We start from the raw sequence: 68,571 nt of genomic DNA on the forward strand, positions 1-68,571 counted from the left end.
ATTTGAGGTAGGCAAAGCCTGCTGAGAGTCAAGTGAGCCCGTATAGGTTGGATTTGGGCCAGGGGCAGCTCATGAGGTCCTTTAGAATCATAGTGATCCTGATTTTGCCTTCCTGCTGTCACCCGACCAAATCCCTGTCACCTCAGGAGCCTCTGGTGCAGCCATGCACCTCAGCTAAGAGCGTGGGGGTGGAGATGGGAGCTGGCAGTGCTTTTCTGTGGCAGAGTCTGTGCTGGGGGATCATGACCAGTTTGGAAAGATGATTCAGCCACCCAGCAGCAGGTCCCCTGGCAGGAAGCATCCCTCTGGCTACAGTGAGATGGGACTCTGGCTAAGGCTATTGCCTTGGTGATCTCAGATCCCCCAGGCGAGCAGGGCAAGGGACAGGAGGAGTGGGAGGAGTCAGAAGGCACTGTGCAGTGGCCTGGGGGCAGAGGGCCTGACTGGATTGCTCACCAGGCTCAGGAGAATACATGGTGGCAACAAGACCTGTTTATTGCCAGCACCCTTCCCACCTCACCCTAGCTACACTGCCCCAGCTTGCAGCTCCTCACTGACTCAGGCAGCCTTGCCCCACCTAGAGTTGACAGTTTGGTCTGGTGTTGGGCAGTAAACAGAGTTCCCAGGTGAGAGCTGCCTGGGAGTGGGGCCCTGGAGCGGGAGGTGGGGAGCAGACCTCGCCAGCTTCCTTGTACACTGTTTTCCACTTTCACCGTTAGGTTTTTAGGACCAGGTTGGGAGAAGCCTGCCAGTTCTTCCCCTCCCAGGACTGAGGATAACTCCAGCGCCTCTTTGCCTATTTACCCACCAGTGATCTCTGCCCTCTCCCTTCCTTAGAGTTCTCTGAGGTGGTCTCCACCTCAGGCTGCTCTTGGCTTCTATATCCCAGTACAGGGCTTGGTTCTTCTGCTCCCAGTGGCTCTCATTTCTGGGCCAGTGTGATGAATGTTTGGCAGGACTGCCCATATTGACCCTTCCCTATCCTGGAACCCTGGGCTGGACCCGTTAGCTGTGTGAGCCTGCTGCAGCCTGTCCTTAGGTTCAGGTGCCCACAGCCAACCCTGGGGGCCCTGCAGAACTATGCTAGCACATCTGTGACTCCTGCCCAGGCCTGCTGGTTACCTGGAACAAGGAGGGGTTGGAAGTGAGGAGCTGAGGGTGGAGGTGGCAGAAGGCATGTGAGAGGGAACAGCTCTGGGCAGTGGGTGACTGGAGGTCTGAAGCCCAAGGGGGCAGGTTCCCCAGCCTCTGCAAACCAAGGGAGTAAAGTACAAATGTCAGTTTTGAGGGGCAGCTACAGCTACATAGTACCCCTTCTCTCTAGGTACAGGAGATGTCATTTGCCAGACGACTAGAAAGGTGTTGTGTTTGGTGTGTTGGGGGTCAATCTAGCCTTTTCGGACTTCCTTTCTCCTTTTCTTTTTTTTAAAGACAGGGTCTCACTGTGTAACTCTGACTGTTCTGGAACTTGTCACATAGACTAGACTAGTCTCAAACTCACATAGATTTGCCTTTTCTACCTTCCAAGTGCTGGCATGAACCACCACATCCAGCCCCTTACCCTTTTTTGAACCCCAAGACACCACAGGGAAACCGAGGCCCAAGGCCTGGGAATGGGAGAACCTGCTTCATATCTGAATATCCACACAACAACAGGCCAGCCAACTGCTCACAGAGTCGGTAGCTGGCTGGGCTAGTGGTTGTGAGTCAGACAGCAGGCGTTTCCTCTCCAGGTCAGCTGCCTGGGCTGGTGGGGGTGGGGAGCTGGGGTGGGATCCTTGGCTCCCAGAGACTGAGCCTGTGAGGGGAACCGCCCACTCCCTCTGGTAGGGTGTGTGTGTCTCTGTGTGTGTGTGTGTCGGGGAAGGGGGGTATTGGCAGGGCACTGAGCCTGGCTGAAGACATGGGAGGAGGGACAGTGAGGGGAGGGGCTGTGGAGGGGAGGAACTGGTGGGAAGCAGCCAGTCCAGGATTTCTTCTAGACAAGTTTGGGAAGAAGTCCTCTTCGGAGAAGTGGCTGCACCCCTTCTGCACCCCGTCCCCTTCTGGGCTCAGCCCTGCAACACCTGCCCCTCTCACCACTCAGCAGGTTAGAGGGGCCGAATGGTCAGCCAGCAAGGGAGGCTGGAGGGACGGCGCTGGGCTGGGCGTCTTCCTTGTTGAAGGATAGGGGTGCCAGTTCTTTGTGGCTCCAGTTAAACGTGTGCCAGGGCCAACCAGGCTGGGTTGGGAAAATGCTAGCAAGGAGCTGTTTCGACCCCAGATGCCTGGAACCAAGTGGTGCTTCCTGGTTTGCATTCTAGGCTCTGGGGTGCCACAGAACTTCCAGCTGCCTCCCGGTTTGCATCCCAGGTTGTGGGGTGCCGCAGAACTCCCAGCTGCCCCCCCGATTTGCAGCCCAGGCTGTGGGGTGCCGCAGAACTCCCAGCTGCCCATGTCCCTACCCTGTCTGATGTGACTAGTGGTTTTTGCTTGGAGAGAGCCTAGGTTGTGAGGGACATTGGTGCCAAGGGTATTTTAGTAGCAGGACACAGAACCTCAAGGCTGGGCCTTGTGGCTTAGGAAGAAGTCCTCAGATGGTGACAACTGACCTGGTTTGGTGTACAGAGGCTCAGGATGGTTTTGAAGGTAGCTCTGACAAGACCTTACCCGAGGTGGGACCGGAGCAGTGGCCTGCTCATGGGGTCCAGGGTTTTACCCTTCTACTCAAAGGATCAGGGTGTCCGGTCTATTCATGGATGGTTGAAGGTGTGGTGGCCATTCCTGCTGGCTTCTGAATCTTTTGGGTTGATGGGCCCACCTGCTGCTCTGGCTGGCCTGGAGCTTCCTGTCTTCTTGTCTCTGCCTCTTGAGTGCTGGGACTAATGGCCACATGCCACCACACTCAGCACTGCCAAGAGTTTTGACCAGCTCATTCTCTTCCCTTCCTCAGCCATTTCTTGTGCTAGCATTTATTTTGTGCCTACTGTATACCAAGCTCTAAGTGCTTGGGATGCAGAGACAACAACAGAACCAAAACCAACCCACTGCTTGTGAGTTTGCCTTGGGAGAAGTTTGTGTGGGGGAGCAGCCTGTGAAAAGGCCAACATTGGAGAGGACCTGACACAGGAGGAAGCAATGAGCTGAGGCAGGTGGAGAGGTTGAGCTTGTTTTGGGAGAGAAACATGAGAGCATCCCCCTGGGCGTAGCTGGCCTATGTGGGGAAGAGCTCTGGCCCTGGAGGGTGTGGTTCAACCCTTCAGAGCTGGCACTGTTGCTGAGTCCTCAGACTCATCTACAGAGCATTGGGGGATGGAGTGGGCAGGCCCGCCACCGCCTGGGGTGTTGCTTCACAAGGTCTGAAGGTCTCATGACAGTCAGCCCAGCTTAGCACTTGCTTTATGGAGTTCCAAGATGGGGCGAGGCCTGAATACATGCAAGGCGGGGTGGATCTGGCTGTGTGTGAGCTTTTGTAGTGTGGGCTGCCCTGGGCCCCCACTGCCAGTGCTTTGTGTCGGACTGTCCCTGGATGCTCAGAGGGGCAGGCAGCCCTGACCAGACCCATGTGCATGCGGGCGCACCCATACACACGAACCCTCAAGCGACTGCAGAGCTGCGTTCTCTCAGCCAGTTTCCTAAGGATCCCGCTGCCCCCGTGACATGCAAACATGGCCTCCACACCAGGCCCCACACGAAAGTCAAAGCAGTCTGAATGCAAAGTCTAGTTTTGTTTAAGCGAATGCCCCACCCTGCCTCCATTGCCCTACTGGTATGAAGATGACCATGGATCATGGGGGCAGCATGCCCCCTATACAGCCCCTGCTTGTCTCCCAAACCGGGGTTGCCCCGTGGTGCCCCAACTGTGTCCTTGTTCAGTTCCATCATGCTGTGGTGAGTGTATGTTCCATCATACAGTGGCTTCTGTAGGGTCCTGGGGTCCTCCTGAGTTCAGGTTTGTACATGCAGGAGTGGGATGTTAGCAGCAGTTTTTAGAACTGTGTGAAGGGGTTGGGGTGCTGGTAGGGGCAGGGAATTTGGGAAAATATCAGGTGACAGTGGCCAGACTTGCCAGGCTTGGCTCAGGTGTGTCCCCATTTCCTCTTCTATAAAACGGCGCTTTGGTGACTGTCAACAACCGTGTTATTATTTAAGTGGCAGTGTTCAAGGCTGGGCTGCTTACAGAGCTGCCTTTGAGAGACGTATGTGGGCAGGCAGGTAGGGTGCTTCGCTGTTCTCTGGGAGTCATGTTTGGGTGGATGAGACAGCCCTGAGGCTCGCCTCGCTCCCACAGCTGCTAGGAGTAAGCTCCATCCTGCAGTCAGGAGACCTTCTGTTTCCTTCTTTGTGCGGTGCTGGGTAGAAGATCCTGCTAACCCCTGGAGTGCAGCCTAGTGGAAGAGTTCATGCCTCTTCTCAGCCATTGCTCTCCACCCTTACAAGGAAGAGGGGGCGTGTGACTGGGATTGGCTGTACTGAAACTTGTTAAGCCCGAGAAGGGACCCGAACCCCAGATAGCAGGGCCAGGGCTGCTCTGCTTCCTGCTGCCCTCATCCCAGCTGTCAACAACTTCCCTTGTAGGCTTTTGACAGCCAAGAGACTCCCCTGAAACAGATTTGGGATACAATTTCTCAGGGTAGGTCACTGCTGGGCCTGGCAGAGCTCCAGCCTCAGGCAGGGAGATAGGAAGACACAGGTTCATCTACACTTGTCCAGTTTCCAGGAAGGGTGGTGACCCAGTGTTCCTCCTATAGTCACCGTTTCCACATCCCCTGACCTGCCCTTTCTCCATCCCCTAAGTCAATATGGGTTCTCCGAGCAGCTCTGGGAGCCCCAGCAGTGATGGGTGCATGGACAGAGGCTGGGGGATGGTGATGGAGGCAGATGGTTGGCACACGTCCCTTCTACCACTGGGTTATGGGACATGCACTTGGGGGCTCCAGGGATATTGGGTTCCTTGGCTATTATTTTGCCCAAGGTCAGTCTTATAAATGGAGAAGGTGGCTTTCCTGATGTCCTGGAGGTCAGAGTTCATGGTTTCACCCACAGAGTACCAGGAAGGACAGGTGGGACCTGGCAGGCCATCTTTGACCCTCCCCACCTCCCTTGGGAGGACCAACCCCAGGAAGCTCCATCCCGGCCCTTTCAGAGCCGCTCTGCAGAGGGACAGCAGAAAAGGCAGGAGAAGAAGCGAGAGTGACCAGTACTGATGGGCATAGCTCCAGGGTGCGGCTGGGGATAGGTGGATGGTGGGTGGCCCCTGCACGCACAGGGAAATCCAGGTTGGCCAGAGCACAGTAGCTACAGACAGAATCCAGCTAGGCCTGGACTCCTTGTCCCTGTGGGAACGTTCTCAAGGTCAGTGCACAGGTCCACTACCTAGGGAGACAACCTCTGTGTAGCAGGGACTCCACCCCTCAAGACAAGCCTGAAGCAGGGGTGGGGCTTTATCCTCAGCATTGCTCGCCCTGTGGAGATAGTTCTGGAGCCCAGGCCCGGCCACGGCCCATGTCCATCAGGGCTGTTCTATGAATATTTAGCAGAAATCAGGGTCTTTAGGCTAGATTTCTGTGTGGGGAAATTTTGTTTGTTTCTTCTGTGTCCCAATAAAACTTTATTTACAGAGTCAGGCAGGGTACAAGAAGAGACCACTCACTGCCTTTCTATCTTCTGACTAATAAACACTATACCTGGCACAGAGAAAGTACCTTGATTTATATCATTTAAAAAATTTGTAGGGTGCTGGGTGTGTGGTGGCACACACCTTAAATCCCAGCACTCAGGAGGCAGAGGCAGGTGGATCTCTGTGAGTTCCAGGACAGCCTGGGAAAAACCCTTTGTCAAAACCAAACAAAGCTGGGGCTGAAGAGATGACTCAGACGTTAAGAGCACTGCCTGTTCTTCCAGAGGTCCTGAGTTCAATTCCCAACAACCACATGGTGGTTCACAACTGTTTGTAATGAGATCTGGTGCCCTCTTCTGGCCTGTAGGGATACATGTAGGCAGAACGCTGCATACATTATAAAAAAATCTTAAAAAAAAAAAAAAACAAAAGAAATGAGCACAGTTGTCACTAGGACAACAGAGCACACTGGCATCATGATGACATGCTGGTGACACGCAGGTGCCTGGCTCAGAAGCTGTAGGGCCAGCGGGCAGACAGCAATGGCCTTGGTGATACCAGCAGGCCACTTTCCAGTGGGGCTGAGTAGGTCACGCTCACTCTGCCATTGGAACAGCAGCTACACGGCCTGAACCCTGAACCCTCTGTGTGTTTATTACTTTCAGCACGAGGAGGGCTTAGCTAGTCTACTGGGAAGTCTCCACAGGGCACCGTCTCAGCTGCAGTCATCTGGGAAGAGGATGCTGCAGTCGGGCTTTCTGAACCCTCTGTCAGCACATGGATTAGAGGAGGGCCTTGCCAATTTCCACAGGTCTGAAGCATTGGTCTTTGTCAGTAACACATGCTTACTCCCGGCTCCACTTGCTCCTCACATGCTCACTCCGGGTTTCTTAGACTTCTCACACTGGGGACTGAGTTCAGGAACTCATGCTTGGAAGACAAATTCTTACCAACTGAGCCTTCCTTTCTTCCTTCCTTCCTTCCTTCCTTCCTTCCTTCCTTCCTTCCTTCCTTCCTTCCTTCAATGGTGGTTGTTGCAGGAGAATGGGCTATCAAGTTCTTTTCTTTCAGTCTTTGCAAATATTGTCAAATTTTCTTCTTATTTCCACAGTTCCTTATTTATTTATTTATTTATTTATTTATTTATTTTTAGATAGGGTCTCAGAAGCTCACTATGTAGACCAGTCTGCCCTTGAGTTCACAGAAATCCACCTGCATCTACCTCTGGAATATTGGGATTGAAAAACCAGCCCCACCACACCCTGACTTCTCTTTAACTTTTACTTTAAGCCGCATGGTGGTGGCACATGCCTTTAATCCCAGCACTCGGGTGGCAGAGGCAGGCAGATCTCTGTGAGTTCGAGGCCATCCTGGTCTTACAATAGCTAGTTCCAGGACAGACTCCAAAGTTACAAAGAACCTTGTCTCGAAAAACAAAAATACAAAAAAAAAAAAAAATTTTTTTTTTTTTTGCTTTGAGTCATGGTCATGTTGTATTGCCTAGACACTCTCCACCCCCGCCCTCCCCGTGTGTGTGTGTGTGTGTGTGTGTGTGTGTGTGTGTGTGTGTGTGTGTACACAGGTCCCCTTGCCATGGTGCTTATATGGAGGTCAGTTCTCTCTGTTTGTCTCATGGGTCCTGGAGTTTGGTTGCCAGGCATCTTGACTGGCTGAGTCTTCTGTTTCATCAGGTCCAGGGCTGACTTTTATTCCTTGTTGCTGAAAAGCCGGGTGTCAGTGATCTTTCTGTGCCTGCCCGTGTGTTGGGCCACTTTGTCTCAAGCATTTGACCATGGTTTGTTGTATAAATATCTCTGCTCGGGATTTGTTGAGCCTCTTGGTTCTACCGAATGGTTCCTTCCCTTGCTTCTGTGCGTTTTCTGTCTTTTCCTCTTCTTGCCCCCGCAGGTTACTGAGGCTCTCTGCTCTGCTTTCGTCAGCTTCTCCTCTGGGTTCAAACTGGCTGTGCAGTGCAGTTTGAAGTGCTTGCTGTAGGCTCCTCCAATCTCCTGTTGAGTCTCTCTAGCACATACTCCACTCCAGAATTTTCATAATTTTGGCTTTAAAAACTCAGGGTTGAATTTACTAATTTTTATGTAATACATGTAGCTTGTATCCCAGATTGTCCTGAAAATATATAGCTAAGGATAGTCTCGAACTCCCAGTCCTGCTGCATTTACCTCCCAAGTGCTGGGGTTGCGGGTGTGCCCCACTATGCTGGGGTTTGGGGTTTGCAGTCCTAGAAACTCAAACAGGACTTTGTGCGTGTTAGGCTAGCAGTCTGAAATACATCTCTAGCCCTCGAAAGTTCTTTTTCTTTATGAGAGCCTGCCACCACTCTCTAACTCTACACATGGTTTCCTTTGGTGTTTTTAATGATCCGTTAGTGGTCACTTGGAGCCTGTGTTAAATGCTCATCGTGGACTCTCAGAGTGGTCAGTTGGAGTCTGTGTTAAATGTGCATCGCAGACTCTTGGAGACACCTTCCGTCACTTGTGAACTCTCAGAGACGCCTTCCTTCCATCGTGTGCTTTGCTCCTCCCCCTTTTTGTTTCTTTTTACTGCCTGTGAAAAAAATTTTGGATGGATGCTGGACATCTAGCAGAGCATATCGCAGCAACTCTGGATATTCATTTCAGGCTCAGGGTAGTTACTGTTTCTGTTTCTTTCTGGGACTAAATATACAAATCTATATAATGTCCGAGCGCCCAAATCCCTGCTGCTATTCTGCGGTTGCTCTCCCCACCCAGGGTCTCTGGATCTTCCCTCAGACCCACGTTCACCTTACAGCCTACCGCCCTCACGTCCACTAACAGCCTTTATCTCTGCAGTGTCCGGTCGACAGCTGCAGCAGCAGAACCCAGGGGCTGAGACTGAAGAGGACTATTCTGTGAGTGTCACCCCACCCCATCTTCCCCCCGCCTGGAGGGCTAGTGCTTGGAGGTAACTTTATTATTTTCTGCCAGGTGACTGAAGGGCCTGTGGGTGAGATCATTCGGCCAAGACCGCAGGGGTCCTCACCTGTTTATGAGTACGCAGTTGAAGGTGCTGGCTTCGGAGCCCAGGTAAGCCTGCCGGGCAGAACCACTGGCAGAAGGAAGGCTTAGGTGTGGCCCGCATGTCCCACTATTCCCTGTTCACGACTGTCTGTGCAACCCGCTTGCCCTTCCTGCTGTATGCACTTGGTCTTCTTTCTCCTCCAGTGTCCCTCCCTTTAGCTGGCTGAGCCACTGTGGAGGTGGGGACACTGAAGCTTGTGTGTGTGTGTGTGTGTGTGTGTGTGTGTGTGTGTGAGAGAGAGAGAGAGAGAGAGAGAGAGAGAGAGAGAGAGAGACAAACTCTGAAAATCCGTGTGTAGGGTATGGCAGGGACATAACTCCTTCATGGCACATACACATACATGTACACTCATGCCACCTTGGAGAGGAGACTGTGAACTTCCTTGTGAGAGGAGCCATGACATTGATCAGAGGAGGGATGTCTGGGCCAAGGACCTGCTTTGCACTTTGAGGATCTTCCCCACTTTAAAGTACCTCCGGCTGCTGTAGGGTGGGCGCATGCCTGTTCCCCAGAGAGAAAACAGGAGGCTGACAGTTGCCTTTCCTAGTGAGGGCCTGGGTACTCAGCTCCCCTGTACACTCCGCACCCTGGAGTCCCTGTACTCCTGCATCCTGGGCTCCCCTTCCCGGATCCTCTCTGGCACCCCCGTCTCCTTAGCAGAGTAAGTGGTAACTCTCAACCTCTTGACTGCAGGAAAGCAACCAGGGCAGGCGCAGCTCCTCTGGCAGACGGAGATCCTGGTGGAAAAGGGATTCAGGGGAATCCACAGCCTTCTCCAGCATGAGTCACACAGAGGTAGGTACCACAGCAGTGACAAGCCAGGAAATAGCCCCAGGTGGTAGAGGGAGGGGCACACCCTGTGCCTCGGGTCTGGGAGGGGCAGATGCGGAGGCTAGTGTCTGCCTTCTCATGGGAAGAGTCTGACTCCTGACTAACACGTGTGCAACCGTGCTTCAGTGTGCAGTGAGCGACACTGTGGAAGACAGTACCGGGCTGTGGTAAGGAACGGCCTTGGCCAAGGAGATGGGAGGGGTTCCGTGGGTACCCATCAAGGTGGCCATCCTTTGCAGACTTCCCCGGTGTTTATGTCCCTGCTGGGATCCAGCACTACTGCCTACATGGGACGTATGCGTCACATATCTGTACGGAGCCAGTGAAGGATGAGCAGGAAGGCTGCCTCCTGTGGGGCAAGGGGAGATGGTTCTGCCTGACGCTGTCTGCAGCGGGGCACAGCAGCCTGGCCCCCTGGGTGGTGCTGCAACCTCTACCCAGGCAGCACAGGTCGTCACCCTTGGGAGATACCGACCATTGCAGTAGTGCCCAGATGAGATGGGCAAATGCACACCACGCCTTTCGTGTGCTTCTGCCCAGACTATGCAGGAGGCCACAGAAGTGACCCTGAAGACTGAGGTAGAGGCCGGAGCCAGTGGCTACACTGTCACAGGTGGAGGGGACCAGGGGATCTTTGTCAAACAAGTGCTGAAGGACTCCTCTGCTGCAAAACTATTCAGCCTGAGAGAAGGTACCAAGCTGGCCCATCCCTGGGGGTTCCATCCTCAACCCAGGATGAGGGGGAAATGGAGAAACCTGGAAGGGGTGGGCCTCACCTAAGGCTCTGGATGGCCCCAAGGGCTTTGCTCAGCCACCCTAGGCTGGGATTGCCCACTGTGCCCTGATTTTCTGCCAGTTGTTTGAGGTGCCTTTGGGGAGCTGGCTATAGTCCTTCCCCTTGCCTATACAGCCCCCTGTGCCATTTCTATTCTGGTGGGGATTGGGGCACTGAACTTGGTTTCCTCTCCCTTTAGGGGATCAACTTCTCAGTGCAACCATATTCTTTGACCACATGAAATATGAAGATGCTCTTAAAATCCTTCAGTACTCAGAACCATACAAAGTACAGTTCAGGATCAAACGGAAGCTTTCTGCCAGCAAGGGAGAGGACTCGGCCATTCCGCATTCTCAGCAAGGCTTGAAAAGCCAGGAAAAGCAGGTAAGGTCCTGCCCAGAGAGATACAAGGTAGCCCCACTGCCCAGAGAGATACAAGGTAGCCCCAGCTGCACTAGAGACCCCATTCCTGTGAACAGTGTCTCTAGTACTGGCTATTGTACCCAAACCAAACAGCGTCTTCTCCTGTTTCAGGACAAGGATACTGCTGATGGATACATGGAGACACCTACAAAGACACTAGAGGTAGATGGAGACCGAGAAAGGCTTATTTCTAAATCCAGGGACGGTCGCCAGAGGCGGCCCCAGGACAGACTCTCCTGGCCGAAATTTCAAGCCTTAGGGAGCAAGCGGGGAGCAGGTCCCCGACGCTCACACAGTTCCTCAGAAGCCTCAGAGCAAAGGGACACACATGATGTGTCCCCTACAAGCACAGACACAGAGGCCCAGCTGACAGCTGACAGCCAGGAGCAGAAGTCGGGGACAAGAAGACGAAGGAGGTTCCTGAACCTGAGATTTGGGATGCGCTCAGGGCAGGATGCAAATATAACCGAGCAGACAGGCAGAGAGCCCCAGGACAGGGGAGATCATGCTGGACTGCTGGAAGAGACCCAGCTGCAGGAGAACGAGACGCAGGCATCTGGGTTTGTGTCTGCTCTAACTACGCAGATGACCACAAAGCCCAGTCTTTCCAACTTGGAAAAAGAAGGCCCTGGAGAAATGGTGGTGAAAACAGACAGACATCAAAGGAAGAAAAAGCAATTGGTAAAACAAGGCAAGGAAAAGACACTTAGCCAGCATAGAGCAGAACCAGCCCCAGGAAGCAGCTGGGATGATGAATGGGAGGTAGTAGAAAGTCTGGAAATTGGCATTGCAAGATTGTCCCTGCAAGACAAGCCTGACCAAGACAACACACAGGCTGCCCTGTGTGACTCAAAAACCCCAGAAATTGGGTTTTCGAAAAAAAAGACTAAAGAGACAAAAAAAGGAACGAAAGAAGGTGGACTAGGGGAGAAGGAGTGGAGAGAAGCAGGAGACAGGGAGAGAAAAGACAGGCAAGTGACAGAAAAGACTCTGCAAGTGACAGCAGAGCCACAAGGAAGAACAGGACTCACTACAGAGAGAGGAGGAAAGGATGGAACTACTGGCTGGGAGAGTGAACAGGAGAAGAAAGGCACAGAACACCTCACACAGACAGGACAAATAAAAGTGAAGATGCCCAAGTTCAGGATCCCGTCCTTTGGATGGTCTCCAACTAAGGAGGCAGTAACAGGGAAGAGGGAGAGAAAAGAAGTGAGCACAGAGGACAAGGAGACATTGGACGAGGAAAAACAGAAAGAGGAACCAGAGAGAAAGGAAGGGGAAGGTAAAAAAGACAGACACTCATCAGAGAAAATAGAGATCAGACAGACACCAAAGGCAATGCATATAGAAGCAGACATTCCAGATAAGGGTGGGGAGTACTCAGAAAAAGAAATAAGCTTCAAGATGACCAAGCTCAAGGTGCCATCCTTTCTAGAGTGTCCATCGAGCAAGCCCGGAGCACAAAAGTCAATGGTGGGGTCAGCACCAAAGAAGGAAACGAAAGAGTCCCTTCCCTCCAAACAGGGGGAACTTAAGAAACAAGATATTAACATTAAGCAGGCGTCTTCCAAACTGGACGTCAAGGCTGGCCAGGTAGACGTGAAGTTGCCAGACTTCCAGCTTCCCGAGGGAGAGCAGGCAACAGAGGATGCTGATGGAGCCGGCCTGAAGGGCCACCTGCCCAAGGTGCAGATGCCCAGCTTCAAGATGCCCAAGGTGGACCTGAAGGGACCCCACGTAGACCTGAAGGACTCCACAGTGGACGCAAAGGGCCACGCAGTGGACATGAAAGGCCCCAAAGCTGAGGTTAGAGGCCCCGACATGGAGGTGTCCCTGCCTGGCGTGAAGGTAGACATCCAGGCCCCCGGTGCCAAGCTACAGGAGGATCTGCCCCATGCTGAAAAGGATGTGGCCACCAAAGACAGCAAGTTCAAGATGCCCAAGTTCAAGATGCCCTCCTTCGGCGTGTCCGCAACTGGCAAGCCCAGCATGGGAGCCACTATGGAGGTGGCAGCACCCAAGATGGAAGCAGAGCTGTCCCTGCCCTCCATGCAGGGTGACGTTCAGACACCAGACCTGAGCCTTCAACAGGCTGCCTCCAACCTGGAGATCAAGACTGGCCAGGTAGACGTGAAGTTGCCAGACTTCCAGCTTCCCGAGGGAGAGCAGGCAACAGAGGATGCTGATGGAGCCGGCCTGAAGGGCCACCTGCCCAAGGTGCAGATGCCCAACGTCAAGATGCCCAAGGTGGACCTGAAGGGACCCCACGTAGACCTGAAGGACTCCACAGTGGAGGTGAAGGGCCCCACGGTGGACGTGAAGAGCCCCAAAGCTGAGGTTAGAGGCCCCGACATGGAGGTGTCCCTGCCTGGCGTGAAGGTAGACATCCAGGCCCCCGGTGCCAAGCTACAGGAGGATCTGCCCCATGCTGAAAAGGATGTGGCCACCAAAGACAGCAAGTTCAAGATGCCCAAGTTCAAGATGCCCTCCTTCGGCGTGTCCGCAACTGGCAAGCCCAGCATGGGAGCCACTATGGAGGTGGCAGCACCCAAGATGGAAGCAGAGCTGTCCCTGCCCTCCATGCAGGGTGACGTTCAGACACCAGACCTCAGCCTTCAACAGGCTGCCTCCAACCTGGAGATCAAGACTGGCCAGGTAGACGTGAAGTTGCCAGACTTCCAGCTTCCCGAGGGAGAGCAGGCAACAGAGGATGCTGATGGAGCCGGCCTGAAGGGCCACCTGCCCAAGGTGCAGATGCCCAGCTTCAAGATGCCCAAGGTGGACCTGAAGGGACCCCATGTGGACCTGAAGGGCCCCAAAGTGGAGGTGAAGGGCCCCACAGTCGACGCAAAGGGTCCCGCAGTGGACGTGAAAAGCCCCAAAAGCGAGGTGAAGATCCAGGATTTAGAGGTCTCCCTTCCCAGCGTGGAGGTTGATGTCCAGCCTCCTGGGGTCAAACTGGATGGGGAACAAGCCGTGTTCGATAAGGACATGGCCGTCAAAGACAGCAAGTTCAAGATGCCCAGCTTCAAGATGCCCAAGGTGGACCTGAAGGGACCCCATGTGGACCTGAAGGGGGCCAAAGTGGAGGTGAAGGGCGCCACAGTGGACGTGAAGGACCCCAAAGTGGAGGTGAAGGGCCCCACAGTGGACGTGAAGGACCCCAAAGTGGAGGTGAAGGGCCCCACAGTGGACGCAAAGAGCCCCGCAGTGGACGTGAAAGGCCCCAAAGCTGAGGTTAGAGGCCCCGACATGGAGGTGTCCCTGCCTGGCGTGAAGGTAGACATCCAGGCCCCAGGTGCCAAGCTACAGGAGGATCTGCCCCATGCTGAAAAGGATGTGGCCACCAAAGACAGCAAGTTCAAGATGCCCAAGTTCAAGATGCCCTCCTTCGGCGTGTCCGCAACTGGCAAGCCCAGCATGGGAGCCACTATGGAGGTGGCAGCACCCAAGATGGAAGCAGAGCTGTCCCTGCCCTCCATGCAGGGTGACGTTCAGACACCAGACCTCAGCCTTCAACAGGCTGCCTCCAACCTGGAGATCAAGACTGGCCAGGTAGACGTGAAGTTGCCAGACTTCCAGCTTCCCGAGGGAGAGCAGGCAACAGAGGATGCTGATGGAGCCGGCCTGAAGGGCCACCTGCCCAAGGTGCAGATGCCCAGCTTCAAGATGCCCAAGGTGGACCTGAAGGGACCCCACGTAGACCTGAAGGACTCCACAGTGGAGGTGAAGGGCCCCACAGTGGACGTGAAGAGCCCCAAAGCTGAGGTTAGAGGCCCCGACATGGAGGTGTCCCTGCCTGGCGTGAAGGTAGACATCCAGGCCCCCGGTGCCAAGCTACAGGAGGATCTGCCCCATGCTGAAAAGGATGTGGCCATCAAAGACAGCAAGTTCAAGATGCCCAAGTTCAAGATGCCCTCCTTCGGCGTGTCCGCAACTGGCAAGCCCAGCATGGGAGCCACAATGGAGGTGGCAGCCCCCAAGATGGAAACAGACATGTCCCTGTCCTCCATGCAGGGTGAACTTACGGCTCCAGACCTGAGCATTCAGCTGCCGTCCTCCCAACTGGAGGTCAAGGCTGGCCAGGTAGATGTGAAGCTGCCAGAGGCCCAGCTGCCCGAGGAAGAGCAGGCCGCACTGGACGCTGATGGAGCCGGCCCGAAGGGCCACCTGCCCAAGGTGCAGATGCCCAGCTTCAAGATGCCCAAGGTGGACCTGAAGGGACCCCATGTGGACCTGAAGGGCCCCAAAGTGGAGGTGAAGGGCCCCACAGTCGACGCAAAGGGCCCCGCAGTGGACGTGAAAAGCCCCAAAAGCGAGGTGAAGATCCAGGATTTAGAGGTCTCCCTTCCCAGCGTGGAGGTTGATGTCCAGCCTCCTGGGGTCAAACTGGATGGGGAACAAGCCGTGTTCGATAAGGACATGGCCGTCAAAGACAGCAAGTTCAAGATGCCCAGCTTCAAGATGCCCAAGGTGGACCTGAAGGGACCCCATGTGGACCTGAAGGGGGCCAAAGTGGAGGTGAAGGGCCCCACAGTGGACGTGAAGGACCCCAAAGTGGAGGTGAAGGGCCCCACAGTGGACGCAAAGGGCCCCGCAGTGGACGTGAAAGGCCCCAAAGCAGAGGTTAGAGGCCCCGACATGGAGGTGTCCCTGCCTGGCGTGAAGGTAGACATCCAGGCCCCAGGTGCCAAGCTACAGGAGGATCTGCCCCATGCTGAAAAGGATGTGGCCACCAAAGACAGCAAGTTCAAGATGCCCAAGTTCAAGATGCCCTCCTTCGGCGTGTCCGCAACTGGCAAGCCCAGCATGGGAGCCACTATGGAGGTGGCAGCACCCAAGATGGAAGCAGAGCTGTCCCTGCCCTCCATGCAGGGTGACGTTCAGACACCAGACCTGAGCCTTCAACAGGCTGCCTCCAACCTGGAGATCAAGACTGGCCACGTAGACGTGAAGTTGCCAGACTTCCAGCTTCCCGAGGGAGAGCAGGCAACAGAGGATGCTGATGGAGTCGGCCTGAAGGGCCACCTGCCCAAGGTGCAGATGCCCAGCGTCAAGATGCCCAAGGTGGACCTGAAGGGACCCCACGTAGACCTGAAGGACTCCACAGTGGAGGTGAAGGGCCCCACGGTGGACGTGAAGAGCCCCAAAGCTGAGGTTAGAGGCCCCGACATGGAGGTGTCCCTGCCTGGCGTGAAGGTAGACATCCAGGCCCCCGGTGCCAAGCTACAGGAGGATCTGCCCCATGCTGAAAAGGATGTGGCCACCAAAGACAGCAAGTTCAAGATGCCCAAGTTCAAGATGCCCTCCTTCGGCGTGTCCGCAACTGGCAAGCCCAGCATGGGAGCCACAATGGAGGTGGCAGCCCCCAAGATGGAAACAGACATGTCCCTGTCCTCCATGCAGGGTGAACTTACGGCTCCAGACCTGAGCATTCAGCTGCCGTCCTCCCAACTGGAAGTCAAGGCTGGCCAGGTAGATGTGAAGCTGCCAGAGGCCCAGCTGCCCGAGGAAGAGCAGGCCGCACTGGACGCTGATGGAGCCGGCCCGAAGGGCCACCTGCCCAAGGTGCAGATGCCCAGCTTCAAGATGCCCAAGGTGGACCTGAAGGGACCCCATGTGGACCTGAAGGGCCCCAAAGTGGAGGTGAAGGGCCCCACAGTCGACGCAAAGGGCCCCGCAGTGGACGTGAAAAGCCCCAAAAGCGAGGTGAAGATCCAGGATTTAGAGGTCTCCCTTCCCAGCGTGGAGGTTGATGTCCAGCCTCCTGGGGTCAAACTGGATGGGGAACAAGCCGTGTTCGATAAGGACATGGCCGTCAAAGACAGCAAGTTCAAGATGCCCAGCTTCAAGATGCCCAAGGTGGACCTGAAGGGACCCCATGTGGACCTGAAGGGGGCCAAAGTGGAGGTGAAGGGCCCCACAGTGGACGTGAAGGACCCCAAAGTGGAGGTGAAGGGCCCCACAGTGGACACAAAGGGCCCCGCAGTGGACGTGAAAGGCCCCAAAGCTGAGGTTAGAGGCCCCGACATGGAGGTGTCCCTGCCTGGCGTGAAGGTAGACATCCAGGCCCCAGGTGCCAAGCTACAGGAGGATCTGCCCCATGCTGAAAAGGATGTGGCCACCAAAGACAGCAAGTTCAAGATGCCCAAGTTCAAGATGCCCTCCTTTGGCGTGTCCGCAACTGGCAAGCCCAGCATGGGAGCCACTATGGAGGTGGCAGCACCCAAGATGGAAGCAGAGCTGTCCCTGCCCTCCATGCAGGGTGACGTTCAGACACCAGACCTCAGCCTTCAACAGGCTGCCTCCAACCTGGAGATCAAGACTGGCCACGTAGACGTGAAGTTGCCAGACTTCCAGATTCCCGAGGGAGAGCGGGCAACAGAGGATGCTGATGGAGTCGGCCTGAAGGGCCACCTGCCCAAGGTGCAGATGCCCAGCGTCAAGATGCCCAAGGTGGACCTGAAGGTTCCCCACGTAGACCTGAAGGACTCCACAGTGGAGGTGAAGGGCCCCACGGTGGACGTGAAGAGCCCCAAAGCTGAGGTTAGAGGCCCCGACATGGAGGTGTCCCTGCCTGGCGTGAAGGTAGACATCCAGGCCCCCGGTGCCAAGCTACAGGAGGATCTGCCCCATGCTGAAAAGGATGTGGCCACCAAAGACAGCAAGTTCAAGATGCCCAAGTTCAAGATGCCCTCCTTCGGCGTGTCCGCAACTGGCAAGCCCAGCATGGGAGCCACAATGGAGGTGGCAGCCCCCAAGATGGAAACAGACATGTCCCTGTCCTCCATGCAGGGTGAACTTACGGCTCCAGACCTGAGCATTCAGCTGCCGTCCTCCCAACTGGAGGTCAAGGCTGGCCAGGTAGATGTGAAGCTGCCAGAGGCCCAGCTGCCCGAGGAAGAGCAGGCCGCACTGGACGCTGATGGAGCCGGCCCGAAGGGCCACCTGCCCAAGGTGCAGATGCCCAGCTTCAAGATGCCCAAGGTGGACCTGAAGGGACCCCATGTGGACCTGAAGGGCCCCAAAGTGGAGGTGAAGGGCCCCACAGTCGACGCAAAGGGTCCCGCAGTGGACGTGAAAAGCCCCAAAAGCGAGGTGAAGATCCAGGATTTAGAGGTCTCCCTTCCCAGCGTGGAGGTTGATGTCCAGGCTCCTGGGGTCAAACTGGATGGGGAACAAGCCGTGTTCGATAAGGACATGGCCGTCAAAGACAGCAAGTTCAAGATGCCCAGCGTCAAGATGCCCAAGGTGGACCTGAAGGGACCCCATGTGGACCTGAAGGGGGCCAAAGTGGAGGTGAAGGGCCCCACAGTGGACGTGAAGGACCCCAAAGTGGAGGTGAAGGGCCCCACAGTGGACGTGAAGGACCCCAAAGTGGAGGTGAAGGGCCCCACAGTGGACGCAAAGAGCCCCGCAGTGGACGTGAAAGGCCCCAAAGCTGAGGTTAGAGGCCCCGACATGGAGGTGTCCCTGCCTGGCGTGAAGGTAGACATCCAGGCCCCAGGTGCCAAGCTACAGGAGGATCTGCCCCATGCTGAAAAGGATGTGGCCACCAAAGACAGCAAGTTCAAGATGCCCAAGTTCAAGATGCCCTCCTTCGGCGTGTCCGCAACTGGCAAGCCCAGCATGGGAGCCACTATGGAGGTGGCAGCACCCAAGATGGAAGCAGAGCTGTCCCTGCCCTCCATGCAGGGTGACGTTCAGACACCAGACCTCAGCCTTCAACAGGCTGCCTCCACCCTGGAGATCAAGACTGGCCAGGTAGACGTGAAGTTGCCAGACTTCCAGCTTCCCGAGGGAGAGCAGGCAACAGAGGATGCTGATGGAGCCGGCCTGAAGGGCCACCTGCCCAAGGTGCAGATGCCCAGCTTCAAGATGCCCAAGGTGGACCTGAAGGGACCCCACGTAGACCTGAAGGACTCCACAGTGGAGGTGAAGGGCCCCACGGTGGACGTGAAGAGCCCCAAAGCTGAGGTTAGAGGCCCCGACATGGAGGTGTCCCTGCCTGGCGTGAAGGTAGACATCCAGGCCCCCGGTGCCAAGCTACAGGAGGATCTGCCCCATGCTGAAAAGGATGTGGACACCAAAGACAGCAAGTTCAAGATGCCCAAGTTCAAGATGCCCTCCTTCGGCGTGTCCGCAACTGGCAAGCCCAGCATGGGAGCCACTATGGAGGTGGCAGCACCCAAGATGGAAGCAGAGCTGTCCCTGCCCTCCATGCAGGGTGACGTTCAGACACCAGACCTCAGCCTTCAACAGGCTGCCTCCAACCTGGAGATCAAGACTGGCCAGGTAGACGTGAAGTTGCCAGACTTCCAGATTCCCGAGGGAGAGCAGGCAACAGAGGATGCTGATGGAGTCGGCCTGAAGGGCCACCTGCCCAAGGTGCAGATGCCCAGCATAAAGATGCCCAAGGTGGACCTGAAGGGACCCCACGTAGACCTGAAGGACTCCACAGTGGAGGTGAAGGGCCCCAGGGTGGACGTGAAGAGCCCCAAAGCTGAGGTTAGAGGCCCCGACATGGAGGTGTCCCTGCCTGGCGTGAAGGTAGACATCCAGGCCCCCGGTGCCAAGCTACAGGAGGATCTGCCCCATGCTGAAAAGGATGTGGCCACCAAAGACAGCAAGTTCAAGATGCCCAAGTTCAAGATGCCCTCCTTCGGCGTGTCCGCAACTGGCAAGCCCAGCATGGGAGCCACAATGGAGGTGGCAGCCCCCAAGATGGAAACAGACATGTCTCTGTCCTCCATGCAGGGTGAACTTACGGCTCCAGACCTGAGCATTCAGCTGCCGTCTTCCCAACTGGAGGTCAAGGCTGGCCAGGTAGATGTGAAGCTGCCAGAGGCCCAGCTGCCCGAGGAAGAGCAGGCCGCACTGGACGCTGATGGAGCCGGCCCGAAGGGCCACCTGCCCAAGGTGCAGATGCCCAGCTTCAAGATGCCCAAGGTGGACCTGAAGGGACCCCATGTGGACCTGAAGGGCCCCAAAGTGGAGGTGAAGGGCCCCACAGTCGACGCAAAGGGCCCCGCAGTGGACGTGAAAAGCCCCAAAAGCGAGGTGAAGATCCAGGATTTAGAGGTCTCCCTTCCCAGCGTGGAGGTTGATGTCCAGCCTCCTGGGGTCAAACTAGATGGGGAACAAGCCGTGTTCGTTAAGGACATGGCCGTCAAAGACAGCAAGTTCAAGATGCCCAGCTTCAAGATGCCCAAGGTGGACCTGAAGGGACCCCATGTGGACCTGAAGGGGGCCAAAGTGGAGGTGAAAGGCCCCACAGTGGACGTGAAGGACCCCAAAGTGGAGGTGAAGGGCCCCACAGTGGACGCAAAGGGCCCCGCAGTGGACGTGAAAGGCCCCAAAGCTGAGGTTAGAGGCCCCGACATGGAGGTGTCCCTGCCTGGCGTGAAGGTAGACATCCAGGCCCCAGGTGCCAAGCTACAGGAGGATCTGCCCCATGCTGAAAAGGATGTGGCCACCAAAGACAGCAAGTTCAAGATGCCCAAGTTCAAGATGCCCTCCTTTGGCGTGTCCGCAACTGGCAAGCCCAGCATGGGAGCCACTATGGAGGTGGCAGCACCCAAGATGGAAGCAGAGCTGTCCCTGCCCTCCATGCAGGGTGACGTTCAGACACCAGACCTCAGCCTTCAACAGGCTGCCTCCAACCTGGAGATCAAGACTGGCCACGTAGACGTGAAGTTGCCAGACTTCCAGATTCCCGAGGGAGAGCAGGCAACAGAGGATGCTGATGGAGTCGGCCTGAAGGGCCACCTGCCCAAGGTGCAGATGCCCAGCGTCAAGATGCCCAAGGTGGACCTGAAGGTTCCCCACGTAGACCTGAAGGACTCCACAGTGGAGGTGAAGGGCCCCACGGTGGACGTGAAGAGCCCCAAAGCTGAGGTTAGAGGCCCCGACATGGAGGTGTCCCTGCCTGGCGTGAAGGTAGACATCCAGGCCCCCGGTGCCAAGCTACAGGAGGATCTGCCCCATGCTGAAAAGGATGTGGCCACCAAAGACAGCAAGTTCAAGATGCCCAAGTTCAAGATGCCCTCCTTCGGCGTGTCCACAACTGGCAAGCCCAGCATGGGAGCCACAATGGAGGTGGCAGCCCCCAAGATGGAAACAGACATGTCCCTGTCCTCCATGCAGGGTGAACTTACGGCTCCAGGCCTGAGCATTCAGCTGCCGTCCTCCCAACTGGAGGTCAAGGCTGGCCAGGTAGATGTGAAGCTGCCAGAGGCCCAGCTGCCCGAGGAAGAGCAGGCCGCACTGGACGCTGATGGAGCCGGCCCGAAGGGCCACCTGCCCAAGGTGCAGATGCCCAGCTTCAAGATGCCCAAGGTGGACCTGAAGGGACCCCATGTGGACCTGAAGGGCCCCAAAGTGGAGGTGAAGGGCCCCACAGTCGACGCAAAGGGCCCCGCAGTGGACGTGAAAAGCCCCAAAAGCGAGGTGAAGATCCAGGATTTAGAGGTCTCCTTTCCCAGCGTGGAGGTTGATGTCCAGCCTCCTGGGGTCAAACTGGATGGGGAACAAGCCGTGTTCGATAAGGACATGGCCGTCAAAGACAGCAAGTTCAAGATGCCCAGCTTCAAGATGCCCAAGGTGGACCTGAAGGGACCCCATGTGGACCTGAAGGGGGCCAAAGTGGAGGTGAAGGGCCCCACAGTGGACGTGAAGGACCCCAAAGTGGAGGTGAAGGGCCCCACAGTGGACGCAAAGGGCCCCGCAGTGGACGTGAAAGGCCCCAAAGCTGAGGTTAGAGGCCCCGACATGGAGGTGTCCCTGCCTGGCGTGAAGGTAGACATCCAGGCCCCAGGTGCCAAGCTACAGGAGGATCTGCCCCATGCTGAAAAGGATGTGGCCACCAAAGACAGCAAGTTCAAGATGCCCAAGTTCAAGATGCCCTCCTTCGGCGTGTCCGCAACTGGCAAGCCCAGCATGGGAGCCACTATGGAGGTGGCAGCACCCAAGATGGAAGCAGAGCTGTCCCTGCCCTCCATGCAGGGTGACGTTCAGACACCAGACCTCAGCCTTCAACAGGCTGCCTCCAACCTGGAGATCAAGACTGGCCAGGTAGACGTGAAGTTGCCAGACTTCCAGATTCCCGAGGGAGAGCAGGCAACAGAGGATGCTGATGGAGCCGGCCTGAAGGGCCACCTGCCCAAGGTGCAGATGCCCAGCGTCAAGATGCCCAAGGTGGACCTGAAGGAACCCCACGTAGACCTGAAGGACTCCACAGTGGAGGTGAAGGGCCCCACGGTGGACGTGAAGAGCCCCAAAGCTGAGGTTAGAGGCCCCGACATGGAGGTGTCCCTGCCTGGCGTGAAGGTAGACATCCAGGCCCCCGGTGCCAAGCTACAGGAGGATCTGCCCCATGCTGAAAAGGATGTGGCCACCAAAGACAGCAAGTTCAAGATGCCCAAGTTCAAGATGCCCTCCTTCGGCGTGTCCGCAACTGGCAAGCCCAGCATGGGAGCCACAATGGAGGTGGCAGCCCCCAAGATGGAAACAGACATGTCCCTGTCCTCCATGCAGGGTGAACTTACGGCTCCAGACCTGAGCATTCAGCTGCCGTCCTCCCAACTGGAGGTCAAGGCTGGCCAGGTAGATGTGAAGCTGCCAGAGGCCCAGCTGCCCGAGGAAGAGCAGGCCGCACTGGACGCTGATGGAGCCGGCCCGAAGGGCCACCTGCCCAAGGTGCAGATGCCCAGCTTCAAGATGCCCAAGGTGGACCTGAAGGGACCCCATGTGGACCTGAAGGGCCCCAAAGTGGAGGTGAAGGGCCCCACAGTCGACGCAAAGGGCCCCGCAGTGGACGTGAAAAGCCCCAAAAGCGACGTGAAGATCCAGGATTTAGAGGTCTCCCTTCCCAGCGTGGAGGTTGATGTCCAGCCTCCTGGGGTCAAACTGGATGGGGAACAAGCCGTGTTCGATAAGGACATGGCCGTCAAAGACAGCAAGTTCAAGATGCCCAGCTTCAAGATGCCCAAGGTGGACCTGAAGGGACCCCATGTGGACCTGAAGGGGGCCAAAGTGGAGGTGAAGGGCCCCACAGTGGACGTGAAGGACCCCAAAGTGGAGGTGAAGGGCCCCACAGTGGACACAAAGGGCCCCGCAGTGGACGTAAAAGGCCCCAAAGCTGAGGTTAGAGGCCCCGACATGGAGGTGTCCCTGCCTGGCGTGAAGGTAGACATCCAGGCCCCAGGTGCCAAGCTACAGGAGGATCTGCCCCATGCTGAAAAGGATGTGGCCACCAAAGACAGCAAGTTCAAGATGCCCAAGTTCAAGATGCCCTCCTTCGGCGTGTCCGCAACTGGCAAGCCCAGCATGGGAGCCACTATGGAGGTGGCAGCACCCAAGATGGAAGCAGAGCTGTCCCTGCCCTCCATGCAGGGTGACATTCAGACACCAGACCTCAGCCTTCAACAGGCTGCCTCCAACCTGGAGATCAAGACTGGCCACGTAGACGTGAAGTTGCCAGACTTCCAGATTCCCGAGGGAGAGCAGGCAACAGAGGATGCTGATGGAGTCGGCCTGAAGGGCCACCTGCCCAAGGTGCAGATGCCCAGCGTCAAGATGCCCAAGGTGGACCTGAAGGAACCCCACGTAGACCTGAAGGACTCCACAGTGGAGGTGAAGGGCCCCACGGTGGACGTGAAGAGCCCCAAAGCTGAGGTTAGAGGCCCCGACATGGAGGTGTCCCTGCCTGGCGTGAAGGTAGACATCCAGGCCCCCGGTGCCAAGCTACAGGAGGATCTGCCCCATGCTGAAAAGGATGTGGCCACCAAAGACAGCAAGTTCAAGATGACCAAGTTCAAGATGCCCTCCTTCGGCGTGTCCGCAACTGGCAAGCCCAGCATGGGAGCCACAATGGAGGTGGCAGCCCCCAAGATGGAAACAGACATGTCCCTGTCCTCCATGCAGGGTGAACTTACGGCTCCAGACCTGAGCATTCAGCTGCCGTCCTCCCAACTGGAGGTCAAGGCTGGCCAGGTAGATGTGAAGCTGCCAGAGGCCCAGCTGCCCGAGGAAGAGCAGGCCGCACTGGACGCTGATGGAGCCGGCCCGAAGGGCCACCTGCCCAAGGTGCAGATGCCCAGCTTCAAGATGCCCAAGGTGGACCTGAAGGGACCCCATGTGGACCTGAAGGGCCCCAAAGTGGAGGTGAAGGGCCCCACAGTCGACGCAAAGGGCCCCGCAGTGGACGTGAAAAGCCCCAAAAGCGACGTGAAGATCCAGGATTTAGAGGTCTCCCTTCCCAGCGTGGAGGTTGATGTCCAGCCTCCTGGGGTCAAACTGGATGGGGAACAAGCCGTGTTCGATAAGGACATGGCCGTCAAAGACAGCAAGTTCAAGATGCCCAGCTTCAAGATGCCCAAGGTGGACCTGAAGGGACCCCATGTGGACCTGAAGGGGGCCAAAGTGGAGGTGAAGGGCCCCACAGTGGACGTGAAGGACCCCAAAGTGGAGGTGAAGGGCCCCACAGTGGACGCAAAGGGCCCCGCAGTGGACGTGAAAGGCCCCAAAGCTGAGGTTAGAGGCCCCGACATGGAGGTGTCCCTGCCTGGCGTGAAGGTAGACATCCAGGCCCCAGGTGCCAAGCTACAGGAGGATCTGCCCCATGCTGAAAAGGATGTGGCCACCAAAGACAGCAAGTTCAAGATGCCCAAATTCAAGATGCCCTCCTTCGGCGTGTCCGCAACTGGCAAGCCCAGCATGGGAGCCACTATGGAGGTGGCAGCACCCAAGATGGAAGCAGAGCTGTCCCTGCCCTCCATGCAGGGTGACGTTCAGACACCAGACCTCAGCCTTCAACAGGCTGCCTCCAACCTGGAGATCAAGACTGGCCACGTAGACGTGAAGTTGCCAGACTTCCAGATTCCCGAGGGAGAGCAGGCAACAGAGGATGCTGATGGAGTCGGCCTGAAGGGCCACCTGCCCAAGGTGCAGATGCCCAGCGTCAAGATGCCCAAGGTGGACCTGAAGGGACCCCACGTAGACCTGAAGGACTCCACAGTGGAGGTGAAGGGCCCCACGGTGGACGTGAAGAGCCCCAAAGCTGAGGTTAGAGGCCCCGACATGGAGGTGTCCCTGCCTGGCGTGAAGGTAGACATCCAGGCCCCCGGTGCCAAGCTACAGGAGGATCTGCCCCATGCTGAAAAGGATGTGGCCACCAAAGACAGCAAGTTCAAGATGCCCAAGTTCAAGATGCCCTCCTTCGGCGTGTCCGCAACTGGCAAGCCCAGCATGGGAGCCACAATGGAGGTGGCAGCCCCCAAGATGGAAACAGACATGTCCCTGTCCTCCATGCAGGGTGAACTTACGGCTCCAGACCTGAGCATTCAGCTGCCGTCCTCCCAACTGGAGGTCAAGGCTGGCCAGGTAGATGTGAAGCTGCCAGAGGCCCAGCTGCCCGAGGAAGAGCAGGCCGCACTGGACGCTGATGGAGCCGGCCCGAAGGGCCACCTGCCCAAGGTGCAGATGCCCAGCTTCAAGATGCCCAAGGTGGACCTGAAGGGACCCCATGTGGACCTGAAGGGCCCCAAAGTGGAGGTGAAGGTCCCCACAGTCGACGCAAAGGGCCCCGCAGTGGACGTGAAAAGCCCCAAAAGCGAGGTGAAGATCCAGGATTTAGAGGTCTCCCTTCCCAGCGTGGAGGTTGATGTCCAGCCTCCTGGGGTCAAACTGGATGGGGAACAAGCCGTGTTCGATAAGGACATGGCCGTCAAAGACAGCAAGTTCAAGATGCCCAGCTTCAAGATGCCCAAGGTGGACCTGAAGGGACCCCATGTGGACCTGAAGGGGGCCAAAGTGGAGGTGAAGGGCCCCACAGTGGACGTGAAGGACCCCAAAGTGGAGGTGAAGGGCCCCACAGTGGACGCAAAGGGCCCCGCAGTGGACGTGAAAGGCCCCAAAGCTGAGGTTAGAGGCCCCGACATGGAGGTGTCCCTGCCTGGCGTGAAGGTAGACATCCAGGCCCCAGGTGCCAAGCTACAGGAGGATCTGCCCCATGCTGAAAAGGATGTGGCCACCAAAGACAGCAAGTTCAAGATGCCCAAGTTCAAGATGCCCTCCTTCGGCGTGTCCGCAACTGGCAAGCCCAGCATGGGAGCCACTATGGAGGTGGCAGCACCCAAGATGGAAGCAGAGCTGTCCCTGCCCTCCATGCAGGGTGACGTTCAGACACCAGACCTCAGCCTTCAACAGGCTGCCTCCAACCTGGAGATCAAGACTGGCCACGTAGACGTGAAGTTGCCAGACTTCCAGATTCCCGAGGGAGAGCGGGCAACAGAGGATGCTGATGGAGTCGGCCTGAAGGGCCACCTGCCCAAGGTGCAGATGCCCAGCGTCAAGATGCCCAAGGTGGACCTGAAGGTTCCCCACGTAGACCTGAAGGACTCCACAGTGGAGGTGAAGGGCCCCACGGTGGACGTGAAGAGCCCCAAAGCTGAGGTTAGAGGCCCCGACATGGAGGTGTCCCTGCCTGGCGTGAAGGTAGACATCCAGGCCCCCGGTGCCAAGCTACAGGAGGATCTGCCCCATGCTGAAAAGGATGTGGCCACCAAAGACAGCAAGTTCAAGATGCCCAAGTTCAAGATGCCCTCCTTCGGCGTGTCCGCAACTGGCAAGCCCAGCATGGGAGCCACAATGGAGGTGGCAGCCCCCAAGATGGAAACAGACATGTCCCTGTCCTCCATGCAGGGTGAACTTACGGCTCCAGACCTGAGCATTCAGCTGCCGTCCTCCCAACTGGAGGTCATGGCTGGCCAGGTAGATGTGAAGCTGCCAGAGGCCCAGCTGCACGAGGAAGAGCAGGCCGCACTGGACGCTGATGGAGCCGGCCCGAAGGGCCACCTGCCCAAGGTGCAGATGCCCAGCTTCAAGATGCCCAAGGTGACCTGAAGGGACCCCATGTGGACCTGAAGGGCACCAAAGTGGAGGTGAAGGGCCCCACAGTCGACGCAAAGGGTCCCGCAGTGGACGTGAAAAGCCCCAAAAGCGAGGTGAAGATCCAGGATTTAGAGGTCTCCTTTCCCAGCGTGGAGGTTGATGTCCAGCCTCCTGGGGTCAAACTGGATGGGGAACAAGCCGTGTTCGATAAGGACATGGCCGTCAAAGACAGCAAGTTCAAGATGCCCAGCTTCAAGATGCCCAAGGTGGACCTGAAGGGACCCCATGTGGACCTGAAGGGGGCCAAAGTGGAGGTGAAGGGCCCCACAGTGGACGTGAAGGGACCCCAAAGTGGAGGTGAAGGGCCCCCACAGTGGACGCAAAGGGCCCCGCAGTGGACGTGAAAGGCCCCAAAGCTGAGGTTAGAGGCCCCGACATGGAGGTGTCCCTGCCTGGCGTGAAGGTAGACATCCAGGCCCCAGGTGCCAAGCTACAGGAGGATCTGCCCCATGCTGAAAAGAATGTGGCCACCAAAGACAGCAAGTTCAAGATGCCCAAGTTCAAGATGCCCTCCTTCGGCGTGTCCGCAACTGGCAAGCCCAGCATGGGAGCCACTATGGAGGTGCAGCACCCAAGATGGAAGCAGAGCTGTCCCTGCCCTCCATGCAGGGTGACGTTCAGACACCAGACCTCAGCCTTCAACAGGCTGCCTCCAACCTGGAGATCAAGACTGGCCAGGTAGACGTGAAGTTGCCAGACTTCCAGATTCCCGAGGGAGAGCAGGCAACAGAGGATGCTGATGGAGCCGGCCTGAAGGGCCACCTGCCCAAGGTGCAGATGCCCAGCTTCAAGATGCCCAAGGTTGACCTGAAGGGACCCCACATAGACCTGAATGACTCCACAGTGGAGGTGAAGGGCCCCACGGTGGACGTGAAGAGCCCCAAAGCTGAGGTTAGAGGCCCCGACATGGAGGTGTCCCTGCCTGGCGTGAAGGTAGACATCCAGGCCCCCGGTGCCAAGCTACAGGAGGATCTGCCCCATGCTGAAAAGGATGTGGCCACCAAAGACAGCAAGTTCAAGATGCCCAAGTTCAAGATGCCCTCCTTTGGCGTGTCCGCAACTGGCAAGCCCAGCATGGGAGCCACTATGGAGGTGGCAGCACCCAAGATGGACGCAAAGCTGTCCCTGCCCTCCATGCAGGGTGACGTTCAGACACCAGACCTCAGCCTTCAGCCTCCAATCACTGACCTCGATGTCCATGCTAGTCATGTGGACGTGAAACTGCTTGAGGGTCAGCTTCCTGAGGGAGACGTTTCCACCCAAGGTGGTCTTGGAGCCGTTTTGAAGGCCCACTTGCCCATGGTGCCAATGTCTAGTCGCAAGATGCCGAAGGTTAACCTGAAGGGCCCCACCGATGGCGTGAAAAATTTAAAGGATGTGGTGAAGGGACCCGACATGGAACTGTCCCTGTGTGGTTTGCAGGCCGACGTCCTGGCTCAGCCGTCCTCCGTGGTCGTCAGTGTGGTCGAAGGTAAAGTGAGATGTTCCTATATTGTTTCCCAACATCTTTCCCATCCATGTCCTTTTGAGAGTGTCCACTTTGTGCACCCACCTGCTGGCTCTTCTTTTCGTCCCTTTGACTGTTCTCAGAGCTCTGCTCTTCCTGCTGTTTCTTCTTGCAATGCTCACCTATTGCTTCCTAAGTTTCATAAACCAAAATTTGTAGTTTCTGTTCCACTGTCATCAGCTGAATGTGCCCCACCTTTGTCTGCGCATGTAGTAAGGACCTCTGTGAGTCCTGCACCCATGTCCGAATCTTCTGTTTCTCCTGTTTTATATGCAGAACCGCCTGTTTCCCGTGTTTCGGGTGAATCCTCAATTGAGTCTGCAAATACTCCTCCACTTGGTGGATCTGATCGGGAAGGAGAGGGAAGTTCCTTCAAATTGCCACACATCAAGCTCCATCCATTTACTTTGTCTCCAAAAAAGAAAGCAGAGTCTGCAAGTGATTCTGAGTCTCCACAGGTGGATCCCATCCATAGTCCTGATTTTTCTGTAGTTGAAATGGACCCTCAAATGGGGACTTGTGCTTCCCCGGTGGAATCACACCAGCATGTATCTATCGAGAAAGAGGCAGAGAAGGGAAGAAGCCGGAAGCTGAGCTTTTCCATGCCACGACTTGCACTGCCCAAGATAAAGGGTTCTAAGGGGCGAGCTGGCATGCCAGAGGGAGAAGTGAAGCCTTCACTTACCAGTACCACAGCTGGAGGTAACTTGGTAGCCATACAAACCACTGTCAATGATACCCATGTTGGGGACACTAGATCAAAAGATGTCACTGCAGAGACCTGCATCAGATCCCCCTCCATGACTGCGGAGGTGACTGGGCGCAAAACTGATCTTATGCCTCTCGAAGATGCTTTGGATATCAGAGGTGACAGCCAGAGTCGTATGTTTGTGGGTGTGTCTGTAAGTCAGCCCTCTGGGGAACTGACAGCACCTATGGCAGGAGACCTGCAGCCATCCTGTGGACAAAGACATAGCGCCCCCACCATGGAAAGCCCTGCGATGGATCCCACAGCAAAAGAGACGTCCAAGTACTCGCAGCAGCGCCGCTTCCAAATGCCCAAGTTCCGTGTCCCTGGTTTCAGGCGCTCCTCATCCAAGGAGCGAGATGGGGCTGGAGAACAGGAAGCTACTCAGACTCCAGATGCTGGCATAGCCTCAGAGGCCGAAGAAGCAGCTGCCGCTGTGTGGCTGTCCAGTGTGCCTGAGTCAAAATTAGAGGCACATGTCTCCCTGGGGTCCCCAGAGGAAGGGATCAGTGTGGAAACCCCAAAAAGCCCTTCATATGCAGATGTTGTAAAACGTGATCTCCATGGAACAGGTTTTAGGCTGCATGGCTCCACTGTGGGGATGTCCCAGACACATCTGTCCACCCATGAATTAGGGACCCATCCAGCTAGAGACTCTTCCTTTGAGATGTCTAGTGTGAGCGTCTCGGAACTCCCAGCTTCCTCCAGAAGGAACAGGCAAGCAACAGCATCCTGGGTCAGGAGGAAACAGTCTTGCTGAGGTGGCGGCTGGAGCAGGAAGCTGGCCTTCTCAGCCCCAAGGGCCTCTGAGGTTGAAGGCTTCCATCACTGATATGCCGTCCCAGGTCTCCGTGGTGAGCACGAGTCAGCTCTGGGAGGATTCTGTGCTGACAGTAACATTCCCCAAATTAAAGGTGCCCAAGTTCTCCTTCCATGCCTCCAGCTCTGAGGCTGATGTATTCTTCCCTGTGGTGAGGGAGGCGCAATGTACAGAGGCCAGCATTGGCAGTGTCATGCATAAAGATGGTCCTGGGCTCTGGGAAGCCAGCATTCTAAAGACAGGAGCTGAGGATCCTAGAGGGCCACCAGTAAGCCTTGAGCAACCCTTGGAACCATCCCCTATTTCTAAGGTCAGAGTGCACATTCAGGGGTCTCAAGGTGAGAGTCAAGAAGTCGCTGTTTACAGTAGGGTGGAACGAGAGGGTTCTGACTCCTCAGCATGCGAAGCCTTTTCTACTCAGATTGTGCGGGAATCAGAGATTCCTGTGTCTACAATTCAAACTCCTTCTTACGGGTTTTCTTTGCTGAAAGTGAAAATCCCAGAGCCCCCTGTGCAGGCTAGCCTGCAAACAGTGGCTCCCGACTGCCAGGCGCAGGAGGACTCGGTGGGTGGAGCTCCCCGGGCTGCTGCAGGGAGACACTTCATTCCTGCTGATTTCCCACCTGATGCTGGCGAGCCCTTTGAAATGATCTCTTCCAGTGTTGGCATGCCGCTGTCTTTCACACCTGAAGTGCCTCCTGGGCCCCAGCTTACTGACAGCACCTCTGATGAGGAGCCAGCAGAGATTCTTGAATTTCCTGAGGACAGCCAGGAGGTTAAGACCCCTGAGGTGGCTACAAAACAGAAGCCAGAAGGTAAGAAGGCCAGCCTGTTGTGGTCCTGGCTGCCAAGCATTGGGTTCTCCTCTGTGGAAGAGATAGCTGCTGATTCCCAAGATGCCACCCAAAGACCTACCCCTGTCCACGTGCAGCCTGCTGCTCGACTGGACCCTGATCTGCCCAGGAAACAGGAGAAGGCGGGCTGGTTCCGCTTCCCTAAGCTCGGATTCTCCTCTTCACCTACGAAGAAGAGCAGAAGTGCTGAAGGTGGGGATGGTCAGGTGGAGCAGAAGCCCCAGGAAGAAACCCTCACCTTTTTTGATGCCCGAGAAAGCTTCTCTCCCGAGGAGGAGGAAGCTGAGCCAGAGGTGACCAGTGCCAGGCCTGGTTCCAAAGCAATGGTGGCATCCTCTGCAAGAACAGAACTAGTACTGTTGGAACAGGCTAGAGATTCCGGTGACAAATCTACACCTAGGCCTGTGGCCAAATGAGGGCCAGAGGTCAGAGTCGGTGGAAGAGATAAACAACGCAAGCTGAGCATCAGGCCTGGGTGCTGTGAAAGCAGCCTACCCTAGGATGCACCTTATACACCTTGGTCCGCAGACTTGAAACCAAAGCACAGATGAATAGCGTGTCTGTGTCACATAACAGCCATCCACACGGAAACAAAAATATTGCTAGTTTCTTCCAAGCTTTGGAAGCAACGAAGGCTTCAAAATTGTCTAGCTCTGTGCGTTACTGCTGGAGAACTCTGTTGGCTTTTGTGGGGTCAGTTCCAAGAAGCCACCCAATGCCAGGGGAGCAACATTGCCTCTGGAGTTCCCATATCTGTGGGTAGAAGCAGCTTTTGGTGTAATCTCTGCCCCATCGCTGCTGTTTCCTGGTGAGTTCTGTTTTCCTGACAGGCAGAATATGGGGGTGCCCTGGGAAACCCCCTTACTTTCTTGCTCATGAACTTCCTCCTTTTCTGAGTGTTTCACTAATGGCAAGCTTTGAGACATTGGCTGTGATGAGGAGTATGTGTGGCAGAAAGGCCACTGAGCGCAGACCCGTGGCGGTCTGCGCTCAGTGATAGGGCACAGACACGGGTTTGCCATCAAACCTTGGTTTGTGTCTCTTTGTCTACCTGCCTGCCGGTGTCAACTAATTCCCCAGGTGTGTACGAGTCCTTTGCTCTGGCTCCTGAGCACCTCATGTACTGATTGTAGACCAGGCAGACCGTCCCCTTCAGTCCCCTCCTACTGGGCAATAAAGGAAATGCTGCACCGAGTGGTCGGGCTAGCCGAGGTCTTTTGTCCTGGGGTCCTCACTTGTCCTTGCTTTCCTTCCGTGCACGACAGTCTTCATCTCTACCACATAACTCCAGAAACCAGAGCTGAGATCCATCTTAGAGCGGCTACCACTTCCCATGTGTTTGTCACACCCATGGCCAGAGACCTCAGTGGCTACAGAAGAAAAAATTGGGGTTCTGAGTTCATGATAGGGCACCCCTGTTGCCAGCTGGTCACCTGTGCCAGGATGCAGCATGGCACACAAAGTAAGGACAACAGAGTGGCTGACCTGGAGGCTCAGCTGGGTCCTGGCCCATCATCAGAAGTTGCTTTCACCCAAGAGGCCATTCAACAGTCCTCAGTGAGTCCATATTACTAGCGCAGGTTGGGGGATTCTCTAACCCCACAACTGCATCTTGATGCCCCGCTGGTATTCACTGTTCCCAGGGGAACCACTGGAACTTAGACTCAAGTCTCTCCTGACCCAAAGAGGCTCTCGGCAACACGTGTTCCTTGTCTCACAGAGGGGGTGACATGTGTCTAGACTGAACTACTGTCAAGACTGTGGGAGGAGATCTGGCCATTTCCAAGGATGCCCTGAGAGGGTCAGAAGGGTGGCAGCTGGCAAGTACAGGGGAATGGCTGGGGAAGAGAGGTTGGGTTCTTCTTTCAATATTCCCATGAGGAGCCACACAGTCCTCCAAGCTGAGGAGACAGGAGATCCTGGAAAGCTGCTCTCTGGTCATCCTTGCCTGGGACACCTAGCTTCCCTCTGGCCGGTCTTACAAACACCAGCCAAACTTGGTGTGTGCCAATGGCACCTAGCTTCCCTCTGGCCGGTCTTACAAACACCAGCCAAACTTGGTGTGTGCCAATGGCACTATAGAAAGTGTCTGCCTAGTACACATTTATGATTCCTAGCCTCTAGAGGTCGCGAGTCCTGCCTGTCTTAGGTGGGTCCTCTGCTCACGGTTCCACAGGGACGCCATCAGATGTAAGCAGGGGCCGTGTCTCCTCTCCAGATAGAAGGATAGGAGCCACTGAAGTTGCCAAGATTGCTGGCTTTGTCAGTTGCCTGGGAACTGGGTGAGCACAACAGGCCTAGGCTTCTTGTTGCCTGGAGGCCACTGGGCACTCTGTCATATGGACTCACCCACCTAGCCATCAAGGGACAGACTCCCAGCCAGATGACGGCGCACTCTCATGTCACTCAGCTGAGGTGGTGGCATCCCCTTGTGTGCTCTTTGAGAGACACTCAAGGTTAGAACACATAAGGGTGTGAGTGCTAGGAACTGGGCGCCACGGAGCCCGTTAAGATTTGTTTGCCACACCAAGCAGAGCCATGTCATGACTCCATATCCCCAGAGTCTCCTAAGCTCGCCAGACTGAGTCTCTTTTAGAACAGACCGTGAAGTCTGGCGCTGACACCAGTGAGTGAAGCAGAACCTTCCTGTCTGAGCCAGCAGGACCGCATGAACCGGGATCTCTCCTGGAGCAGGTTTGAGAGCCTTGCAGGGCCCAAAGAGCAAACCTACGTGTGCCCTCTTGGAGGGCAGAGCTGGGGCAGCCTGAGTGAGATGCAGCTCTCCTCAGGGGGACCTGGAACCTGGTAGGATGTGAGCAGCCAGCCATGGCAGAGCTTGCCCGGGCTCACCCCTGATAGCTTTCAGGTCCTGCAGGGCTCTGTGGATCCCGGGCCCCATGTAGCCACACTCCCAGACCCTCACACAATAGGCAAAGAGCAGGCTGGGTTTTAGGGACCTTCTGCACAGATGGGAATGCTGACTCCTAAGGTGTCCTTTAGACAGGTGCGTAGTTCAAGGGCACTGAAGAAATAGCAAGGGCTTGATCCCTGCCTGGTGTAACCGTGTTAGCTCTCCCTGAGCGTAGAGGGAAGGAGAAGGCAGAGAACGGTATTCAAGATTGTGAGAGAGAAGGACCCAGGACATCCATCAGCATCTTCACCACCCAATCATCCTTGAGCTCCGGCTACTCTGAGCCTTGGGACAGGAGCAGGGCAGGTGGACCTGAGTCTTGGTCAGAAATAAGTGACAGGTTGGATGCTGGGGCAGGCGTCACAGTATTGCACAGTCCAGTACCAAACGCCAGGACTCCAGAGAGGTCAAAGACACCACGGGAAGGCTCACACAATCAACTAACCTGGGCCCAGAGGGGCTCACAGAGACTGACCGACAACCAGGGCATCTGCACAAGACTCACCTAGGCACTCTGCAGATATGTTGCAGTTATGTAGCTTGGTCTTTTTGTGGGACTCCTAACAGTGGGAACATGGCTTGTCTCTGACAGATTTACTGGCTTTGGGGACCCTACTTCTTATACTGGGTCGCCCTACCCAGCCTTAATATATGGGTATCTGCAACTTGATATGCCATGTTTTATATATATATATATATATATATATATATATATATATATATATATATTGTGTATACAATATTCTGTCTACATGTATGCCTGCAGGCCAGAAGAGGGCACCAGACCTCATTACAGATGGTTGTGAGCCACCATGTGGTTGCTGGGAATTGAACTCAGGACCTTTGGAAGAGCAGGCAATGCCCTTAACCGCTGAGCCATCTCTCCAGCCCCAATATGCCATGTTTTATTGATACTCATAGGAGACCTGCCCTTTCCTGGATGGAGACAGAAGAGGAGAGGTTTGGGAAATGGAAGGGGGAAGGATGGGGGAGAGGGACCAGGATGGGAGGATGGGAGCAGGGCTGCAACCAGGATGTAAAATAAATAGATGAATAAAAAAAAGTCAGAATTCCATCCCAAACCTGACTTCATGCCCTGCCTCAGCACACGGGGTAGAGTGAGCTCTCGCGGGCTGCGTTCAGTCCTGGATTGATGTCAAAGGACTCTAACACTGGTCTTCAGGACACCACCCACTATTTGGACAGGGTTCTGATCCCACCCCATAATAGTCAAACCTCTGCAGCCCTGGCCCCATCCGTGTAGCCCCACCCCATCCCACCTCCTCAGCCGTGCCCCACACGACAGTGAGCCACAGTTCCAGCTTCTGATTAGACTGGAAAGCGAGCTCCTCTGTTGCTCAACCCCACCTAGCCCTGGCTCTGAGGGTCAGGGTTGGACAAGACTTCCTTTCATGAACACAGGGCTTAGCTGGAAGAGGGATGTGGCTCAGAAGATGACAAATGTCCCCGCTGTGAAAGCAAGAGGGCCTGACTTCAGTTCTCTAGCGCCCAGGTTTAGCCAAGCACCTTGCAAGTCTAATGCTGGGGAGGCAGAAGCAGGATTCCCGGGGCCTGTTGACGAGCTAGTCCAGTCAAGCCAGCAAGCCCTGGGTTCAGAGGGAGACCCTGCTGGCACACTGAAATGGAGGAAGACACCCGTGCCAACCCTTGGCCACCGCATGGCATGTGGATCTGCACGAACATATGAATACATACACATACCACAAACAAGCAGTAGGGATAAACAACACAGAGATGCCTACTTTTGACCTGGGCCAAGTTCACAAGTCAGTGGCAGGGTTTTATTGGGGTTGCAGCCGGACAGCTCTAATGTTATGTTTGGGGACAGCCATAGCAATTCATCATGATCAGGCCAGAGAGGGAGAGCTGGGTTCTGGGGTCACTTATGTGCAGTTGCTTTCTTTCCACGTCACTGCGGGCCTTCCTCTGCTTCAGCCTCTCCTTCACCAAAAAGCCATCCAGAGCTCTGTCGGCAGCTGTTTGCCAGATGTCAATCTCAGGCTCCGAGGGCCAGCCTTTTGCTTTCTCAGTTTCTGAGCTTGAGTGAATGAGAGCATGGTGTCCACCTAGAGCAGCAGGCCAGAGCCAAGGGGTCAAGCCTCAGCCCTGCCAGACACAGTCCTGGCTCGGGACTCTGTCCAGGCCCATAGCGTAGCGGGAACTCCAGTCGCGTTGGAAGAGCCGCCTCAGCTGCTCCTGCACCGGGGTCGCGCCTGGCTGCACACCGGGGATCGATTGACTGACAACCAGGCCCACACCAGCGGTGCTGCTGAAGTAGTCTTCTGACCAGTTAGAGGTACCTGGAGGGAGAGACGCTGCTCCCTGAGCCTACGTCCCCTGCAGCCTGCCCGGCACTGTGACTACTCGGTGTTGTCAGACTGCAGCCAGGGCAGCCGCTCATGTAGGGCAGTCGACTTCCCGCCAGCCTCAGCCGGCAAGCTGGGCTAGTGCGTGACCCCCAAAACACTCGAGTGCACCTCTCTTGTCCAGCCCTCTGTCCTCCCATGCTCCATCCCAGGCACTCACCTATATAGGCTGCCTTGTCTGTGACCATGAACTTGCTGTGGTTCACACGGCTGAATGGGATGTTGGAGTGATTGCCCACAGGCACGACGAAGACTTTCTTCGGGGAATAGGAGTGAGTTAGCGTATGCAGGGTGGGAGAAAGACCTTGCTTTGCCCCCATTCCATAAGGTCAGTTTCTTACCACATCCACTGAGATGCCAGCTGAGGGGTCACTGAAAGCCTGCAGGGACCTCAGATAAGTGAACATGGCGGGGTCTGTGTTGAGCCAGCAGCTGACCAGTAAGCGCACATGCACACCCCTATTGAAGGCCGCTGCCCGTAGTGCACTGTCCAGAACAGGCCAGTACCTGGAAGGGCGGGGAGGAAATCAGTGTTCTGCCTGAGGTCAGGATGGAGGTGAACTGTGCCTTGCTTAGGAGCGGCCAGCCAGGAGGGTGGACCTCATCCATACCCACCTGGCGGGGTGGGTGAAGCGTGTGGTAGGGAAGTACTCCATCACTGAGACATAGATGAACTCACGAGCAGCCGCCATGGCTTCCAGGATGGCATCCAGATCCCGGGTCCGGCCGTGAGGGCAGAGTGAGGGTGGTGAGGCCTGAGGTGGGAGAAGCATCTCTCAGGAGACTGCCCCTAACTATCACCCTTGAGTCAGGCTTTTCCTGGGTTTGTGACCCCACTGCACATGCTGCATGCCCTGGGAGACTCTACGAAATCCCACTTTGGGAGAGAGGCAGTTTCCCAATGCCCAGGGGTGCTCCTGCGGCCTGGGTAGGAGGTGCCGAAGCAGCTAGGCATCCTGGGCTCCAGGGGGCTGGCCCGAGTGCTCACAGGCTGTCCTGCCTGGACAGAAGGTCTCCTCACTCCAGATGGGGTCTACACACGTAAGTGGGCTGTGCGCCATTTGCTGCGGTTGCTGTGCTGGGTCGGTGTCTGGGCCGACTTGGGGCTTTCCTCGGCATGGCAGAGGGTAGGTTGCCCTCATTCCCTCAGAGTAAAGAGTAATCAGAGCTCTGGGCCTCCGCTGTCCTCGCCAGAGCCTAGCCACTGCCTCATGGCCCCAAGCCCCCTCAACAGCCTGGAGTTTCCTAGGCCCTCGGGTCTGCTGCCTCCGGGCACCTCTCTCTCACTGCAGGTGCTGGCCCAGCTTCCTGTCCTGGAGTGGGGTCTGTCTTTGGCAGCAGCCCCAGGGTCATTTTGGGTTAGCTGTCTTACCGAGAAGTAGGCTGTGGTGGGAACCCCATCAAAGAGATCTCGCAAGGGATGAAAGCGGTTGATGTGGGATGAGAAGTTCCGAGGCCAGGTTTTAGGGAGAACAGCTTGGGGAGTCCCTAGCACCCAGTAGGTCTGGAATGTCTTCTCAAGATCTTGAGCCAGCTGACTGCAATTGTAGATGACAGCACCCAGCTCCTTCACCTGTAGGGGTCAGGGTCAGTAGACATGGAGAGCAAAGATCTTCTGGGGTTGTGTGAAACCCATCAGGGATGTAAGGCGGGGTGCAATTCCTGTTCAGCTGGCAGCCCCTAGGCAGCATCAACTCCAGGGTGGAATAAGGGTACCAGGGTCCCTGTTTTCCTTAACGCGATTCCAGTGCACGAAGCAAATACAGCAGGAAACACGTGAAAGCACCGAGGGAAGAAAACCGCCATTCAATTCAGTCAGGTAGTAACTCTTGAGGCTAGTTCTGCCTGCCATTTGCACTAACATTTGTGTGTATGTGTGTGCGCACGCACTCACATGTTGATACAGATTGAACCTAGGTATGTGCTGTGCTACTCACATATTGTTCTACTGAGTCACAAGTCAAGCCTTTGAAACACATCACTTCTTAAAAGCCTCAGGCTTTGTAATCTGCATTTTCTTTTGGGGATGTGTATGTACATGTGAGCAAGCATGTCTGTGTGTGCAGGTACATGTGCATGGATGGAAGCCAGAAGACAACCTTAGGTGTCATACTTCCAGAGGCCACCTTAGTTTTATTATTATTATTATTATTATTATTATTATTATATGTGTATGACTATGTTTTGCCTACATACATGTCTGTGTGTGCTGCTGCTTACGGAGGCCAGAAGAAGGCATTGGATCCCCTGGAACTAGAGTCACAGTTTATTGTGAGTTGCCATGTGGGTGTTGGGAAATTGAACCTCTGCCTTCTGGAAGATCAGCCAGTGCTCTTAATCAATGAACCATCTCTTCAGCCCTCCATCTTGTTTTTTGAGACAAGGTCTCTCACTGGGAACTGGGGCTTGCTGATAGGCCGGCTGGCCAGCGTGCGCCAGGAATCCACTGATCTCCCCTTCCCCCAGCACTGGGACTGCAAGTGTTTGCTACCATGCCCAACTGTTTTCTTGGGTCCTAAGGCTAGAACTCGGGTCCTTAGGCTTACAAGCAAGCACTTCACCGACTGAGCTGTCTCCCCAAATCTGTGCGCTGTTCTCTCTGTGCACTGTGCCCTGAGTGTCTGTCCAAGTTCTTAAACGCTATTCCAGGGCCCGAGTGCAGGGTCATGTGAAGCCTTATAACTGGTGGAAACAGCTCTGTGATTGGTCCCCGCTATGGAGGGATGACAAAAGTGTCGTGTGACCCAAGTTTCTGCTTGCTGGCTTCTCACAAATAGCAGCTTTCTTGGGATGCCTGAGGGCACAAACATAGCCCATGGAGACGGGGAGAGGAAAAGCTGCGTCTGGGCCTCCCAACCCTGGATCTTGGAACTCACCTGAGTCAGGGACCGCCAGTCCATGTTGGCACTGCCCACAAAGACGTGCTGCCCATCCACGACCCAGAATTTGGAGTGTAGGACACCTCCAGTAAAGTGCCTCATGGGAACCTGTCTGACCTGGGCACCTGTGATAAATAAGGTAGATGATGGAGAGATGATAGATAGATAGATAGATAGATAGATAGATAGATAGATAGATAGATAGATAGATAGAGAGATGATAGATGATTGATAAATAAATAGAAGATAGATGATTGATAATAGATAGATGATTGATAAATAGAAGATAGATAGATAGATAGATAGATAGATAGATAGATAGATAGATAGATAGATAGATAGAGCGAGCTGGCTCTTTAATGCTGACTTCAGGACCACCTTACAGATGTACCTTCGAGTACATTCCTTTACCCTCAGGATGACCTTTCTGACCAAGGCTGTTGCAGGTGAGGAAATGAGGCACAGGTTGACCCGAGACTCATCTAGGCAGTGCAGTCCCAGAGCTTGGTGATGGTTCTGCCTCCTGCCTTGTGGTTTTCACCGTAGTCTCCATGCCAAGGCTTTATCTAAGTGCCCCTTCTCTGCCCTGTGGGCCCTGGCCTCAAGTCCTCCAGGGTTCTAACAAATAGAGAAGCTTTTCCACGCCCCTTGCAATCCTGATAGTCTTTGACTCTGTCCCATGGGGTCAGTCACACAGTGCATCAGAGCCCCAGAATGCAGACACCTACCGTGGGCAGCTAAGACCTGGAGGTCAGTGGATGTCCTGGCCAGTGTTGGGCTGTGTGTGGCCACTGCCAGGGAGATGTTTCTGACCAGGAGCTGTTGAAACTTCTGTAGAAGGGCCTCTCCCTGAAACGCCAGGCTAGAATGAGATGCTGCCCCAGGCTGGTCCTCTGCCTACAGTCTAAGTTAGGCCAAATCTTGACCCATGACTAGAAGCCAAATAAATGACCCCATACACAACCAAGTGTTCTATCCCCAGTCCCTCTTCCCCTGCCCCGAAGAGTCACCCCGGGTCTTGCTCTCCACCAGCCCCAGCCCAGACTGAGCCTTGGGTCTGGCTGAGCCCTGTGTAGACAGAAGCCTGACTTTCTGATCACACAGCACCAGGGGAGCTGAGACAGCCTGGGCCTCCCAGTCAGAAAGCAAAACCAAGGACCAACCAGCTTGGAAGAGGAGTCATTGATTCCGATGTCGGGCCCAGTGAGGGACCAATAGTATGAGGCGACATGGACGCTCTCCCGAGCAGAGTCTAGAAGCTGCATCCAAGCCTGAGCCAGGGGCTGGGCAGCGGGGCTGCCAGACGCAAACGGCAGGTCCTGAGGGACGCTTTCCACGAGGACAAGCCTGAGGCAGAACCGGAAGGCACCCAGGTGTGACTATAGGGGCCCCTAGTCAGCTACTGATCCATTCCTGCTGCCCAGGGTGGGCGTTGGTGCAGAGAGCGGACAATGATGTGAGCCCCACAAACCCTAAGCGCGCAGATAACCAGGAGAATATGCAGAGAGGATCCTGAGGGAGGGGGAATGCTTAACTTAGAAGTGGCCACAAGGAATTCCCTTGGGGGAATCCAGGTTCCATCCCGTGGCCTATATCACCTGCTCAGGGACCCGGTGATGCACCCAGCCAAGACACAGACCCCACAACGCCAAGAGAGCCCCTAGTGTTCACTCACCGACAGCAGTTTCTCTGCTGCCCAGTGTCTCCTCCCAGGACCTCCCAGGACCTGGAGGGCACTTCCTCAGGGCACATCTGATGACTGGAGAGAGAAGTGGGCTCTCGCCCCAGGAACAAGGTGAGAGCCATAAAGCTGAGCCCCAGTGCAGCCAGCAACCCCAGTACCTGCAGGAGGAGATATCCCCACAGCCTCCTGAACAGTCAAGACAACCCTCCCTATGCTATAAGAGATAATGCCCAGGCTTCTGGGAAGGGATCAGGGGTGAGCAAGGGTGTGAGGGACACATAGAGCAAGGTCTGGACAGGGTGGGTGGTCTGCAGTCCTCCCTATGGTCCTCTCTGCAGTGATGAGGCGTGGACAAGCTAAGAAGTCCAGGTGGCTTCAATCTGGTCTGACACACACCACCACCACCTCCACCACCTCCACCACCTCCACCATCATCACCACCACCACCATCACCACTTCGTCCACCTCCACCTCCACCACCACCATCAGCACCACCACCTCCACCACCACCATCAGCACCTCCAGCACCATCACCACCTCCACTACCAGACTTGTTTTGTACTTTTTAATCAAGTCCCAGGACCTAATATTCAGGAAACTTAAAAGGAAAATTTGAACATGGTTCTGATTGGAAACTGGGTTCAAACTTGTTTGTAGAATGCTGAGTTCCCAGCCGGCCTTCCCTTAGGTCTCTGTCCTACCTTGACAGCTCTGCTGTGTGGATCTTGAGGTGAAGCAGAGCGTGGCCACTCGGAGACCTCCACTGCTGCCTGGAGAGGTATCAGCATCTGTACAGAACAATGTGTGTCACCAGCAGCCCCAGTTCCATGGTGTCACCTCTCTGGGCAGTCCCGGCACCGTACAGATGCACACTCCAACACTCAGATGCCAGTCAGAACTCAGACACAGGACCAGCCCAGACTCCACACCGCAGCATCTGGTCTATGGATGTGGCCTCCTGTGGATCCCAGCAGGCTTTGTGCAGCTTGTCCCCGCTGCTCCCCTTGATCTCCCCTGATGCGGATGTCTTGAGTGTGTGACTCTCAGTTCCTTATTCCAACCATGAGTGAAACCAGGTCCGAAAGCACCATTTCTGCTTTGGCCGCCTCATCCATTCTTCCTTATTAACCACGAATATCTGCTTCCCTTCCCCAGCTGGCCCCCTATTTTGGCCCCAGGGTGGGCAGCTGACTGGAAAGTAGAGCACAACAGAAGGGCCACCAAGAGCTGAGTCTGGACCCCTGCACTGCTGTCCAGGGCAGGGGACTGGGAGGGATGTTGCGGCTAGTTGGGATGGAGAACCTGCTTTGTGCTCTCGGGGTGGTCACTCTTCAAAGAGCCAGTGCAGTTCCTCAGGAGGCCACCTCCCATGGGGAAATCCTGCCACAGCAAATGGGTCACCCAAAGGACAGGAGCTGACATCATTCCCAGCCTGGATGCTGCTTGGGGCCTAAGGCACGGCAGCATTGTAGGTGGCTGAGTGCTGCAATCTGGGGGCTTCTCAGCTCTGTGGGTAAGTAGGCTCCATGGCACTGAACACTAGGAGTTGTGCTGATGACAGCCCACAGAGAAGGTAGCTAGGCTCAGTATGGGGGGTGGGCTGCATGAGCCAGGCCTGGGGCTGTGTCTCCCCTGGAGCACAGTGTTACAGGGAAGTGGAGCCTAGAAACCACAGTGAGAACATGAAGCTGTGGGGGTGCTGAGGCAGAGTCACCCACAGAGACCCAGCACCCTCTAACCAGAATTTCCCAAAGAAGGGAGTCAAGAGGTCACTCCCACCCCCGAGGAGCGCTTATGCTCCTGAGAAACCCCCACCCTAACTCCCAGGGGGCAGCTCTGGAAGCCCAGCTTCTGACCTCTACCCATCTTTATACCTTTCAGGGGAGGTTCTGGGCCAGGGACACCAGGGATACCCCTCAAGGAGCTGCTGGCCCACTTCCTGGCTCCTCTGGGAGAAATGTTCTCACCCACTAAAGCTGGGCTGACAGAAAGGCAAGAACACGGTGGCCCTAATCTAGGGCTTCTAAGAGCCACAGAGCCCTGACCTCCTGGCCACTGGGAGCTGCTGAGGCCAGGGGAGGAGAGGCATGAAGGGCAACTCAAAGTAGCTGCAGCTCTGTACCATCTTTGGGCTCTGTGGACCCTTCACCCCTTGGATGGGGCCGTCTGTCTAGAGAGAATCACCATCTGGTGCTGGCATCTCAGGAGTGGGGTAAGCTGGGAGCTGGGTCTTTGAGCCTCCCTAACCTCAAAGGCTGGACTTCCTGCCCTGTGGGCTAAGCTGTAGGCCCCTGGCTGGGACAGGACTTGGCTGCCTAGTACCTGGAGACCCTGATATCCAGTCATGCAAGGAGTGGTTGTCTGCAGGCCGGTCTGGGTGGTTTGTGGGATCTGGGGTGCTAAGAAGATGGGGCTGTGGGGGCCCTCTGTCTGGCCCTAGCCTGGCTCACACTTACCTCTGGGCACCCTGGCTTGTCCATCATGGCTCCAGTCACTGCGGGCTTTGCTTATGTGGGCACCTGCTGCTCTCTGGTCTGTTGCTTCCCTTTCTATCCACTTCCTCTGTGTTCTGAGCACCCCACCCCCACCTCAGGGCTGAGTGGGCCTCTAGAGGGTGAAACTGAGAACTTTCTACTCTAGAGAAACTCTACCCTGCCTACTCCTAGAGAGGGCCCCTCAGTCACGTGCCTACTGTCAGAACTAAGTTGGTGTAGGCACCAGAGACTCAGGAAAGAGTGGTTCAAACACGAAAAATGATTGCATCATGAGCTAATTGACAGATTGATCCACCAATCCATTCATGATGGGTACGCCAGTGGGAGGAGATGGAGACTGTGGAAGGTGGGGCCTGATTGGAGAAAGTAGGTTTCTGGGGGCAGAACTTTGCAGGCCATAGCTTGTACCTGGGTTCTTGATTTCTTTCTGCTTCCTTCTTCCTTGCTCCTGACTCTATTTCTGACCTCACTAAAGGTCCACAGCAATGGACCTTTATGAACAGCTGCCTGTGGGTTGAAACCTCTGAAGCTGTAAGCGTCAGATCAATGGCTTATCTCAGGTGTATGTCACAGTGAAGGACTGACTGACCCACCAAACACACCCTGGACCCGTGTCTGGGAGAGTTACCAGCACCATAGTCACTGGGAATCTGGCTTTCAACCTCTGAACCCTGGGATCCAAGCTTCATGGGTTCCAAATGGCTTCTGAAAACCAGCCATGACTTCCATGTTACTGGAAGAGAATGAAGCATCCCTGGAGGAGACTTCTAGAGACTGAACAAGGTACTTTCCTTTCACCCATCTATTACCTACAACTTGATCAATGATGTGGGAGTCCCCTCTGTATTCTGCGTTTACCATTAATGAATAAAGAAACTGCTTTGGACCTATAGCAAGGCAGAACTTAAGTAGGCAGGGAAAGCTAGGCTGAATGCTGGGAGAAAGAAGGGCAAAGCCAAAGAGATCTGTGGTGATGGAGCCGCCACTAGAGTCAGATACGCTGAAACTTTGCCGGTAAGCCACTGCCACGTGGTGACACACAGATGAATGGAGATGAGTTAAATTAATATGTAAGAGTTAGCCATTAAGAAGCTAGAGCTAATGGGCCAAGCAGTGATTTAAATAATACAATTTCTGTGTGATTATTTCAGGACTGAGCAGCCAGAACCAACAAGCAGCTCTCTCCTCCAACAGATCTAGACTTGGTCACAGGGTCATACCTAGCTGTAAGGGAAGCTGGAAATGTGGAGGCAGCCACTCACCCTGCTGAGGAATTCAGGTGGGGTTGTCCCTTGACCTGGCCATAAGAGTAGGGTGGCTAGTGACTCCATACAGGGACTCTGCCTCCCCTCATACTCCAAGAAGGATCCCAAAGACCAAACCTCATTGCCTTTAGGTCAGGGTCTTGAGAACAGCCCCTACTTTGAATAGGGTATAGTTTGACTTCCCTTCTCCTTGGCAGGCAGTGGGTCTTTGTTCATGGATCTAGCCTCAAAGGGTTCTCAGAGGAAGGAGGCCAACTTCCCAGAGTAGGAGGCATTTCTGAGGGCAGGGCCTGACCTTGGTGACCCGTGTCTAGAAAGTGGGTGAAGAGTCCTGTCCTTCACTTCCTGTGAAATAATATGGCTTTGGGGTTGGCCATCCTCTCTAAGACACAGAAGGTGATCTCTTCAGGTTAAGTCACTGCATGCTTGAATACCACTGTGTTCCAGGTACCCACCCTGAGGGATGGTTCTTCAGTGATTTTGAATGAGATGAACCATGGCAGGAGGAAACTGAGCATCCTCTTGTACTGGTCAGTGGAACTGAAGGCAGGGCAGGCAGAGAACCTAAGGTTCCCTGAAGTTCTCAATAGTTTTCAGGTATAGAAAGACTGACTGGCCCTGCAGCTTCAAGGAAACCCAAGCCCTTCTGCCACAGCTCCTCTCCTCTGCCACATCTTAGGCAGAACTGGGAATGGTCTGTGGCATCACTTTGGGGTAGATTCAACTTGAGTTTATCTAAGGGAGTCTTAGGAGCTATAGGGGCTGGTGGACACCTAGCACAGGCCTCTTGGCAACACGGAGACTGGAAGTTTGGTGATACCCTGTATCCATATTACCACGCCTCAGTCAACCAGATTGGCTTTGATCATGGAAACTGGAGGAGACAAACTGTCCATGAGAACAAAAGGGAGCCCCACTTGGCCTTGCTTCTCCCCACACCATGAGGAACTGGTCCTTCTTCAGCCTCTACTTTGTGAAGGAGCCTGACTCTTCTCTCGTGGTCCTTCCTGACCACTTGGCACTCAGCAGACATCGGATTCATCACACAGGAGCTAAACAGTTGAATGCTGGACCATCCTTGGGGTTTGTCTTTTCTCATGCCACATTGTAGGACAAAGTGGCCACAGAGAAAATTTCGGGACAAAATAGACTCCTCTGGCTCACACACACATGTGCATATAAGCACACATGCGTGTGCACGCGTGCGCGCGCCCCCCCCCCCCCACACACAGCGCGTCTAGCTCCCCCTGAAGTGTATGAGGGTGCTGCTGGTGACATAGCACTCTGCTGTTTTTATCACAAGCTGATGGCGCACACTTGATTCAGGATGCAGCACGATGACCCCATAAGCAGGACATCACCACTGTCATGCTGTGCGTGAACTGGCCACACTTTCACAGAAAGGGCAGTGCTGTAGGCTGAGTCATATCAGTATCACAGAAACATGTGAGTCAGACGCTGGCCCCATTGGAGGCTGTGAAGTCACAGGGTGTGAGGAAGCTTCCAGCCCCCTTGTCATTGCAGGACCGTTGTTATGTGTGCTCTCTCCTTGACTGATGTGCCTGTGTTCGCCGAGCTCTAGCACCCATGTGTTTGCCGAGCTCTAGTGCCCCTGTGTTCACCGAGCTCTAGCGCCTGTGTGTTTGCTGAGCTCTAGCGCCCATGTGTTCACCGAGCTCTAGCGCCTGTGTGTTTGCTGAGCTCTAGTGCCCATGTGTTTGCTGAGCTCTAGCGCCCATGTGTTCGCCGAGCTCTAGCGCCCCTGTGTTTGCCGAGCTCTAGTGCCCGTGCTAAGCTTGATTTTCTATGCTTTCCTTGCTGCTTAAAAGAAACAGAAGGCTGAGTCTTTGTTGTTTTTGTTTACAACATGGTCTCACAAAGCCCAGGTCGACCCAAGAACTGTCTGTGTAGCTGTAAACCACCTTGAGCTTCGGATCCCCCTGCCTCCACCTGCAGAGGGCTACAATAGCGGGAGCCATGACAGCTGATTTGCAAATGCCAGACAAGTAGTCTGCAAACAGAGCCGCATCCCCAGCCTCCTTGATGCCCTTTTTCATTTTTGTTGTTGAAATCAATTCATTTTCTAAACACTTTCTTTACCTTGTCTGTCCAATGGTTTGGGAGGCACATAGTAGTTTCTTCATAAAATATTGTTTTCATTTTCTATGCAAATAGGTTTGGAGGGGTGTTTTGCTATGGGGAGTTATAAAATAATGTTTTATTATTATTTCTACTTTATTGACAATAGGTCATATCAAAAGTCCTAAACTCTCGTGTCAGGAAACAAACACATAGATGTATCACACAAAACAGTTTAATCTGCTAATTATGTGGTAATGGTAATAACAGTAATAAAACAAATCCAGCGTATGACACAGGACGACACGGCTAACGACACAGGACAAAATGGCCTTATCACATAGGACAGCACAGCCTTACGACACAGGACATACAGCCTTATGACACAGGACATACGGCCTTATGACACAGGACATACGGCCTTATCACATAGGACAGCACAGCCTTATGACACAGGACATACGGCCTTATGACACAGGACATACGGCCTTATGACACAGGACATACGGCCTTATGACACAGGACATACGGCCTTATGACACAGGACATACGGCCTTATGACACAGGACATACGGCCTTATGACACAGGACAATACAGCCTTATGACAGAGGACAACACGGCCTTATGACAAAAAACAACTCGGCCTTATGACACAGGACAACACGGCCTTATGACACAGGATGGCATGGCCTTATGACACAAGACAACACGGCCTTATGACACAGGACAACACGGCCTTATGACACAGGACGGCACGGCTAACAACACAGGACAAAACGGCCTTATCACATAGGACAGCACAGCCTTATGACAGAGGACAACACAATCTTATGACACAGGATGGCATGGCCTTATGACACAAGACAGCACAGCCTTGTTTCAGAGCACAGCAAGGCCTATGACTCAGGGCAGCATGGCCTATTATGGAGGACAGCACCATAGGGCAGCACAGCCAGCACCATAGGGCAGCATGACGCTTTTCTGAACACAATGTCTTTCAAATGAGTTTTTACCCCAATGGTCTTGAGGCTAAATCTGGCCAATCCCTAGGTACCTTCAAGGCATCTTTCCAAACATTGCAGTGCAATGACTTCCTCCTTTGCTTTTTCTTTTTCTAGAAAGGGCTCACTTTTTTGCCCCAGCTGGCCTGGAACTCACTATACAGAAACAGGCATAGAGATTCTCCTGCCTCTGCGTCTCTGGTGCACAGATTTGTAGCATGCTTCCTTAGACAGCCAGACCCTAAATTATGACACAGAGACTTATTATTAATTCTGAATGCTCTGCCTTAGCTTAGGCTTGTTTCTAACTAGCTTTCTTCTTTAACTTAAATTAAGATGTTTCTATTGACTGATGTACTGTCCCAAGCTCTGTTAGCTCAGCTATGCCCTGTCCATCCTGCTTCCCTGCTTCTGCCATGCCTGCCTTTGGTGGGGCCCAGCTTGTTAGCTGGCTGGCTTCCCTTTTATCTCTACACTCAGTTCTGCCTATCCCTCCTCTGCCTTGCTATTGGCTGTTCAGCTTTTTATTAGTTCAATCAGGCACCTTTGGCATGGAAGGTAAAACAACAATACATCTTTATATAATTAAATAAATGCAGCATAAACAAAAGCAATATAGATTTACATAGTTTAGAAATAAATAAATGCATAGCAGAAATAAATGCAACATATCTTTACATAGTTCAACAATTATTCTGCAACACAAATGCAACACATTTTTATTTAGTTAAACAAATATTCTTTTCTACAATATCCCCCCCCCGTTTGTCTAAATAAGAAGGAAAGGTTTTAACTTTAACGTAGTAAAACAATATACAATAAGAATAATTATCAAGCAAGAATTATATTTACAATATCCAGTTGTATTTGGCAAATTCAGAGAAAATACAGCATTATTTATCCTTTCTTGATGAGTCCAAAGTTTTGTGCCTAATTTACCTTCTATCATAAGTAAGAAAAGCTGTAACTAGAACTATGTCCTCTTCAAGACTCCATCAAAGGCCCCAGAAGGAGCAGCTTCCAAAACTATAGAACTGACAGAGACATCTGGACAGTCACCCATCCTCTGCAATGTTGGGAACCTGTCTTTGGTCTCTAGACCTAGAACATCTGTCAGACTTTTCTATGAAGCAGGAATTTTGAATGACTGTCCTACTTTGTCTTGGCAGAGTTTAATCGTCTTTTTCCTTTGTGTCCTGCATGTCCAGTTTGTACAGCATACTGTCCACAGTCAAGGCAAGAGCAGTTTCTGCAATGAAAGTGAACTCCACATGGACGTTCTTCAATGCCCGTCATCCTTTTAAGAAGTAGATTGGTGCTGCCAAGAGCTGCCATGCCTCACTGTCATAAAAAGTCTTAGGCTGTTAAACATCTTAAACGCCGTGTTCTGTAGGTCTCTGAAGTGGTTAAAGATCACCTTCCTATCAAAATTATATCTATGTTTAACCTCGAAAGCATACCTATATGATTACAAGTTTGATTATTACAGATGACAACTAACCTACATTTCTTAATTACACATAACATTTTAAATGAGATGCATAAGTACAATACTTTAAACAAATGTAGAAATATATACTGTATAACAAAAATAACCTTAAATTTGTATCAATATACAAAATTCATACCAATGTAAAATATTTGAGATTAATAGCTGTATTTTTTTATCTTATATTTCTATATCCCTACTAAATGATGACAAACATCCATAATCCACCAAATGATCAAAAACCACCCACCCCATATCTTGGGAATGTGTTCTCTAGACTGCTTCCTGTTTTCTGTGGGTGCTGACATCTTTAGGAGACCCTGAAAAATAATTAAGATAATTGTCAAATCTTGGGAAAACTAGCTACAACATTTGTTGTCAGTCTCAGGGCTGTTCCCATGCAGAGAAATCAGTATATATCACCTGTCTTGTAGGCTTCCTTGGTTTACTTCCTAATGTTTGCAGCCAAGATTCTCAGGAGGTCTCTCCCATCAAATATTATCTCTAGCAACCTTGGAGGAATCCAGTTTTTCATGTCCTGTGGAAACAAAAATATAACCTCTTCTTCAGTGCAATACACTTTCTGCATTCCATTTTAAAGTTAAGACATTCCTAAAGTAATCTAGGCTGGTTTAACTCAGCAGCACCTTTTACAATCCAATGTCTCTCAGAAGCTGTTTGTTTTTTGCTCATCAGCATTCAAGAAATTTAAAGTCAACACAGCACTCACCATATGAGATCCAGACTCCCTGTGTATTTCCCATCTTTACATGACTTTTTCCCTTTATATTACTTTACTTTTTCTTTAAAGACTTTATTATTTTTAAACTATTTTTTCTGTTCTCTTCTTTCTTAAGCGTACATATGGTTTTAAACACACTGTAACCTGTTTAGAGTCGTCCCCCCCACCAATCTGGGCCTGTCTTTACTGGGTGTCTTTAGCCTTCTCTGCCTGTGTGAGCCAAACCTCTGGCAGCTGGCTCCACCCCTCCTTGGGTCTGTGAGAGACACACCTTCAGCCCATCTCAGCTCCTCTAGAAGCTGGTGCCCACACGGTGGCAGGCATTTTTACTTAGATTATTGTTGCTGCTTAACACGGCAGCTGCTCAAGGGCTCAGTGTGGGGCCCTGGGTGGAAATCCAAGCCCCATGTGGAACTCCAAATGTAATAGGCTCCCAAGTCACAACACAGAGACTTGTTACTACTTGGCTTATGTTTATCCCACTCGCTCTTGTAACTTAATTTAGCCCGTTTCTCTTCATCTACATTCTGCTTCTGGGCTTTTCACCTTTTTTCACTCAGTATGTCCTACTTTTCCTGCTTCCTCTGAGTCTTGGCTGGCTGGCAACTACCCGCCTGCCTGGTCCTGGGCATCTCTGTTTCTTTCTCCACCATTCTCTCTGTTTTCCTTCTCTCCTCTCTACTTATTCTCTCTGCCCACCAGCCTGTTTATCCCTCCTCTGTTCAGCTTTTTATTAGATCAGTGAGGTGCCTTAGGCAGACAAAGTAAAACAGTAGCACATCTTTATAAAATTAAACAAATGCGGCACAAACACATGCAACACATTTTTACATAGTTAAACAAATATTCTCTTCCACAAGAAGGACTAAGGATGCGCGCTGTCCCACCCAGCTGCTTTTGCTTTTGCGGCAGGCTCTTACTATGTAGACCAGAAATCCTGCTCCTCGTGCTTTCACCTCCCAGGTGTCAGGGGACAGGTGTGAACCACCAGAATGACTTCTGTAGATGGGGCCTGGTTGGTGGAAGCCCACCACAGAGGGTGTAGTCCTAGGATCTGAACCTCTTCCCAGGCCAACTCCTCTCCCCGTGCCTGCTTCCTGGCTGCTGGAAGGTGAGCAGCCGCCTCTGCCACTGAAGGAGCAGAACAAACTCCATTTTGAGAATGAACTCCATTTTAGACAAGACCTAAGTAGGGGGATGAATGCAGCCCAGTAAAGTCATAAACATCCCCAAGAAACTGTGTCTGCCCTGGGCAAAGTGACCCCACCAGGGTGTCCAAACAACATTTGTTTATATCTCCTTGCTTCAAACATCCTTGTAGGTATCTGATTAACTGCTGTTTTGAATTTGCCCTATATCCTAACCAATGAATTCAAAAGCTGTTTACCCAATCCCGAATGGCCAAGGCTTGTGCCACCCTGCCTGCAGTTTCCCCTCACCCTGAAGCCTCTGGCGGTTCTCCCAATGTGTTTGCGTTGGATACCAGCTCTGGGCTGGTCTTGTTTGGGGGGGTCCCGTGACTCGGCATAACACCACAAGTTCCCACTGCCGCGGTGCTCGGCTTGGCCCCTGACCCAAAGCAGTGGACCCAGCTAACCTTGACTGAACCTCGCCTTTTCTTCTCAGCAATGCAGAAGAACAAGCTCAGTATCTGTGTGTGCTTGACCTTGAACCAAACTTGAGAAACCAAGAACCAAAGGAACCCTTTCTGCCTACATCAGCAGGTATCAGAGGCCACCGCAGAGGCTTCTCAGTATTTCCATTTGCTTTGTCTTGGTTGTGCTATTGGACTCAGGGGTTTATAGCTTCCATGGTGGAAATTATTTTGTCATTATTTCTTTGAACATTTTTTTTCTGTCATGACTTTTTTTTGGAACTGTGTTTACTTATAAGTTGGATTTTTGTTTTTTCTCCTTTTTTCCAAGGCAGAGTCTCTCTGTGTAGCCCTGATTGTCCTGGAACTCACTCTGTAGATGAGGGTGGCCTCGAACTGAGAGATCCACCTGCCTCTGCCTCATGAGTGCTGGGATTAAAATTGTTAGCCACCACTGTCCTGTATAAACTGGATTTCTTGGTGTTATTACATAATCTATGAATGCTTTGCTGTTTTGTTCTGTGATACATTCTGAGTTTCTCGTGTCTTATCTACAATAATATATGAAAGTGTTGCAGTTAAAGTAACCATTGGAGTTAAACAGCAAGGTCCGGGGTGTGAGAAAATAAATAAAAGGCTTCGTCTGAGTAAGAGCTATCAAGATAGCCAGAGAGGAGGGTCGGGGCTCTGGGAAAAGCCACAAAGCAAGTTTCATCCGGCTCCTCACGGCACCTTTCCTGGGGAACACGAAGGGTGCTGCTCTTTCTTCTACCAGGCTTCTCAGGGTCTTTACATCTTTATATACATCATTATAAACTTTCCTGCATCCAGTGTGTCAATTGGTAAGGACGACTTCTATGATTCCAGAAGGAGACCACCCAGACCACCACTGGAGTGGACATGGGCAGCAGAAATGATAAAGAAAAAGAAAAGGAAAGAAATGCTTGTGAGTGCAGACACCTGACGCAGCCTTAGCTGTTGCCAGTTGGCTCCATCTGCTCACCGCCCTGGAAGGGTGAACTCTCCATTTCTGCCTTCTTATCTACCAAAAATTAAACTCCGAGTACTGTGTCAACCTGTTCCCATGGCAGGGAATCCGGAAGGATGATCTTCCCATCATAATGAAGTCAGAAAAGATGACGCCCCCTCCTGGCATGTCTCCCTGCGGGACTCACAGTCACTACATTTTTTAATGTAATCTCTCATGTCAGGATAGGATCCTGTCCTTTTGCATGCTGGGTCACTTTTGACATCATGTTACTGGTGCTGGATTTTGTTGAATCCCCCGAATGAATACTGACTTTATAGTAACAAAGTTATTCTTCTTTTGAGACTTGTTTGTAACCATCATGGGGCAGTTACTAAGTTGTAGTGATTTTGATAAACCTTTTCTGAAGACCAGAGGCAAGGCTAAAGCCACTAGAGGTCAGACAATGGTGACACACACCTTTAATCCCAGGATTTGGGAGACAGAGTCAGATGAATCTCTGTGAAGCCACCCTGGGCTACACAAGATCAGTGCAGAAACAAATCCAAGTGGTGGTGCCTACACCTTTAATCCCAGTACTAGCGAGGCAGCATATGCCCTTTCACCCAGCACTAGAGGGAATATATAAAAGGAGAGAGAGAGAGAGAGAGAGAGAGAGAGAGAGAGAGAGAGAGAGAGAGAGAGAGAGACTGTCTGCTGAGTCAGCGGTCACCCAGCCTTGGTAGAGGTACAACTTCTTTAGTGGCTTGACTGCTTTGCCTTTCTAGTTTTGGGGTTGAGCCCCAATTTCTGTCTCTGGGTCTTTAATTATTTGTGCTACACTAAACTGCTGAAGACTAAGACCCATGTCCTGTGTTTCTGTCATGAGCTCTTTCTTCTTTAAATGACAACAAGATAAACAGTCCCAGGCCTGGAACATTTTCAAGGTATGCACAGTCTCCATCCCTGCCCATAGCCTCCTGCAGTTTCTCCCACAAGCTCAGGTCATGGCCAAGCTATGCAGCCCAGAGCTGTCTCCCATGCTCTTCTTGCCTCCCTTTGGTTGCCTTGTCTTCCCTACTGTCGGGAGGAACTACCCTTCTCCATGCAGTAGAGGGCAGCACTGGTCCCCTCTCTGTGACCGCCCCGCTCTGCCACATCGAAAGCTACTGTTTGGGAGAGTGTGATCTGTCCTGCCATCCCCATGACTGCTTGTGATGGCTTGAATCTGGAATGTTCCCTCACGGGCTCATGATTTGGCTACTTGGACCCCAGCAGGTAAGACTGTTTGGGGGGGATTGTGGAACCTCCTTGTTGGCACATGGCTGGCAGAAGTAGGGCAGTAGGGTCTTTGGGAGGTGACAGCTCAGCTCTGGTTCTGTCTTTTTGATCTGTCAAGAAGTGAGAAACAGGCTGGAGTGCCGGCTCAGTGGTTAGGACCAGATTTAGTCAGATGGCAGCTAACAAGCATCTGTAATTCCAGTTCCAGAAGATACAACGGCCCCTTCTGCTCTCCACTGGCATGTACAAGTACATACGTAAATGTAGGCAAAGCACTGATATACATGTTTAGTTTTGAAACCAAGTAAACGTCTGCTGTGCCCTTGTGTACAGCGCCACCTGGTGGTAACATCTGAACTTCAATGATGGCTTTCTCCTTTTAAAAAATATTTATTTCTTCTTCTCTCAAATATTAAATCCTGACCTCAGTTTCCCTTCCCTCCTCTCTTTCTAGTCCATCTCCCCTACCAGATCCATTCCTTCTCTGTTTCCCCTCAGAAAAGAGCAGGCCTCCCAGAGACATCAACCAAACACAGCAGAACAAGTTACAATATGACTAGGTACATATACCATATCAAGGCTGGACGAGGCAACTCAATAGGAGGAAAGGGGTCCCAAGATGAGGAAAAGAATCAGAAACACCCCTGTTCCCACTGTTAGTCCCACAAGAACATCAAGCTACACAACCATAACATATACGCAGGGGACCTAGGTCAGACCTATACAGGCTTCCTGACTGTCGCTTAGTCTCTGTGAGCCCCTGTGAGCTCCGCTTAGTTGATTCTGTGAGCTGTGTTCCTGGGGTGTCTTTGATCCCCATGGCTCCTACAATCCTTCCTCTTCTTCCATGGGATTCCTTGAGCTCCACCTATTGTTGGCTGTGGGTCTCTGCATCCACCTAGTGTTTGACTATGGGTCTCAGTGTCCACCTAGAGTTGGCTGTGGGTCTCTGCATCCACCTAGTGTTTGGCTGTGGGTCTCTCCTATCAGTTGCTGAATGGAGCCTCTCTGATGACGATTATGTTAAGTTCTGATCTGTGAGTATAGCAGAGTATCATTTTTCCCCCCTGCCAGTTGTGCTTGGTTCTATCTGAGGTCTCTGGCTCCTGGCCCTCTGGGCAGTGTCAGGAGTGGGATTCACTTTATGGTGTGAGTCCCAAGTTGGATCAGTCATTGGTTGGCTCCTCCAAGATCTGTGCCACCTTTACCCCAGCACATGTCGCAGGCAGGACAAACTGTTGGTCAAAGGTTTTGTGGCTGGGTTGGTGTTGCAGTCCATCCACCTGGTCCCCATTGCTAGTCTTCACTAGGGTCACTCTTGTGAATTCCAGGGAGTTTCCATCACACTAGGCTTCCACTCGTCCCCCAATTCCAGTGTCTTTCCGAGTACTCTCTCCTTCCATCCCTTCTGTTCCCATCCCCACCTGCCCCCAGTCCACCCATGAAATCTACTCTATTTCCTCTTCCCAGAAGAGCCATACATCCCCTCCTTGAGCCCTCCTTGTTACTTAGCCTCTCTGGGTCTGTGGATTGTAGCATGATTATCCACATATAAGTACATAACATGTTTGTCTTTCTCGGTCTGGGTTACCTCACTCAGGATCATTTTTTCCTAGTTCTATTCATTTGCCTGCAAATTTCATGTCTTTTTCTTTTTTTAAAGATAAGGTTAAATGCAAAACAAAACAACAAAAATGACTGGCAAAAAAAATCAATGAAATAATTCTTAATGATATTCTGTTGGATTCATAGATGGGAACCTAGCCCAATCATCAGAGGCTTCATCCAGCAGCAGATAAGACACCCACAGCCAAACATTAGGCAGAGCTTGGGGAACCCTGCAGAAGAGGGGAAGGAAGAACTGTAGGAGCCAGAGGGGTCAAGGACACCATGAGAACGTGGCCCACAGAATCAACTACGCAGGGCTAATAGAAGCTCAGAGACTGACCTCATCAAGAGGCCTGCATGGGTCTGTGCCAAATCTTTTGTATACATATTGTAGTTGTTTGGCTTGGGGTTTTTGTGGGACTCCTTGGGGTTTTATGGGACAAGGGGAGTGGGAGTGTCTGACTCTTTTTGCCTGCTCTTGAGACCCGTTTTCTCCTACCTGGTTGCCTGGTCCAGCGTTGATATAAGGGTTTGTGCCCAGTCTTATTGCATCTTGTTATGTTATGTTTGGTTTGGTATCCCTGGGAAGCTTGCTCTATTCTGAAGGGAAATGGAGGAGCAGAAGATTTGGGGGAGAAGGCAGGTGGGGAAGGGGTAACTGGGAGGAGTGGGGGGAGGTTGCAGCAGGAATTATTGTATGAAAGGATAAATTTTAAAAAATGTATACACACACAGAAATAAACACATAGACATACATACATATGAGTCTTTCTGTGTAGCCCTGGCTGGTCTCAGACTGACAGAGGTCACTGCCTACTAAGTTCTCAGATCAAAAGCGCATGCTACCGCACCTGCTGCTATTAGTGTCTTGAGCTCACAGGAGACTCCTTATGCCAAGGCAACGTAGCCACCCCAACACCATAGCCCCAGAGAGCCAAGGTGGCAGACGCTGGTGTGCTGACACGTGAAAGAATGATTTATTGGAACGAATTTCATGACAAATCATATAAAATAACCATTTTCTGAAAGACATCCACAAGACCACCTGAGAACAATGTACAGAGATACCTTCAAGAAGCCAGGCAATTAGGATACCAACGCCAGGTCGAAGGCTGGAGGGATGAAGGAACTAAATGTGAGGAGGAACACCAATTTGTGCATTAAAAAAAAAATTGTACAGTGATGACCAGGGGTGGGAGGCAGGACAGCCATTTACTATGGGGAGCAGGCTGTGGGCAATGTGTGGGACATGCGGGGGAGCAGCCAACAGGCTGGGCTGGCACCTCCTCCAGACAAACGGCAGGCTCTAAAACACACGTAAACATCAGGTGGGCTGGGCAGAGGCACACAGGACCCGTGCATGACACTCTATCAGCTAAGTGTAAACAGAGAGACCCATGCTACCCCTGAGGGCTCTGGGTCTCCCACCTCAGCCACCTCTCCCCCAGCAGATAGGTCCTGATCAGGAGCAACACCCACACACACATCCGGCAGGGCATAGAGCACACCCATGCCAGCCTGGTTGATATGGGGCGCTCCCATCCCATCCCAGCCAACGGGCTCTTTGGCTTAGTGCCTCCAGAAACACCAGCAAGGGGCAGCAGCCGGGCAGCCACACTCTGCTCACCTGGCAGGCCCCAGCCGAACAAATCCTGAGAAAGCATAACCAGTAGTGGGCCTGTCCCTGCCAGGCCCCCAGAGGATCAGGCCACAGGAGCCTCCTGCAGTCACCACTTTGTGCCCACAGCATCTGTGACGGCAGGGGTACATAGTTTAGATCACAAAGCCAGGAGCTTCCAAATCCTTTTCTGCTACTCCAGTAAAGCACTCGCCACAACCAAAGGGGCTGTTGACCCACCCAGCTACACCCAGTCCCATTGTAAGGAAGCCCAGGGTCCCTAGTTGGGATGAATCCATTCAGGAGGACTTGCTGGGACAGTACCCAAACTCAGTGGGTTTGGCAGTTGTATTGGCACCAAGGGCTTAGAGCCATGGGGTTCCTGCCCCAAATACCTCCATGAGCCACTATCTGCCCAGGCTGATAGACTCTGCAGCAGCTCCAGCCATGGACTCAAGACAGGAGCCACAAAGCAAGTAGCCTCCTTTCTGGACAGTTTGAGGACATGCCAAGCCCATCCAGATTCTGTGTTTGGCACTGACTGGCCCAAGGGTCCAGCCCCTTTCTCTGTCTGGCCTCAAGTCAGCACACAGGGATAAGACAGGGTCTCTCAGGCTGGAGCTGCACCTAAGTCAGGCCTGGTGGAGTCCTGCAATGGGGCAGAGTACTCTTTCCTTTAAAGCTAGGGACAAAAACAAAAGTGATGGAGAGGAGGTGAGTATGTGGCCTCAAGGGCTGGCCCTGGGCAGTGGATGCCCCAGAGGCTAGGCTAGGAGGCCTGTGAAGGTGGGGTAGCCATGGGCTGGATGAAGTGGTTGGTGTGCTGGCTGAGGAGGGGCCTGGGGGCACCCGTCCATGGGGTTATGGCACATATGGGGTTTTCACAGAGAACTGCCTGCAGCCAGGCAGGTGGGCCGTGAGATGCACAGGCAGGCACAGGACACACGCAGAAGAAGGCTGGCCTTGCCCGTCCCACAGGTTAGATCAGGAACCTCTCAGCATCAGGAAGAAAGGCAGGCTCTGGGAGGCCAGGGGGCCCGCAGTTTGCCCGTGGTGGGAAGCTCCTGAGGGGCAGGGCTGGCAGCAAGGTGTCCACCGAGGCAGGCGAAGCTGAGCTCTGGGCTGCTGGCCGGGTTTTCCCAAGCCCTGGCTGAATGGACACTGCAGGAGCCCTGTTTCCCATGAGCAGGTCCAGGTTCACACTGGGATCCACGATGGCATTGATGACTGGAAGAGAGCACAGTGTCAGGCCACTGAGAATCTGGACACAAGCCGCTGGGTCGCCTTTGCCTGCCCTAGGTCTGGGCCACACCCACCTTCCAGCTGCTTCTGCACACGTCTTAGTTCCTTCAGGATGGAGCTGATTTCCTGGGGAGGACAGAGAGGAGGTAGGCTACAGTAAGAACATGCAAGGGCCTCATAGCATCCTGATGGACTTGGAGCAAGACTGAGGTTATGGTCCAGACAGCTCAGCAAGGCCACCTGGCTGCAGCCAGGCCCGAGGACAGGCTCCTGCTGTCTCTCACCTTGTTGGATGTCTTCAGGATGGGCACTTCATTCTCAGCATTGATTCTAGCTTCTAGGTCCTCCCATGCCCGGCCCGTATTCTGGAAGAGGATCCTGGGAGAGGAGCAGGGATAAGGAAAGGGACAGAGAACACAGGATGGTACCTTCCCAGACCTCTCTTGCCATAGTGAAGTTGATGTCATCCCTTGCTGGAGTTAAGAGGGAAACTAAAGCCCAGAGCAGGAACACGACTAGCTACCTAATGCTCACGGTAAGAAGAAGTCAGGCAGGGGCAGCTGGGATAGGGATGCAGACTGGAGAGAGGAAGAAGAGGGCCCCAACCTCAGGGAGCAGTGTAGGCATGCAGGAACAGGGACTGATGTGTGGCCTATTAGGCTGTACATTCTGGTACTGATGCTAGGTCCAGCACATGGAACCCTGTTGGCACTGCACCCAGGGACTTCTCACTTACTTCATCTTCTCAGCAAGATGCTCTGTGTTTTCACGGATGGCATGTGACAGTTGGGACACCGGGTTTAGCATCAGATTATCAAAGATCACCTAGAAGGACCTGGGCATTAGTACGGCTGAAGACCTACTACCCCAGCCCCCCAGCTAGCCGGCCTCCATCCTGCAACCCAGACACATTGTCCAGAGCATGCCCCAAACCGCAGCTACACAGTATAGGAGGGGCACCGTGCCTCCTCACGGTTCCGAGGCCTTGTCTTATTGGCCAGGGCATCCTCACGGCTGTCGTTCATGTTCTGATCCAAGTTGTAAGAGTTCATGGAGCCAGGTGGCACCTTCTGGAAGTTGAGGCTGGCCTCCGGAATGCGCTGTACCAGCTGCAGAGAATACAGCCAGGCACTATTGGCTGTCTGATGCAGAGGAACCACCAGGGGGTGGAGAGAGCCCCTCCACTGCTCCAAATGGACAAGGGGTAAAACAAACCCCAGGCCCCATCTGCTCAAGAACCCTCCCAGCACCCACTCCCTTGGAAGTAGGCAGTTCGCTTGAGGATTAGTTCCCACACCCAAGCTCTCAGGGACTCTCTGTAGGGAGCCCAGAGGACCTTATAACCTCAAGTTCAGAAGCACAAGGTGAGACCTCTACCCTGGTAGACGAACACCCTTGCCCCAGCATGTGCACCTGAGAAGCCTGGGACTCACCTCTTCACGGGCTGAAATGGTTGAGGCAGGGGTACTGGGCACATTTCCAAGAGATGGGCTGCGAGTAGGTCCTGGTGAGCCCAGTGCGTCCCCATCTCCTGCCACATCATGAATCTCCCTGGCCAGAATGGCCACATCCTTCACCAGTGTCTGGCTCAGCCTGTGCCGGCAGTAAGAAATGAGTGCTGCTAGAGGTTCTCTGGGTGGTGGGGACTCACAAGCCCCTATGCATACTCAACTAGGGGGAGCATAACCTCACTGTCTGAGGCAGTGCTGGGTAAAGGCCTGGGCCTGGGGTGTATGGCCTGTCAGAGCTGGGCCTGGGGAAGGGTCAGCAAGAAGAGTGAGCAGGAATCCCCCAGACTGTCTCCTCCCCCTGCACACTGGAGCTAGATATGGTGGCTGCTGGGCCCTCTCATCATGGATACAACCCAGCCACAGAAGGTGTGGGTACCACCCCAGCGAAATGAAGGCAGGGGAGGAGTGGGTGGAGACCACCATAGCTAGCATATGGGGCTTCTGACTCCAAGGGTCAGAGATGGGTAGAGGGACCTTGTGGCTCTTCCAATATGGCTAAGAGCTAAGTTCTGATCCACACCTTGGGGAAACACATCTCTATGCTGACAAGAGTCCTGGGCTTGTCCCAGTGAGGTTCCTGGGCAGCCAGAAGACAGAAAACAAAGGAGGCAGCAGTAACTCCCTGAGTGTGCTGCCCAAGTCTACCCAAGCTCCTGAGCACATAGCTGGCCCCCTCTTTAGGGAGCCCCTAAAGTCCTACAGCCTGTCTCTTGCTTTAGATGTTCTTCAGGCTCATCACCACCATGGGCCATTCACTTGAACCCCCAGCACCAGACTTGGGGTACCCTATGGCTATCCTCATGGGTCTACCTAGAACCTGCACTCTGGCCAGAGATCTGGCCCCAGCTGCCTCAGGGCCACTGCCACACTTGACCCTCATGGTCCCCCAAATGGGCTGCCCAGGCCCCTCACTGGTCCTTTGGCTCTGAAATTAAGAACATAGAAGCAGGCCTCTGTGACTCCAGGTGACACCAAATTTCCAAGCCCTCTGCCACTTCCACTCATGTTGTCATTGTTAGGCCCTGTTCTATACAGAGGCACACTGTACCCATCTCCTGGGCCCAGTAGTCTGAACTGTTAGAACTTGAGAAACCCACATGGGTCATGTCTTTTCTTGTTTCTCCTTACACTAGGCTGAGACTTGGGGAGCCCCTGTCCCTTTGCTTCTCACCCAAGGGCCATACATCCTCCTATAGGCCACACCTGCTTCTCAGGAGACCCCTTCTGCTTCTTCAACCCATCTCTCTTACCCTGTCCCCTCCTTCCACCATGGCCTCAGCCACTGTCTGTGAGATTACAGTAATTGTGTCCCCATTTCCACACAGGTCATTCTCCTATTTCTGGTCACTTCTCAGTGCCTGCTCTCAAGTTAAGCATCTTCAACAAAACCTCTGATGTCCACATAGGTGCTGGGGGTCCTCTACCTTTCAGGGCCTGCCTGATCACTAGGGCACTGGCCATAGCTCAACTAGATCCATGTCTGCACACCTCTCCCAGAACATACCCAGAAAATGACCATGTGAGGATGTTTATTTACAATACAAACTGTGGTCACACTAGCTAGTTGAACTCAAAAGTTCCCTACCCTCCTAGACAGACATCCCATCCACCAACCCATCCACCTATCCAAATTGTCTACTTACCTACTCATCCAGCACCTAGTGACCAACCCATCCATCCCTGCACCCACTCATTCACTCATCCATCCACTTTAATCACCCATTTGTCTATCTACCCATCCCCTCACCTACCCCTCCCCCCCACCAATCTCCATGCCTACTCAGGGTCAGGAGCCCAGCCTAGCTCTCAGCCGAGGGGAGGACTCTGGCCTGATCACTCACCTAGCAATCTCTGCGATCTCTGCTGTCTGCACAATGAAGCCGTAAGGGTCAGGCTCTTCTTCATCATCGTCTGTGTCCCGGGGGCCGGGGGCCTGCGAACGAGCCCTGGCAGAGTTGCTGGCCCTTGGGGTCTGCGTGGCTGTTGAGGTATGGGAGCGTGTATGTTTAGGGGAGCTGTGGTGGGACCCATACTCCTCCTCGGAGGTGGACGTGTAATCCGAACCCTGCTGCCTCCGCCGTGTATCTTGAGTGAGTGGGTTGGTTTCAGAAGCAAGAACAGAACAGAGAACACTCAGTGCCCTGGCAGCCCCAGGGTCCCTCAGGGTGAGGGCCCTGTGCTGAAGGATGTGCTGCATCACAGCCGTTCCCAGAACCCCCAGCAGAAGCACCACCAGCCCAGAGGACATGCAGGGTCAGGGAGCAGGCAGTCCTATGGCCATCCAGGGGCTAGGAGGGGTCAGTGGTAAATGCCTGTGCCTGGTGAGATGAAAGGTGTTCCTTGGACACCAGAAAAGGGTACTGGGCAGAAAATGAGGTAAGACACACACAAGGACCAGCTATGGTACTGCATAGCTGGATCACACAGGTGGGTAAGGTCCATGCCAGGTTCCCATGGTCTTAATCAGCCTCATCCTCAGGTATGGTTTCCCCACGGTCCTAATCAGCCTCATCCTCAGGTATGGTTGCCTGGGTAGGATCTTAGACTCCTTGGTTCAGGGCTGTTTTGAGCCCCAAGCAGTTTTGATAGCAAACACACTTTGGATGAAGGGTGCATGGGGCCTGCATGCTAAGCAGTGTTGGCAGGTTAGGGACAGCAGTTTCTGCCAAGTAGAGGTCCTTAATCAAGGCAGCCACAGTGTCCCTATCCAGTGGGCCCAACAGGCAGAGGTCTATGAGAAGGTGCTGGGAGGCAGAGGGGATAAATAGAGCCAGCCAGCCAGGAACAGCAGAGCCAAGGGGTGGGGTGGCGGCACCTTGGCTCAAACCAATCCACTCAATCCACTGGGGTATGGCATAGCTTCCTCAATGGGTGGGACAGAGGCTACATGGACAGAACATCAGCCACTCCAGGAATGGGGCCAGCTCCAGCATCTGCGGTAGTCTGTCCCTTCTTACTGTACACACAACACAGGGGATGGGGCAGAGGTCACTGTGCATGTGGACTGGCACAGCCCTCTCAGGCCAGGGGCTCTGTGGCCATTCAAAGGATGCCAGGAAGGCTCCCACTTGATAGATACCCTTCCCTGGGCTTCACAGCTGCAGGAGTACAGGGGACAGGAAGCAGAGAACTTTAGGAGAGTCCTCTTAGGGTTCTCAAGTGGGCAACTTGGGCCACTACACAGTCATCAGAAGTACTACCTTAGGGATACCAAGAGTGACATTGAGGCCCAGGCACTGAGGCACCCTGGGGAGGGTCTTCTGCCACACAGGAGCCATGTGCACACCTGGCCAGTGCACGTGTGTGCACATTTACCCAGGGACTCAGCTGCTGCTGACCATCCTGCCCACCACCATCCCACGACCTGTTACCCCACACTCACTGGAGGAGTATCTGGCACTGCCCGGGCGGGCCCTGCTAAAGGGTTGGCGGGGGGCCGTGATGGCAGCAGTAGCAGCAGCCTTCCTGGCAGCAGCACGGGCCTCGGCTATCGTGGGCTTACGGCTGGTGCTGTAGAGCTCAGCACTGCGGCCAGAGAAGCCAGTGCGGGCCGGGGCTGCCTCAGAATCACTGGGTCCTGTGAAGGAGCCTGCCCGCTTCCGGGGCATGGCCAGGATGTCCAAACGTGTCAGTTTCTTGGCCTGCTCAGGGGCTGGTCGATTCGCTGGCTCAGGGTTGGCTGCAGTCCCTCGTTCACCATCCACAGCCTCGGTGTCCGAGGCATCTCCCAAACGGGCCCGCCTGAGTCGGGAGGCCCTGGTGGGCCTTGGGGTGGACAGACTGTTGGAGCGGGTCAGTGCCTGCTGCACCTTCTGAGCAGTGGTGGAGCTGCGGCTTTGCTCCTCCCTGGCAGCTGGGGATGGTGGAGGAGCCACTGGTTTCCGGCGAGGCGCTTGTCGACCTGTCCCATTGGCCTCAGGGGTCTCATGATTAGAATTGGGCATCTGGGCTAGGCCAGAGCCTCGCTCCTCTTCGGGCCAGTCCAGGGACCCTCGAGACCCATGGCTACGCCGCATAGCCAGGCGCCTTGATGGCTCTCCATGGCCCAAGTCCGCAGGGCCTGGTGGGCGATGCTGTTTCTCTGACAGCCGATCTCGGGCACTGCCCTGGGTAGCACCCCCTGGGTCAACTGCTGCTGGTGGAGACAGCAGGCTCTCCTTCTGCGGCCCTGGAGTCTGGGGGGTTGTTGGGCTGGGTCCATTCTTGCCACTGAGCAAGCTAATGGTGCTGGCTGTGTCCACATCTGAATCCCCAGACAGGGAGTCCTCTGGAGGTCTGGGGGTGCTGCCCCCCTCACATTCATCTGAAGACTTGGAGCGCAGTCGGGCCTCCAGGGCTGCCAGGGCAGTCTCAGTCTCCTTCAAGATCAGATGGGTGTCCTGCGTGTGGAAGTCCATGCGTGAGGCCCGAGTTGCAGCCAAGTCTTGTAGGAGTGGGTGGCTAGAAATGTGGGGGAGCTTCCCAGGTGCTGGGGGGCCGCTGGTTGGCTCCTTGGTGAAGCTCTCTTGCCGGGCAAAGGCCAGAGCCTCTTTGGGTGGAGCTGGGTCAGGCTCTGGGGACCGACCACTGCGCAGCTGGACCACCATCCTCCCATTGGCACTGACGTAAAGGCCATCCCTTGCTGAAGGGCTGGTCTGGACCATCCGTCCTGCGCCATCCACATCTCCAGGAGCCACAAATGACTTCTTGGGGAAGGTGGCCTCCCCATTCTGATCGCCGATGAAAAAAGAGGTGGGGGCTAGTTCCCCAGGGGCTCGTGGTGAGCGCCGACCTCTGGCCCATGCTAACTCCTCCTGTCGTTCTGTGCCTGGTTCTGGGCCTCGGCCGCCATCTGATCCGCTGGCATCACTGAGGCTATCAGGGTCCAGATCTTCCTGGCCTATAAGGCGACTAGCCTGCTCAGTGCCCAGCTCTGGTGGACCTGGGCCACTCCGCCTGGCAGCTTCAAGGCCTGCAGGGCTGTCAGCCCTATCACTGGGCAACTGAGGGAGCAGTCGCCGAGTGCGCACAGGCAGGGCCCCCTCAGGCTCTCCGGTTCTTCGTCCAGGACCATCCTCTGCAAAGCACAAGGCCAATGCAGTTAGAATGGCTACAGACCTGCAGGCCCCACATGCACATAGAGATTTAATCCTCTTCCAGGCACAGGCTGAGGCAAACCATGTCTATGGTCAGGACCTGAGACTACCTTGGTATGGCTCCAACCCTTTATAGCAACTCTAGGCTCACATACCTGCCAAGCCAGCATCTGAGTAGCTGTCAGCCAGGCTAGCCCATCGGGAAATCCACTTCTGACCTCCAGGGGAGCCTGGGACTAAGAGGCTCTGCAGAGAGAAGGGCAAGAAAATATATCCACAGCACGGGAGGCATAAGCCCAGAACAGAGGCCAGGTGCTAGAAGAGACACACTCACACTATACTTGCCAGAGGCAACACCCTCTTCAAAAGCAGCCAGGAGGGTCTGTGGCTTTCCCTAGGCCTGTGTGACCCCAATGTTATCACCAACTGGTCAGCTTCATCAGTGTATCAGGACTTAGTCCCAGGTGGGCAGCTATGGCCCTTTTCTACCTTGACCACCTAGTCGCATACCTGCTGCTCCATCTGAGGGGAAACACCCGGTGCTCGGGAAGCAAACTCTTGCAGCAAAGCCATCCGCTGGGCCACACCCCCATCACTGGATTCATCTTTGTCACCTCTGATGACTGGGCGGAAGGTAGCTGAGGATACTCTAGAGAGTTCAGGGGATTCAAATACCCCAAAAACCTGCCGAAAGGAGATAGTATCAAGAGTCAGAGGTGCCTGGATCTCTACCTCCACCCAGATGTGGCCCCAACTATTCAGCTGGGCATGGTGGGTGGGAAACAGGACCTATTCTGACAAGGTATGAGGCAGAGCCAGGGGCCCCTCCCTCTTCCGAGTCCTCTTGCCTGCCGGACTAGAAATGTGGAGGAACATAACTTGATAGCAGCATCCTAACATCTAGTTCCCCAACACGACCGTCATCAGCCCCGGAGTCCCTTCCTGCCCCACAAGCCGCCATGGGAGGGGGTATATGGCATATACCATACCTGGTCGATCATCTTCCGAGCCTCCTCTACTTCTCTGTCTTGAGCCTCTGTCTCAATAGTGTAGGTGCCTGCATCGCTAAGGCTGTCATCCTCCTCCTGTCTACGTGCCTTGGTCAGCTGGGGGTCAGTGGGAGGTGGTGGAGTGGTTGAGGGGGTCACAGGGCTGGCCCCACGGGGTGTCAAAGGGGCAGGCAGTACTGGAGGTGTCTTTTCAGGGCCAGGTCTGGTGGCTGGGGAACTGTCCCGCATACACTGGGCCATGAAGTCCTGGGCCAAGCGGGAGCGGCGCCCCACACTGCCAAAGGGGCGCGTGGAGGCACGGGGGATGGGGGAAGTGTTGCCCAACCGCTCCTCAGTCTTCTCTCGTTTGAGTGAGCTAGCCCTCTGTGGCCCTGAGCTGCTGCCTGCTGCGCGGACCATGACACCAGGACGCTCTCTGTCAGCAACTCCAGTGCCCCTGCGCTTGTCAGCCTTGGGATCTACAGGTGGGGTGTGTGTGAAAGACTGCGAGCGTTTCTTGCGTGGCGTATCCTCATCAAAGAACTCGATGACAAAGGCCTGCTGGTTGTGCAGCAACTCTTGGGGGTCCCTCTTGATCTGCCTCTGCAGCCGCACCTGCTCCCCACTGGCTTCTGTTGGGGCTCCAGACACTGAAGCAGCCTTGGCCAAAGGGTCCTCTGAGTCGCTCTGTGTGCCATCCTCATGCTTGTGGCCTGAGGAAACCCCTATTCATCAGCATACAGTGAGAAGTGTTGGGGAGCCTCACTACCCCTGGGGAATGGATCCACACTGACTCCATGGGGAAGGAAGTCCTGCACCATGGAAACCTAGCATAGGTGGCTGATGTAGAAGACACTAGACACTGCCCTCAAGACCAGGCAGGTGGTTCTTGGCCAATTCACTGGAAAATGAAAATCAGCTAAACCACCCGGGCCCTCACTGATACGGTGAGCGTGTAAGGACAGGCGACACCTCCTAGCTTAAGACCTTGCCCAGCCAAGTAGTGGTGGCGCACACATTTAAACCCAGAACTCAGGAGGGAAAGGCAGGCGGATCTCTGAGTTTGAGGTCACTCTGGTCTATAGAACGAGTTCCACGACAGCCAGGTGCCAGCAGGTACTTACCCTTGAGAGTTCGGGTGTGGATAGGAAGATCACTTTTGGTGCTGTGACGGTCATCCCCTGGGCCATCCCGGCGCAGCAGGCTTGGGTCATTCTGCACTAGCCAGTCAGCCACCTTGGTTTCGGCTGAGACCATCTCCACAGGTGTGGCCTCCTTGCTGGGGGGCCGCCGCTGGCGCAGGGAGAACTTAGTGATGTGGTCTTTGATCTTCACCTTGCCTGGGCTACAGTCATCAAACTCAATGGTGAAGGAGGCATGGCTCTGTACCACAGGGGCCATCCCACCACCACTTGCCTCCTGGTCTTTTGTGGGCACTTCCTGTGTTGGCACCTCAGGGAGCTGTGGTGGCTGTGGGGCTTCCTTCGTGGGGATCTCGAAGTAGCTGGGCTCACGTCTGAACGAGTAGTCTGGTGGCTCAGCAGAAACACGGCAGCTCTCTAATTCACCATTTTGCTGTGCCAGGTCCTTGGGACGCTCTGTAGGGAGGGATCCTCAGGCCACGCCTTTTACCCCCCCCCCCCACACCGCCGCCACCCTTCAACCCAGTCCTAGCCAGGGCACTGAGACTCACCTGGGTAGGGCTCCTCCTGGTGCCGGTCTTCAGGTGGCGTGGCACTATCATCCTCCCCCCACCAAGAGGGCTGCCCATACAGCGGTGTGCGGTAAGCTACTGCCTCTGTAGGCGAGAGTTCGGAACACAAGCTACAGTTGGCTCCCAACATGAAGATCTGGATCAGGGCCCATCTGTGGACCAGGCCTTAGTCTCACCTCCCAGCTGGAACCTGCAGCTCCTCAAGTCTCTAGCCAGTTGTTGACCACTCTGGGCCTATTTCTACCTCTATGGGCAAAGATGACCACTGGCCCTACCTGAACCTCCCTTAGAGTAATGAAGTAAGGCTTATCCTACAGTCCCACAGTCCATAGTCCTGGGGGAAGGAGGCACACCCTCTTCCTTACAGTATACAGGGCAACAAGAGTCCATAAACCAGGTTCAGCCTCCTCTAAGGTTCTAGAAATGGCTCTGCTGCAATGGATGCTCCTGGGGCTGAAGGCCACCACTGTCTGAGTAGCTAGTGTGACATTTTGGTGAGTTTATTTTAATGTTTGGATCCCTGTCTAGAGGTTAACACTCTACCTCCCATGAATCTAGGTTCAGCTCCTATTTGGGCAAGGGCAGACTCCAATGTCCCAGAGCAGGGTGTTGGCTCTGATTACAAGCAGTCCTATCCCCATAAGCCCTTTGCATTTCTGATGGGCCCAATAGCCAACAGAACCTTGGTTACCGGCCCAGCTGTTCATACTAGCAGGCAGCAAGAGGGTCTGAAGTTACCTGACAGTCAACAGGTGCCCCTGTGGAATGGAGGATATGCCTTGGTATTTTGTACATGTCTCCTTCTCCTCAAGGGACGCCACTCTTTACAAAATTACCATGCATTCCTTATACAGAGATTGGCTTCACTGTGTGGTACGTCATATGCACCGATCTTATTCCACCACCCACTCCTCTCTCCTCTTGTCGCCCTGACCACTGCCTAAGGACCTCATTTTCTACCCAGTGCTGTATGCAGGGGCCCTTGAAGCAGTATGTGTCTGCCACTGAGTAGTGCTCTCTAAGCTGTTGGCTCCAAGCCTATCTTGGGTCTCCCAAAGTGCTGTGTCTGCTTTGGAGGACTGAGAAACCTACTTGCCCAACTGACTGCACCTGCTATAACCTCAGGGACAGCTCCAAGCCATTGTCACCAGCTGTGTATACTCACAGCCTAGACACTGCCAGGTGCTCTGAACAGGTCAGATGACTTTCTGGAAACCTCCCCAGTTCCCAGTAGTCTTCCCAAAGACAAGCACAGGTCAGGCTCCAGAGGCAGATGGCTCACTGTTCAGGGCACACCTGCATCCCAACCACACACTAGCAGTTCACGACACCACATGTTGGGTACATGGGCTGACCCACAGAGCACAGCAGATGTTGGTCATGGCTGGGCAGCAAGGTGACCTTCCTGTTGCAGGAAGAACATGAACCTTGGCTTCCTGGAAATACTTGTCCAGCCACCACTGCATACCCA

The 68,571-nt window shown here is 54.0% G+C and overlaps 3 protein-coding genes and 1 long non-coding RNA gene across 8 annotated transcripts in view; 1 reads left to right on the forward strand and 3 right to left on the reverse strand.

Moving 5' to 3' along the window:
* The first annotated feature begins 1,961 nt into the window (after positions 1 to 1,961).
* Ahnak2 (AHNAK nucleoprotein 2) lies at positions 1,962 to 31,763 on the forward strand. The gene is given in 15 exon segments (XM_087911491.1): positions 1,962 to 2,089; positions 8,431 to 8,489; positions 8,566 to 8,664; positions 9,353 to 9,454; positions 10,031 to 10,181; positions 10,465 to 10,649; positions 10,800 to 11,522; positions 12,537 to 13,778; positions 13,821 to 26,580; positions 26,583 to 26,923; positions 26,925 to 26,951; positions 26,953 to 27,202; positions 27,205 to 28,110; positions 28,423 to 29,585; positions 29,587 to 31,763. Coding segments are annotated over 12 exon segments (19,161 nt in total). The 5' UTR covers positions 1,962 to 2,089; positions 8,431 to 8,489; positions 8,566 to 8,664; positions 9,353 to 9,439; the 3' UTR covers positions 30,985 to 31,763.
* A 3,476-nt stretch (positions 31,764 to 35,239) lies between these two features.
* Pld4 (phospholipase D family member 4) lies at positions 35,240 to 43,066 on the reverse strand. 2 transcript variants are annotated; one of them, XM_048431432.3, is made up of 11 exons: positions 42,886 to 43,066; positions 41,131 to 41,217; positions 40,421 to 40,587; positions 39,909 to 40,092; positions 39,474 to 39,594; positions 38,743 to 38,870; positions 37,239 to 37,439; positions 36,482 to 36,621; positions 36,208 to 36,373; positions 36,027 to 36,123; positions 35,240 to 35,800 (listed from the first exon to the last, which is right to left on the reverse strand). In XM_048431432.3, exons 1-11 carry the CDS (start codon positions 42,910 to 42,912, stop codon positions 35,601 to 35,603), a joined length of 1,518 nt encoding a protein of 505 aa, XP_048287389.3. In that variant the 5' UTR covers positions 42,913 to 43,066; the 3' UTR covers positions 35,240 to 35,600. The 2 variants fall into 2 exon arrangements, with proteins under 2 accessions (XP_048287389.3, XP_048287390.3); XM_048431433.3 differs by lacking the exon at positions 42,886 to 43,066 and having other exon boundaries at positions 40,421 to 40,504; positions 41,131 to 41,216.
* Positions 43,067 to 47,821: 4,755 nt separating this feature from the next.
* Positions 47,822 to 49,286, reverse strand: LOC146892508 (uncharacterized). The gene is made up of 2 exons (XR_015004371.2): positions 49,183 to 49,286; positions 47,822 to 49,079 (listed from the first exon to the last, which is right to left on the reverse strand). It is a non-coding gene; the product is annotated as an uncharacterized LOC146892508 (long non-coding RNA).
* A 6,620-nt stretch (positions 49,287 to 55,906) lies between these two features.
* The window catches only part of Cep170b (centrosomal protein 170B), a 24,716-nt gene continuing 12,051 nt past the window's right edge, over positions 55,907 to 68,571 (reverse strand). For 2 of the 4 annotated variants that reach the window (XM_087911493.1, XM_087911492.1), the window contains exons 7-19: positions 67,080 to 67,184; positions 66,511 to 66,984; positions 65,387 to 66,099; positions 64,908 to 65,081; positions 64,553 to 64,643; positions 62,705 to 64,378; positions 61,164 to 61,407; positions 59,245 to 59,404; positions 58,777 to 58,920; positions 58,548 to 58,636; positions 58,096 to 58,189; positions 57,886 to 57,937; positions 55,907 to 57,796 (exon numbers count right to left, since the gene is read on the reverse strand). In XM_087911493.1, the coding sequence (XP_087767619.1) occupies positions 57,549 to 57,796; positions 57,886 to 57,937; positions 58,096 to 58,189; positions 58,548 to 58,636; positions 58,777 to 58,920; positions 59,245 to 59,404; positions 61,164 to 61,407; positions 62,705 to 64,378; positions 64,553 to 64,643; positions 64,908 to 65,081; positions 65,387 to 66,099; positions 66,511 to 66,984; positions 67,080 to 67,184 (4,262 nt within the window). In that variant the 3' untranslated portion in view covers positions 55,907 to 57,548. The remainder of the gene's footprint in view (positions 57,797 to 57,885; positions 57,938 to 58,095; positions 58,190 to 58,547; positions 58,637 to 58,776; positions 58,921 to 59,244; positions 59,405 to 61,163; positions 61,408 to 62,704; positions 64,379 to 64,552; positions 64,644 to 64,907; positions 65,082 to 65,386; positions 66,100 to 66,510; positions 66,985 to 67,079; positions 67,185 to 68,571) is intronic. The other 2 variants (XM_087911494.1, XM_048431431.3) reach the window with 2 other exon arrangements.

The sequence above is a fragment of the Myodes glareolus genome, chromosome 11, assembly GCF_982192425.1.
Source record: "Myodes glareolus chromosome 11, mMyoGla1.1, whole genome shotgun sequence".
In the NCBI taxonomy this organism is placed as follows: domain Eukaryota; kingdom Metazoa; phylum Chordata; class Mammalia; order Rodentia; family Cricetidae; genus Myodes; species Myodes glareolus.

What these genes read in the sequence shown, in the direction of transcription:
- Pld4 (XM_048431432.3), bottom strand. Translation starts at nt 42,912, where the DNA reads ATGATGGACAAGCCAGGGTGCCCAGAG. An exon ending in CAGCAGAGAAACTGCTGTCG is followed by an intron (nt 40,093 to 40,420) that starts GTGAGTGAACAC and finishes GTTCTGCCTCAG; the next exon opens with GCTTGTCCTCGTGGAAAGCG. An exon ending in ATGACTCCTCTTCCAAGCTG is followed by an intron (nt 39,595 to 39,908) that starts GTTGGTCCTTGG and finishes CTGGCGTTTCAG; the next exon opens with GGAGAGGCCCTTCTACAGAA.